Below are 67,268 nucleotides of genomic sequence, written 5' to 3'. Positions count from 1 at the left end.
ATGCCGAGGGACCAGGAACCTGCCTCAGCACCAAAGCCCTGCTCAGTTCTTAGGGACAAGGCAGAAAGCCTGCATTTTTAGCTGTGGTCTGTGCCTCATGCACTCATTACTCTGTATCATTATACCAGTGTCGTGGTTTAACCCGGCCGGCAGCTAAACACCACGCAGCCGTTCGCTCACCCTCCCCCTCCCTCTCTGGGACGGGGGAGAGAAATGGAAAGTGAAGCCCATGAGTTGAGATAAAGACAGTTTAATAAGACAGGAAAATAATAATAACAAAAGTAAAAATAACAATAATAATAATAATAATAATAAAAATACAATGGTGATAATAGGAAAATAATAATAATACTATGTACAAACAAGTGATGCACAATGCAATTGCTCACCACCCGCTGACCGATGCCCAGCCTAACCAAGCAGTCCAGTCCCCTCCCCCCGGCTAGCCACCCCTATATATTGTTTAGCATGACGTCAGATGGTATGGAATACCCCTTTGGCTAGTTTGGGTCACCTGTCCTGGGTCTGTCCCCTCCTAGCTCTTACTGCACCCCCAGCCTGCCTGTTGGCAGGACAGAGCGAAAGGCTGAGATGTCCTTGCCTTGGTTTTGTTGAAGCACTGCTCTGCAACAATTAAAACATCGGGGTGTTATCAGCACTCTTCTCATCCTAAGCCAAAACACAGCATTCCACCAGCTACTAGGAAGAAAATTAATTCTGTTCTATCTGAAACTTCTGTTCTAACTGAAACCAGGACAACCAGCACCAGCACTGCTGTCCCTGCTCCCACAGTAATATATGGCCTCGTCCTCGGCTTGGACCCCAGTGATGGTTAACGTGCCCGTGTAGCCAGACTGGAACCAGAGAATTGGGAAGGGATGTCCGAGGGTCTCTTGTTGTTCCAGTAGATGACGGTGACAGGGGCAGTGCCAGGAGTCTTCTGCTGGTACCAGCCATAGTAGCTATCACCCCCGGAGCAGGTGATCTGCACGGTTCCTCCTAGGTTTGCTGACTTCAAGGCCAGCTGAGTCAGCACTGCCTGGACCAGGGAACCTGGACTGGGGGAGGAGAGAGGGGAGAAAACGGGGCTCAGTGAGTGCCCCACACGCACGGCCCTCACCACACAGCAAGTGAACGGGTCCCAGGCATACAGAGGCTGCAGGCCCAGGCAGGAATCCACAGCCCCTGAGAAATGGGAGCCTGAGGACCAGGGGTTGCTGGAGCAATGCAGGGCCTCTGGGGGCCATCCCCTGCCCTGGTGATGGAAACAGACCCTGCACTATGGGGTGGGGTGGGCAGGGCTGAATTGGGAACCTCTGCCACCATCTGAGAGTACAGTGGGGAGACAAATGTTCCTGTGATGGCAGGAGGTTTTTGTATTACTTCCCCATTGCCCTGTGTCACCTTGACACCAACATAGCTGCCTTCGTAGCTCCCACAGTAATAGATGTCCTCGTCCTCGGCTTGGACCCCAGTGACGGTTAATGTGGATGTGGAGCCAGATAAGAAACCAGAGAATCGTGAAGGGATGCCCAAGGGTCTCTGGTTGTTGTTATAGATCACGGTGACAGGGCCAGTGCCAGGGGTCTTCTGCTGATACCAGCCATAGTAGCCGTAGCTACTCCCAGAGCAGGTGATCTCCACAGATCCTGCCACGTTCACCGATTTCGAGTCTGGGTGAGTCAGTGCTGCCTGGACCAGGGAACCTGGAGAGGGAGAGGAGAGGTGGGAGAAAACGGAGCTCAGGGAGTACCCCATACACACAGCCCTCACTGAGAAGCAGCAGAACGGGGCCTCTGAGCCTGAGGCTCTTACGACACTGAGGCACTGACAGCCCTGAACACTGAGCCCATGGCCAGAGACCCACAGCCTCGCAAGGACACCTCCCAGAACTAGGGATGCTGAATACCACAAACCGTGGAGAAGTGATCGGGCCGTGACCATGTTGGATGAGTAGACCCTGGGCTGGTCCCAGAGACGTCCCCAGGGCACTGGGGCATAAAAGGGAGGAATCTCACAGCTATGGCCATGCAGAGGAGCCAGGAACCTGCCTCAGCCCCACAGCCCTGCTCAGCTCTAAGGCACAAAAGTAGAAAGTCTCCATTTCTAGCTGTGGTCTGTCCCTCACTTACACATTGCTCTGTGTCACTATACCAGCACCAGCACTGCTGTCTCAGCCACCACAGTAATAGACGGCCTCATCCTCGGCTTGGACCCCAGTGATGGTTAACGTGTTTGTGGAGCCAGATAAGGAACCAGAGAATCGTGAAGGGATGCCCGAGGGTCTCTTGTTGTTGTCATAGATCACGGTGACAGGGCCAGTGCCAGGGGTCTTCTGCTGGTGCCAGCCATAATAATAGTTGCCATCACTGTCAGCGCTACTCCCGGAGCAGGTGATCTGCACGGTGTCTCCTGGGTTCACGAACTTCGAGGCCGGCTAAGTCAGCGCTGCCTGGACCAGGGAACCTGAAGAAGGAAAGGAGAGAGGGGAGAAAATGGGGCTCAGTGAGTGCCCCACATCCACAGACCTCCCGATGCACAGGGAAAGGGAACACCACCACTGGAAGAGAAGAGACCTGAGCTGCAGCCATGATGGAGAAGGGCAGAAAACCTTAATCTTTAGCTCATGTCTCTCCCTCACTCTGAAATCTTTCTGCCTCACTAAATCAGCACTAGCACTGCTGTCATCGTAGCTCCCACAGTAATAGACAGCCTTATGCTCAGCTTGGACCCCCGTGATGGTTAGCATGTTTGTGGAGCCACACAAGGAACCAGAGAATTATGAAGGGATGCCCGAGATTCTCTTGTCATTCTGCTAGATCACGGTGACAGGGGCACTGCCAGGAATCTTCTGCTGGTACCAGCCATAATAGTAGCCACTGCTACCCCCGGAGCAGGTGATCTGCACGGTTCCTCCCAGGTTCATCGCCTTTGAGGCTGGCTTAGTCAGCACTACCTGGACCAGGGAATCTGGAGAGGGAGAGACGGGAGAAAACAGGGTTCAGTGAGTGCCCCACATGCACAGCCCTCACTGCACAGCAGTGGGACGGGGCTCCTAAGCCTGGAGGCTCTAATGACATTTCTAGCTGTGCTTTGTCCCTCATGTCCCCATTGCTCTGTGTCACTATACCAGCACTAGCACTGCTGTCGTGGCTCCCATAGTAATAGACAGCCTCGTCCTCAGCTTGGACCCCAGTGATGGTTAAAGGCCCCGTGGAGCCAGATACAGAACCAGAGAATCCCGAAGGGTCTCTTGGTATTTTCATAGATCACGGTGACAGGGGCAGTGCCAGGGGTCTTCTGCTGGAACCAGGCATAGTAGTTGTTGCTGCTCCCGGAGCAGGTGATCTGCATGGTGCCTCCCAGGTTCACCGACTTCGAGGCCAGCTGAGTAATCGCTGCCTGGACCAGGGAACCTGGAGAGGGAAAGGAGAGAGGGGAGAAAACGGGGCTCAGCTCCCAACTCACAGCTGTGGTCAGGCAAAGGGACCAGGAACCTGCCTCAGCCACATAGCCCTGATCATCTCTGGGTCACAAGAGCAGGAAGCCTCCATTTATGGCTGTGCTCTGTCCCTCATGTCCCCATTGCTCTGTGTGACTATTCCAGCACTAGCACTGCTATCCACGCTCCCACAGTAATAGACGGCCTCGTCCTCGGCTTGGACCCCAGTGATGGTTAATGTGTTTGTGGAGCCAGATGTGGAAGCAGAGAATCGTGAAGGGATGCCCGAGGGTCTCTTAGTGTCCTCATAGATCACGGTGACAGGGGCAGTGCCAGGAGTCTTCTGCTGGTACCAGCCATACCAATAGTTGCCACTACTGTGAGTGCTAGCCCTGGAGCAGCTGATCTGCACAGTGTCTCCCAGGTTCACTCTCTTCAAGGCCAGCTGAGTAATTGCTGCCTGGACCAGGGAACCTGGAGATGGAGATGGGAGAAAACAGGGCTCAGTGAGCGCCCCACATGCACAGCCCTCACCACACAGCAGCGGGACAAGGCTCCTGAGCCTGGAGGCTCTGCTGACACTGAGCGAATGACAGCCCTGAACACAGCCCACGGCCAGAGCCATACAGCCTTGCAAGGACACCTACCACACCAGGGATGCTGAATATCAGTGCTCAGACCTGCTCAGCCCTGAAGGACAAGGGCAAAAAGCCTCCATTTTAACCTGTGGGCTGTTCTTCATTTCCACATTGCTCTGTGTCACTATACCAGCATCAGTGCTGCTGTCCCAGTTACCACAGTAATAGACGGCCTTGTCCTCGGCTTGGACCCCAGGGATGGTTAATGTGTTCGTGGAGCCAGATTTGGAAGCAGAGAATCGAGAAGGGATGCCCGAGGGTCTCTTAGTGTCCTCATAGATCACGGTGACAGGGGCACTGCCAGGGGTCTTCTGCTGATACCAGCCATAGTAGCCGCTACCCCCGGAGCAGGTGATCTGCACGGTGTCTCCCGGGTTCACTGACTTTGAGGCCAGCTGAGTCAGCGCTGCCTGGACCAGGGAACCTGGAGAGAGAGAGGAGAGAGGGGAGAAAACGGGGCTCAGCGAGTGCCCCACATGCACAGACCTCACTGCACAGCAGCTGTGGCACGAGGCCACTCTGCCTACAGGCACCCATCGGACAGCAGGACCTATGGCTCCACAAGGCTGCCCATGAACTGATGGTGGTGGGCACTCATGAGTCCCACTCCAGAGGCCACCTGGATTCATGCCCCCAGTCAGGAACAGCCCACTCCCAGCTCTGATTTGCACATGGCAGCCCCTGGTGTCCAGGAGCCACCACTCACATGGGAAATGCCCCCTCCTGCAAAGCTCCCTGGCCCCGCAATGCCCACCCCAAGGTGCCCAGGACTTGAGCAGCTGATGGGCAGGGGAAAGGGCAGCAGCGCCGGGGGCTCCATTCCTGCCAGCAGCACAGAGGGGATGTGCTGGAACAGGGCACTTGCCACGTGATGGGTTCCATCCCACTGGGCACATTGGCAGCTCCTTCACCATGTACAAGCATTAGCAGCAGGCAGCGGAGGGGCCCTGGGCCACACCAGTAAAGTGACTCAGTTCCTAACTGGTGGGACTCACAGTGACCGTGGCAAGCACTGCCGTCCCTGCTCCCACAGAAATAGACGGCTTCATCCTCAGTTTGGACCCCAGTGATGGTTAACATGTTTGTGGAGCCAGCAAGGAAACAGAGAATCGTGAAGGGATGCCCGAGTGTCTTTGATTGTTGTCATAGATCACAGTGACAGGGCCAGTGCTAGGAGTCTTCTGCTGGAACCCGCCATAAGCGTAGCCACTGCTACCCCCAGAGCAGGTGATCTGCACGGTTCCTCCCAGGTTCACCGACTACAAGGCCAGCTGAGTCAGCGCTGCCTGGACCAGGGAACCTGGAGAGGGAGAGGAGAGAGGGGAGAAAACGGGGCTCAGCGAGTGCCCCATATGCACAGCCCTCACCCCACAGTAGCAGGACAAAACCAAACCTGGAGGCTCTTACAACACTGAGGGACTGACAGCCCTGAACACTGAGCCCATGGCCAGAGACCCACAGTCTTGCAAGGACACCTGCCAGAACCACGGGTGCTGAATACCACAAACTGTGGAGAAGGGATCAGGCCCTGACCATATGGGATGACTTGAGCCCAGCCCAGCCACAGACATTTTCCTATGGCTCTGGGGCATGAAATGGTGGAAACTCACAGCTATGGCCATGCAGAGGGACCAGGAACCTGTCTCAGCCACATAGAATCATAGAATATCCTGAGTTGGAAGGGACCCTTAAGGATCATCAAGTCCAACTCTTGACACCGCACATAGCTTTGCTAAGCTCTGAACGACAAGGGCAGGAGGCCTCCATTTCAAGCTGTGGTCTGTCCCTCACTTATACATTGCTCTGTGTCACTATACCAGCACTAACACTGCTGTCTTGGCTCCCACAGGAATAGACGGCCTCGTCCTAAGCTTGGACCCCAGTGATGGTTAACGTGTTTATGGACCCAGAAAAGGAACCAGACAATCGTGAAGGGATGCCCGAGGGTCTCTTGGTATCATCATAGATCACGGTGACAGGGCCAGTGCCAGGAGTCTTCTGCTGATACCAGCCATAATAGTAACTGCCACAGAAGCTGCCACCCCCGGAGCAGGTGATCTGCACATTGTCTCCCGGGTTCACAGACTTCGAGGCCAGCTGAGTAATCGCTGCCTGGACCAGGGAACCTGGAGAGGGAGAGTAGAGAAAATGGAGCTGAGGGAGTAGCCCATACACACAGCCCCCACTGAGAAGCAGCAGAACGGGGCCTCTGAGCCTGAGGCTCTTACGACACTGAGGCACTGACAGCCCTGAACACTGAGCCCATGGCCAGAGACCCACAGCCTCGCAAGGACACCTCCCAGAACTAGGGATGCTGAATACCACAAACCGTGGAGAAGTGATCGGGCCGTGACCATGTTGGATGAGTAGACCCTGGGCTGGTCCCAGAGACGTCCCCAGGGCACTGGGGCATAAAAGGGAGGAATCTCACAGCTATGGCCATGCAGAGGAGCCAGGAACCTGCCTCAGCCCCACAGCCCTGCTCAGCTCTAAGGCACAAAAGTAGAAAGTCTCCATTTCTAGCTGTGGTCTGTCCCTCACTTACACATTGCTCTGTGTCACTATACCAGCACCAGCACTGCTGTCTCAGCCACCACAGTAATAGACGGCCTCATCCTCGGCTTGGACCCCAGTGATGGTTAACGTGTTTGTGGAGCCAGATAAGGAACCAGAGAATCGTGAAGGGATGCCCGAGGGTCTCTTGTTGTTGTCATAGATCACGGTGACAGGGCCAGTGCCAGGGGTCTTCTGCTGGTGCCAGCCATAATAATATTTGCCATCACTGCCAGCGCTACTCCCGGAGCAGGTGATCTGCACAGTGTCTCCTGGGTTCACGAACTTCGAGGCCAGCTGAGTAATCGCTGCCTGGACCAGGGAACCTGGAGAGAAAGAGGAAAGAGGGGAGAGAACGGGGCTCAGCGAGTGGTCCATATGTACACACCTCACTGTGCAGCTGCGGGACAGGGCCAAGGGCCTTGGAGCACATCCTCATAGCTCTCTGACACCCCGACACCACCATAGCTGCTGTCGTAGCTCCCACAGTAATAGACAGCCTCATCCTCAGCTTGGTCCCCAGTGTTGGTTAATGTGTTCGTGGTGCCAGATGTGGAAGCAGAGAATCGAGAAGGGATGCCCGAGGGTCTGTAGGTGTTGCTATAGATCACAGTGACAGGGGCACTGCCAAGGGTCTTCTGCTGGTACCAGCCATACCAATAGTTGCCACTACCATCAGCGCTAGCGCCGGAGCAGGTGATCTGCACAGTGTCTCCCAGGTTCACTGTCTTTGAGGCCAGCTGAGTCAGCTCTGCCTGTACCAGGGAACCTGGAGAGGGGAGAAAACGGGGCTCAGCAAGTGCCACACAGAGGACAGTACCAGTCGTAGTAGTCGTAGTCACATGGACTTGTCACAGTCCCATGGACTTGGAAAGGGAACACCAGCACTGGAAGAGGCCCTTCATATTTAGCTTTGGTCTGTTTCTCACTTCCACATCTCCCTGTGTCACTTAACCAGGAGCACTTGGCTGGTGTGCCTTGTTCCTGTCCCTAAAACAGGCACGGATTTATATTGTACCCAGTCAAACTGCCTGCTCCCGTTGGTGCCTCTCTTGCTACTGCTTCCAGCTCTCCTTGCAGTGGCCCTGGGACTCTGTCTGTTGTTTGTGTGTGGGGCTGTGGGTCCCTGGGTGGGAAGAAGATGTTTTGGCACTGAGACCACCCCCGTCCTGCTACTACATGGTGAGGGCTGTGCATGTGGGGCACTCGCTGAGCCCCGTGTTCTCCCATCTCTCTTCTCCCTCTCCAGGTTCCCTGGTCCAGGCAGCGCTGACTCAGCCGGCCTCGAAGACTGCAAATCCAGGAGACACCGTGCAGATCACCTGCTCTGGGAGCAGCTACAACTACTATGGCTGGTACCAGCAGAAGACCCTTGGCAGTGCTCCTGTCACCGTGATCTATGACGACACCAGGAGACCTTCGGGCATCCCTTCACGATTCTCTGGTTCCACAAACACGTTAACCATCCCTGGGGTCCAAGCTAAGGACAAGGCTGTCTATTACTGCAGGAGCTCCGACAGCACTGGTGGTGTTTCAGTGATGCAGGGAGATGCAGTCCAGAAGCTGTTGCTGGCCTCCAGTTATCCTACTCCGCTTTTCCTGAGTGACCACTTCGGCAGATGAAGTCATAACCTTCAGCAGTTCTTATGGACATCTTGGGAGAGGATTGTCAAGTGATAGAAGTACCTGTCTGTGTGTCTGTTACAGGACAGGGAATGGTGCTGATGGGAAGAACAATGTGCTGATGCATGTAGAGCCTGAGTATGATACAGACGGCATGGAATAATGGGTGGGGGTTGTGCTGGGTCTGCCTGGGATCAAGTTAGCTCTCCCTGCAGCGGCCCATATAGTGCTGTACCCTGCACGTGTCACTAGAACACCACTGCTGTGACAGTGGTGCTGTGTCTGGTGCTGAGGGGTGCTGGCACAGCATCAGGACTGCCCCCAGCTCCCCAGGGGTGGACAGGAGTTGGGAAAGGTACATCACCAGGCAGCAGACCCAAATCAACCAAAGGGATATGGCACACCATACGAGGTCACACTCAGGGAAAGGAGAGGAGGGCTCTCATTACAAAGCCATCTGTCTTCCTAAACAACCACTGCACATATCATGGTCCTGCATGTGGCTCAGCATCACTTGGTGATGCGAGTGAGAGAATAACTTTTCCTCTTTCTGTGCTTCCACATGGCCTTCGATGTTTTTTTCCCCTTTCTTCCTTTGCTTTTAACTATACCCTCCATAGCTCAAGCTGTGAGCTTTTCCTTTTTTCCTTCCAGTATACTTTCTTCCTCCCCTTTCCTTCTGAGGAGGGGGAGTAAGAGCACGGTTGTGGTCGAGTTCAGCTGCCCAGTGAGGTAAAAGCATCCCAGAGGTACAGACCAGAGTGAAAAACGGAGGCTTTCTGCCCTTCTCCCCAACAGAAGAGGAAGGTTTCTGTCTCCACAGGTGGCCATGGCTGTGAGTGTCTTCCCTGTTCTACTTCGCTGTGTGGGAGGCGATCCTGGGGACAGGACTTTCACCATCCCCGTCCCCTCCATGGCATAGCAGTGCGCTACCCCCAGCCCTGCCACCCATTGATGCTGGCAGCCCAGTCCTTCTGCTACTGCTGGAGCTGCCTCTGTGCTGGGCTCTGATGCTCCACTGTGGCCGTGGCTGCAGTCCCTGCTCCTCAGATGGTGGCGATCCCCATCCCACTGCAGCACGGTGAGGGCTGTGCATGTGGGGCACTCACTGAGCCCTGTTTTCCTCCCCCCCCTCCTCTCTAGGTTCCCTGATATGGGCAACACTTACTCAGCCAGCCTCAAAGTTGGTGAATCCAGGAGACATTGTGCAGATCACCTGCTCCGGGAGTAGCGGTGGCTATGGCTGGTACCAGCAGAAGACCCCTGGCAGTGCTCCTGTCACCGTGATCTATGGCAACACCAACAGCCCCATGCTGCAGCAGCACCTCCTGCCCACTACGGGCCTCACACAGGCACCAGGAGGAGACTGCAGGGCCATCAGAGCTGTTACCGGTCCTCAGGCAGCTCCAGACACCGCAGAAAGGTTTCATGGCATTGCTCAGGAAGCAAACAGCAGCTCTCTTTCAGGCCCCAGAGAGGCCCCTCAGACTCAGCTCCTGCCCCCGTTCTCAGTTAAGGAATAATAAGAAGGACCATGTCACATGAAAATATAGGTTTATTCTATGCTTATCTTACATATGTTCAGTCCCAGCTACCACCACCATTGCTATGTCTCCAGGCCAGGAGCACAGCACCTGCTTCTTGGACACATGTTTTTGATAAACTCATCAAGTTTCTTCTGCTTCAAGCCTCCACCACGAACCAAGACTAAGCTTTACGAGCTCCCAGTCACTGATACAGCCCATTTACAGCTGAACATGCTGCTGCAACAGCACCCCCCCGTGGCCTGTCCCCATTTAAACTGGGAAGAGCAGGACGGAGGCAGCAAGAAGCTAGCAAGCAGGTTTAACGATGTATCAGTATTTCTTGAACTCAATCCTTTCCACTTTCACGTCATCCTCAATTAGTTGGTAGACATAGGTCACAACCGTGGAAGCCTGGATATCCATCAGTACAAACGAAGGGATAATGTTCCTGGAATGAAAACATACTTTGTCAGTCACCTGGATTAGCTTATAATTCTTGTTATTAAGCTATTTTGTGTGAATGTGTTCTAAAACAATTGATTGCAAAGGGCTGCAGGGATCAGGGTACTACCACAGCTCAGAGGCACTGGCAGCAGCAGCTCAAACAGAGCTGCAATTCCCAAGAACAGCCCTCAAGATTGGATGTCCCAGCTGCCGCGTGGCTCAGACCGTGCCTCAAAAGGCCTCATTTCCTACAAGAGGTCAGCACGCAGCTCCTGGAAGGCACCAGAAGGCAGGACAACTCCAAGAAGCTGCAGCAGCTCACCCCTCTGGTGCTGGCTGATTCCTGAGCCTGCAAACACGCCAGTGCTAGGTCATCAGGCCCAATTCATGAACTAAAAGTCTCGTTAACAGGGGGAATGTCAGGCTGCATTCTCTGGGAAGAGAAGAGATGACCTGCATGTCACAGCTGCTCAGCACTGCTCTGCAACGTGGGGGCTCAACACACATATTTGGGGTAACATGCGTGAGCTGTGCTACACCAGGCAGTTCAAGCTCATTTCACTCACGTTTCTAAAGCACTGTAGGCTCCCGTAGCTGATCCTGGGTTGATGTAGAACTTATTTTCATGTTCAAATGCTTCAAATTTGTGCGTGTGTCCTGAGATGAGGATGTCCACATCCAGCTGCCTCTGTAGCAGTGCCAGGCTGGCCAAATCACCCCAGGGAATAACCTGATGTCCATGAATCAACCCAATTCTGAACTGCCCGACAGTTACAACCTTCTGTTCAGGATAATTCAGACTCTGAGAAGGAGAAACACAAGGGTTAGAGATCAGCCAAAGAGCCCTCACCAACACCGTGCAGGCTCATGCGATCTAAGACACAAACCCACCCATCAGCAGCCAAGCTCCTGGTGCCTCCCTCTGTGTACACACCTGTGGATGCCTGCACCATTCGCCAGCAAAGAGCAACTGCAGAGCAAAGAACTGGGATCTCGTGCCCGACAGGAACTGCATGGGCATCAGGACCTTCAGGGCTACTCAGCAGTAAGGAAACACGCACACATCCCCCGTGCCTGTGACTCCCAAGTAAGCTGCAGTGGCTTCACAACAGTCACAAGCAGACTTGTACAGGCCTTTGTACAAATTAAGTGCCTGTTTTACCACTGCACACTAAGTCCTCCCTTGTTGCAAATGCAATGAGAAACATCTAGAAAGGTATTTCATTTTTTCAGTCTTTCCTATGCCAGCACCTCACCTCTCAGTGATTGCTAACACTGAAGGACCTCCCAGGCTCCACTGAGACAACCACAGCATGCAGGACAGTGAACAGGTGAATTAAGAGCAGTAAGAACATTACCTCAGAGTCCCCCCTAACAACGTGAATGTCCCCAGCCAAAGTTCTGAGGTAGTCATAGCTCTCCTTGGTGCAGAGGTTTCCCGTGCACAAGATATGTTGGATTTTTCCTGGAACCAGCAGGTTCTTGAACTTCACAGGCAGACCGCTGCATCGGTGCGGGATGTGAAGGTCCCCGAGTACTAACACCAGCTTCACACACAGGAAAGAGAGAGTTTTAAGCCACGTTACAAAGCCACTTAGCAGCTCCGGGACGCTTGCTAATTCCAGCAACCTTTACAGGCCCGGGATCAGCCCCTCAGTGCCCGAGGGGCCGGCAGGGCAGGCCCACGCTACTTCCCCCACGCAGCACGGCGGGCTCCAGGCTCTCGCTCCCCGGCGGAGGGAATTCACCACCCAGCAACAGCGGGGGCGCAGCGAGCACCGCGGAAAGCCGAGCCTCGGGGCCCGGAGCCACCGCCGCAGCCCCGCGGTGGGAGGCGATGCGGGGCGGCCGCTCACCATCGTGCTGCGCCGTAGAGCTCCGCCCGCCCCGTTACCCCGACGCGGACTGCGGTAACCAGGAAGTATCGTGCCTCCTTTTCCCCTCCCACAAGCCAATGGCAGCGCCCGCTCCGCCCCACGTGACGCATGCCACGCCCCCTAGCGCCCCCTCCCCGGGGGGGTGTGTGCGGCTGTGCTGCGCATGCGCGCTGGTGCGGTCCCTGCTGCGAGCGGGACCTTCAGGAGTTGTGCCCCCCCCCCAAGCATCCCCCCCGTTTTCCCATAGCTTTTTTACGTAATCTGCGAGAATTTAACGGAAAAACGCCTCGTCCCCCCCTGCGTGCCTATGCTCGTATGGAGCGCCCAGCGGCGCCCGTGACGCCCCGCGCCCCCTGTCCCCCCCCTCAGGAGGCGGGGGAGCGCTGGGGGGCGCCACAAAATGGCGGCGGGGGGCACGGGGGGCGCCACAAAATGGCGGCGGGGGGCGGCACGATGGCGGCGCAGGGCAGGGCGCACAGACACGAAGCCATCAGCGCGGTAGTGGGGGAGCGAACATTTTTATTGCCTTGATCAAACTGCAGCCCCTGCCGGCCACCAGCCCAGGCACCCCGCGGCACGGCCCCGCGCTCCCACCGCCGCTGGGATGCGGGAGAGCAGGGCTGTGAGGGGAAGGGAGGGGAGGAAGGTGAGGAAGGTGAGGGAGGGAGGGAGGCAGGCGACTGCGGCACCGTGCCAGAGGAGGTCTGTGCCCCTTCCCTCCAGCCCTGCATCGCATCACGGCGCGTGGGGCAAGCCAGTTTCACTCCCCGCTGCTACAGCCAGCTGTTGGTGGAGGACAGCGAGCAGTAATATCTGCCGTTGTCTTCCTCCTGGGCGTCCATGATGGAGAGGATGCAGGCGTTGCGGGCAAGGTCTTTGGTAGCGAAGAAGCGGTCGGGAATCCTGGCGGGTCTGTGGTTGTCATACTCCGAGTTGTAGTAGAGCAGGTACCGGAGGGCCTGCCCTGGGCGCTGCTGGTACCAGGTGATGCCGAAGTCGGTGATGTTGTACTGGGGGCTGAGGGTGCAGGACAGCCGGGCGGTCTGCCCAGGCAGCACCAACACGGTGGTCGGCTGGGTCAGCACCTGCTGAGCCTGGCAGGCTGCACGTACCGGGAATGTGGTTACTGATGGAGAGCCGTGCCCCACCGCCCCCAGCCCCAAAACATTCTCCTGCCCTCTTCGGGTGTCCCCACTGCCCAGCCCTGCTCGTTGCACCATGCAGCTTTAGATCAAACCTCCCAGCTCAGCTGAACATCGCCCGTACACACCTCAGTCCTGCCCACCTTCCCCAGCATCAGCTAGCACAGCCACCCTGCCCTTACCTGTCCCTGCTATCCCCACCAGCAGCAGGATCACGAAGCCCAGGGCCATGGCAAGGAGTAGGATGGGGAGCAAAGGAAGGGAGGCTGTTTTGGAGACAGGCTGTGGTACTGCACAAGCCCGGGCTGCTGTGCTGCTGGTGCTGGTGAGGTGTATGTAAATGACACAGGGGGCTGGGGGACTTCAGCTGCCCGTGTCACTCCATTTGCTGCAACTGGTCTTCAGCAAGGGGCCTTGAATCAGTGGGGCGAGAGCCAAGCATCAACACCTTTGCCTCCAGGCACAGCTTGCACGTCAGACTGCTCCACTGCCTTTGGTACTGGGGTACAGCATGGGGACACCACCAAAAACAAGTTGACCATCTAGAAGGCATTTACTGAGGGACACAGTGCAGGGGGCTGTGGCTGCAGCACAGGTGGTGTCTGGTGAGGAAGGACTGCAGACCGGTAAAGCAAAGAGCTGCCAGAATCAGTGGGTGTGAAGGCCCTTCTGTCTGTAACGCCACCACATGGCACGCACAGCTCTGCAGCCCAGCTCCCAAAGCATCTCTAAGCCCAAGATTTTTGTGAGCATTTGGGCATGCTCTGTGTTTGAGGGAAAATGGAGCCACGAGGTCCGGGACAGGGTCCTGCCTCGTTAGACCATCCCAATGCTGCATCTCTGGTCCCAGAGACTGAGAACTATAGCCCGCCAGCAAGACGGATGTTCGCTCTGCTTCGACACGCTGCAGTAGTCTCAACAAGGGCTCACGTGCCCAACGGCTCAGCTATTTTTTGTCTTCTCTATCAGCTGGTCTATCAAAAGCAAATACTTCCTCCTACGCAACCTGGACCAATTTACTGTGACGCAGCCTCCCCGGGGAGCAGTGAGAGCAAAATGAGAGCAAAAGGTGGTGGCTGAGGCTCCTCAAAGCCACCATAATGACATCGCCTGGGAGTGGGCTGCATGCTCGCAGCACAGGAGGCAGCAAGGTTTCAGTTGTGCCTGGTGGGACTGCATGGCCCCTTGTGTCTGGGCTATGGCACGCAGCTGCCGTGGTCGTACAACCCCACAAGGAGGCTGAAACGCACTGGCCCTGCTGCTCAGGGCTGGGCAGGGATTTGCTGTCTGTGCTTCCCCTGAGGCTGTGCAGTGTTGGAGCACTTTATTGATAGGACAGCGACAGGAACAGAGACATCAGCACCTCTCTCCTGCCCTGGGTTAGAGGAGTCCCCATGCAGGCCTTGCTTCACCCTGCAGAGCTGCCAGGCTTTTCCTCCATGGGAGGAGGATGTGGCTGTGCCTGGTGGGTAGCATCAGCCCCAGAGGATGGTACAAGGGTTGGGCTGAGCCAGGCTGGACACAGAGCAGCTGAAAGCCAGCTCCACAAGCAGCCAGAACAGCCAGGTGGAGCAGAGACTGAATGTACACAGTCTGTCCTCGAGAGGCTTTAATTGAATACAAAAAACAACCATCAAGGGAGAGAAGGCTTTGCTAGGGACCTTTGCATGATACGCAGTGGAGGGGAACTATTCACAGTGCCATGAGTACAGGGAGCCCAGCACAGCTCCCTGCATCCCACTGGGCCTTCCCGGACTGTCATCGTTGTCCCTAGTCCCCTGCAGCAGTGTTCCTTCCCGGGAAAGTGAGGAGCTGTGAACAAAAAACAGCCTCAGTTACCACCCAGCAGCCCCATCCCTGGCCCCAGGGCTCCGTCACCAACCCCTGCACTGCTGCAGGAGCCAGCAGTGGCTGGGCTCTACCCAGCACCCCACTCACGCTGTACTCTGCTGTGCTGCCAGCGCTGGCACTGACAGCTTCCCCGCCTGCGGGCTGCCTCGTGCCATCCTCTGCGGGCCTGCGGCAGGGATCCGAAGCATCCTGCACAGTGCGCTGCCTCCTCAGCTTCATGTGGTGCTTGTCTGAAGCAGAGCAGAGGGGACACAGATCTGCTGGAGCAGCCCCCGCTGAAATAGCACGGCTCTAACACAGTCTCCCTGCTCACAGACCAGGACTGGTCACTAGCAGAAGGATTTTACTGGCGGATTTACCTCAATATAATGTGCTGCTGTGCACCTCCTTGCAGCCCAAAGGCTGTACCCCGTATCACACCAACTGCTGAAAGACACAGCAGTCTTCTACCTAGTACTCTACCAGGCCATGGAGGAGCTTTCGCCCTCCTGTCACGCTCCTCCTCGTGACAGCAGGGGAGAGCAGCAGCCTGATGCAGTGCCACCCACGCCAGTCCCAGCTGCTCCCAGTGCCCCACGCTTGGCCGAGCCCACAAGGGATGCAGCGAGGTGTCAGCAGAAGACACAGCACAGGGCAGGTGAGGGCCTGGCCATGTTGCTGGAGAGTCAGAGTCCTCACAGCAACGCAGGATACAGCTCAGACCACTGCTGTGATAAGGCCTGAGGTGATGTCTGGGTGTCTTGGTTTCAGTTAGGACAGAGTTAATTTTCTTCCTAATAGCTGGTAGAATGCTATGTTTTGGCTTAGGATGAGAAGAGTGCTGATGACACCCCGATGTTTTAATTGTTGCAGAGCAGTGCTTATACCAAGCTAAGGATGTCTCAGCTTCTTCTTGCACTGTCCTGCCAGAGGGCAGGCTGGGGGTGCAGCAGGAGCTGGGAAGGGACAGACCGAGGACAGCTGACCCAAACTGGTCAAAGGGGTATTCCATACCATCTGGGGTCATGCTGAACAATAGATAGGGGTGGCTAGCCAGGGTGGGGGGCCAGACTGCTCGGGGTTTGGCTGGGCATCGGTCAGTGGGTGGTGAGCAATTGCATTGTGCATCACTAGTTTGTACACATTATTAGTAGTAGTACTATTATAATCATTAATGTTATTATCATTTTCCTGTCTTAATAAACTGTCTTTATCTCAACTCACGGGCTTCACTTTCACATTTCTCTCCCCCATCCCAGACAGGGAGGGGGGAGGGTGAGCGAACAGCTGTGTGGTGTTTAGCTGCCAGCCGGGTTAAACCATGACACTGGCTGAAGCCGTGTTCCTTCCCAGTATTACTTACACACAAAGTACGAGCACAGAGCCATGACGGCAAACACAACACTCCCCAAAACAACCAGCAGGACAGCCGAGGAGCCTAGAAAGGAGAACACAGCCTTGTACTCCTAGTTCATATTGTCATGTACACTGGGACGCACAAACATGCCAGCGGGTTGGTGGTTTCAGTGAAAACGTGGAAGGCTCCGACCTCTGCAGCTGGGGGCCGTGGGTAAGACATTGAGGAAAAGCTGTGAAAAAAGGCTAAGAGCAGTGAGGAGGCCCATCATGGGCATGATCAAACACAGGGTGCCTGCCCCTGGTGTGAGGATGAGGGAACGGGAACACAAGAACCAGCACAAATTGTAAGAGCTTCTCCTCAAATATGAATCACATCTTTTTGGCACCAAATCAGCAGGGACACGGCATGTCCTACACTTCAGAACAGGGGCCTGCTTCATCCTCGCATCTGGTATTTCCCAGTTGAGTCATGGTGAGTCCAAATTACTGCATAATTGCAACTAACTGTGTTCTGCATTAATTGGCCGGGCTGCAAACACAGCAAACAATTCTGCTGGGATTTGTTACTGAGTTACCCTGGATAAAGGTACTTGTACACATTAAATAAATGCATTAAAAATCCATGTCATCATTAGGTAGAGATGAAAATTGGTTCCTGAACCTTGAACCATCAAGACAACCAGTACCTTTTCCAGATAACCCCCTGCAGCAAGGGGCACGTAACCCGTGTCTCTTCACAGATGACATTCTGTGGTTTTTGTTATCACTTTAAATTTATCCGTGCATCTCACTTTCATGTTCTGTGACCCTGCAAAGCATTACCATTGCAGCACAACAGCAGCTCACACTCTGGGCAGCCCGCCCTCTCAGCCCGTTGCAGGTAGGAGCGTGCTGCAGACACAGCTCCAGCTGCTGCCTGCCTGCACTCCCCACACTCTGCAGGACAGCGCAAGGCAAACGAGAGGCACCCCGCACGTTGGGATGTGTCCCAGCTGAGGAGTGTCACACGCACCCTGTCATCAAGCCCCGAGCAGATCTAGCCCGTGGGTTAGACTGACTGTGAAATACAAAGCTTTAGCAGAGCAGAAGGATTTCACTTGCCCACAAGGTCCCAGAAAACAAGCTCACCTTGCACAGCGAGGTGGGTTCTCGTCCCTCTCTGCCAGCCTGAAAGCTCTCCCACGCCCTCACACTGGTACCAGCCGCTGTCCTTCTCTTCCAGCCCAGTAATGTTGAGATGGCTCCAGTGATTTTCGATGTCAAATATGCTCTGGAAACGACTTCCAGTGCTGCCGCTGTTGTTCTGGAAACTGGACGTGAGGTGCCACGCCACGAGTCGGGGTGGGCTCTGGTCTTGCTCGTGCAGCCAAAAGAGGTAGGTGAAGCTGCCGGGCAGCTTGGCAGGGAAGTCACAGTCCAAGGTGACTTCACCTCCTTGAGGCACAGAGAAGCTGAGGCCCCCAGAGGCTGCCCACGGCTGCTGACCTACAAAGAAGAGAGGTTCACATGGGTGGTCATGTCAGAGCTGCTTTGATGCCTGCATACCGCCAGCTCGGGAAAAGCACCGTTCCCACAAAAGTTGTTGGCGCTGCACAAACCAGTGGGAACGTAAAACAGAGCTCTGTAAGGCCAGGTGCTGCAATGCAAACCATTCTCCCTTTCCCACCACAGGGGCAGGTCCCTTGCCTGAGCTCTGTCCAACACTTCCCAAAGGCCTGGGGAAGCCACTCGATGACAAGAGAGGGCTACGCTTGCTCAGGGATGCGCAGGTGGAATGCTGGAGGGAAAGAAAGGGGAAAGCAGGAGAGACGAACTCACCTCTAACGAGCAGGTGAGTCACCATTTCGGTCGGGTTGCTGCTCCCTATCTTCACATAGCAGAGGTAAGCGCCAGTGTCATTCATAAGCACCTCTGAGATGTTGAGAAAGCTCACGCTCCTTGCAAAATCCACAGTGCCGCTGAAGTGACCTTCGCTGCGATGCACACAGGAGGCATTGGGCCGCGCAAACCTAAACTGCAGGATCCTTCTCGAGATGTTCCTATGGCTCCAGATGAACTCATGGAAGGAATCACCGCTGTCGTTGTGCTTGCGGAAGGGACACTCCATCACCACAGGCTCCCCTTCGGTCACGAGAACCACTTGACTCTGAGGATGTCCAAGAGTCCCCGCACCTGAAAGCGAGAGTTGGAGGAGAGCCCCGACTCCTGCTCCCAGGCAAGCAGCAGGCTCACTGGCTCCATCCTGCACCACTGCGCTGCCTTCAGGTATTGAGCACAGAGCAAACGCCCCAGGCGAGGGCCCAACAGCTACCCCACCACTTCCATCTCTTTGGGGGGCACAAGGATGCCGCAACCAACTTCTCCCTCCCTAAACCTGTCCCTAGCTCCAGACAGAGCCGCAGGAAGCCTGGGGTCATCTGCATGCTCAGTAAACCCTAAAGCCATGGGAGACCCAGTTACTGCAGCTGGCGCATCCCCACTCAGAGACAGCCCAGAGCTCTGCCAGGAACAGCTTCCTACCCAGTGCCAGGCGGGCTGCCTAGACAACAGCAACCCTGCAGAAGGAAAGATCTCATCAACTGAAATACGCGATGGGGAAGTGGCAGCGAAGGTTTCACCCCAGCAACTGTCAAAACCTAGCAGGCTTATTATTTTTGGCTATCAGCACATTATATCTTGATCAACAAACGGATGCACACAGGTTCATCGGATGCACCATGCCTCTGAGCTAGTATTTCTGGCTCCAATTCAGCACCCAGACACTTTTGCAGAAGACATCGGGAGCTGTTTGATCGCTTCCCTCAATTTCAAGGGTCTCTAAGGAGGCCCAGCGTGACTGGGGACAACAAGCAGCGTGAGGGAGTAAGGCTTCCCAAGCACACCCACCCAAAAAACTTCAAACCAGGGCGGGGCTGAGGCGGTTCAGTCCCAGTGCCTCCCAGCAGGGCAAGGGGACAGAGCAGGCACTTACCCCGGGGCAGGAGCAGCAGCAGCAGGAGGGCGAGGGCGAGCGCCATGCCCAGCCCGGGCGCACTCCAGCAGCCAAGACAGGAGGAGGCCTGTGAGCAGCACCCGGCCTGCAACCTCGCAGGGAGGAGCTGCCCGCATGCTACGCGCAGAACGGTGTAAACAGCTCCGCCAACAGCCCTCAGCATGGGCTGTCCCTCAGCGTGGCTTTGTCCCACCAGGTCACGTCCGTTTGGGACCAAGCCCAGGACACGGGGAGGCTGCAGGCGCCCGTCATGCTGGGGTCTGCTTCAAGGCAATGGCACAGGGTCGCCCCGAGCCTCTCGGCTGCCCAAGGCAGCCCCCCAGGTCTGGCCCCTGCTGTGCTCGGAGGCAGGAGAGAAGCCCACCCGCTGGAGGACACAGCCCCTATGGGGCAGGGGGCAAAGTTCTCTCCGTGCCTTCCCACCAAGCTGCCCTGGCGTGAGGATGAGCCCCTGGGGCAGGGCAGAGTGTGAACACCCAGGCTGGGGTGAAGGGGCAACTTCCTCCACATAAGAATCACTTTTAATCACAGGAACATGCTCTCCATGCCCGTTCCGCTTGCTCCAGGGACTCTCCCGACCCCCACTGGGCTCTATCACCACCGTGAGAGCAGAAATACCAAGCAGAGGTACACAAACTCTCCCAGTGCCTTGGAACACAGCCCCCCTGCTGTGGTCATCTCTTGGCTCAGATGTGAGAGCTAGAGAGAGCTGTGAAACCACACCACAGCACCTGTGAGGGAAACATGGGTTCTCCACAGCCCAGAGCTGTATGCTGCAGCACAGCTAGCCCTCAAAGGTGTCAGATCTGGAAACCAGGGTCAGAGGACAACAAGCTGCATTTAGGCAGGCCCTGCAGTGAGAGCTGCAGCACAACTGGCCCCAGTTCTGAGAGGCTGCTGGGAACCAGACTTCTGCTCTGCTCTGTGGTTTCACAGCTTCTCAGGAGAGGAATCAGAAGAGCAGTGCTGTGAGCACATCTCTGCCCACACATGCCCTGCTGCATCAAGCACAGCCATAGGGCCTTTTCTCCATGCGAGGAGGTTTGGAGAGAGGAGATTTGTCCACAGAGCTGTGAGTACAGGCTATGCAGCACAGCTCTCTGCAGATCAGCCCTTGTGCCTCAGCATCTGTACTAGCTCCCACCATTCAGGTCCTCAGGACAGGATTTCACCTGTGGGTCTTGGCACCTCTCCAAGAAAAGGGAATGCTGCTACAGGGGATGATGTTACAATGCCCTGTAAGCAGTGCTGAACACCTGCACAGCAACATATGGGTGCTAAGCAGCTGCTACACAAGCAACGCAGAGTGCTTTGGTGGCACAGAGGGGCAGGACAGCAACTGCCTGGGCAAAGCACAAGAGCAAATGTGAACACAGCCCCCTGCTCCCCCCGTACAGCCTATTCCCTCCTGCTGGTTGTGCTTATTGAACAAAAACTCACCCAAATAAGCAGGTTTCATCCCACGCTTGATATGTCAGTGACCAAGATATCGCTATCTCTGTCAGGCCAGGGCAAAACCCAGAGCAGGACTCCTGCTGCACCGCCCTGCGCTCATTGCTGTGCCCTACAGCTTCCTCCCTGCTCTGCCAGGCAGCAATAGCTGCTGCAGTCAGCTCATCCCATCCCACTGCTCCCACTGCCTGGTGGGCCAGGGCAGGATGAGAACAGGCAGGGTAATCGGGGAGGTGCTGCTGGTGACATCCGACCACCTCAGAGAGTAGCCCACAGCCACCCTCACATCGATGCCAGGCACAGCCATGCAGGCACAATCTTGTTATAAATGAAGTCTCAACTCAATCTGAATTTAGTAATATTTATACTTATAAAAAGGTATAAAAGGCAAGTAAACAGCACTGGGTGTGCAGGGAGTCTACGCTCCACCAACATGCACACACGAACATCAAACATTTCTAAAAACAGAACATCACTTTTACATACTAAACCCAAGTATGCCTATACATTTGTACAATCAGAAGAGGTAACAAACAATCCTTTAAGTTCCATGACTTAACAGTCTCCATTGTCCATTCCTTTTGAACAATATGTCTTGCTTTAAGCTGTCAAGCAACTCGGTCTTCAGGCCTTCTGTATCCCGTTCTTCCCGGATCGAAGAAAAGCATGTCCATCCATCTCCTTTTCAAGGCCAGTAAGCCTGGGTCAAAAGGCACATCCAGGTCAGCAGGGGGCGTAACAGCAAAGGCCTGCGATGGCTGTAGCAGCAGAGGGGCCCATGGCATAGCAGTCGGATCAATAAAGGAGCCCGCAGCTCCCTCACTGTCTGGCAAACCACACGTTTGTGATTGTGGCTCCACACGGCTCTTTAAGGCCTCAGAGACTGCTTGCCAGGTGCCGAGCGATCCCACTGCAACCTTGTCATTTCTAGTTGCAGAGTCCCACACCTTGACCTCAGTTTGGTCCCATATTTCAGGATCATTAACTGTCCGATTGTTAATAACAAGAATAAGCTGTAAGGTTTCCAGGACAGTCTTTGTTCCTAAGGATGTATGATTCGCCATGATGTGCAGTTGCTGACCAGCAAGGGGCAGTTGTGTGCTGGCTCCGCTTCTCTCAGCTCAAGCTTCTTCCCAGCCCCGGTGTGCCCATTTCCAGTGACTTTCTGTACGAGCTTCTCTGAGCAGTTTGCTGAGTTTGGCCAAACCTATCTTCATAAGGCAAAGTGTCTGTTCCCATCCTGGTCTCCCTTCTGCTAGCCTGTTCCTTTTCATTCCTTCTTTCTGCTTCTTTATTGATGACATTAACTTCATCACATCGCATTGCCTTTTTTTTTTTTTTTTTTTATCTTGAGGGCAGGCTCCCCTCTTATACCCTTCTCTCCACAGCAGTTCTTTTCAAAACAACTTCTCATTGGTCAAACAACTTTGAATATAACAACAGCAAACACCCAGAAACTTCCATGCCTTAATGGCTGGAGAACAAGAAACCAGAGACTGCATGGAGTCTCCTGAATCACCCTTCTTTGTTCCCTCTAAACTTTTATATTCCTGATGGCCTCATCGTTAAGAGTCTAATGTTATCTCAACCACAGGGCTTTCCAACCCCTATGGCCACATTCCCAAATCTCCCCCTTCTTTAATAATATCAACCATTTTCTCACCACTCCATAGGTAACATTCTGGCACACAGCGGGGCTGCAGGGCAAACAAGGGGCAGGAATCAGCAGCACAGTGAAGAGACAGATTCAGAGCAGCCTCCTAAAAGGCCGTTAACCAAGCCCTGCTCTACCCCTCCTCTCCCAGCGCCCAGCCACAGGCGGCTCAGGAATCTGCAGGGGCCGTTCCCCGTTGCTGGGAAATCTGCTCCTGAAACCACCACAGTGTTGGCTGGAAACGCTGCCCCTCCTCTCGGCGCACAACACCGCAGCACTTTGTCACCCCGCTGCCTGCAGCCCCTGCCAGGAAGCACGATGTTCGTCACAGTGAGATACGGAGGTACGTGGGGAGAGCACCGGCTTCAAAGCAGCTCTCGGTGCCTGGCGGTGGCCCCACGCGGAGGGAGGGATGTGGCACCTTGACGCACAGCAGCACCCCGTGGCCAGGGAACAGGGCAGCAGAGCTCTACCAGAGCACATCAGCACGCTCTGCTCCAGCTATTTACTTTAAAAAGTTACGTGATGGAGATATTTAATCCCTACATGCTGACTCACAGAGGAAAACCATGTCAGCAGAGCTCGGTTACCCACAGGAAGGGAGGCCAGGCGAGGGGTGGGTTACTGGGCTGCAGCCAGCACCACCTGCTGGGTAGAACTCCCTCCAGGTTGTCCTTGCTGCGTGTTCCCAGCCTTGCAGCTCTGAGGAAATCGCTGGAGGGGGCTTTGCTTGCCTAGACAGAAGCAGGAAGTCACCAGGCAATGACGGCTGCCAGCAGTTCCTCTGCTCCCCGCTTTGTGGGAAGGGTTCCCCTTGCTCTAACTCCAGAGCTTGGCTTCGGAGTGCAATATCCACAGCAGGGAATGAGGGAACAGGCAGACTCTGTCCTGGCCTTGCCCCCACTTGGCTAGGAGCCTTCACCTGACCCCAAACACTCGGTGCTGCAGCTGCCAGACACACTTGGTCCTACACCTTTGCTCCCTCTGCTATTTCAATTGGCTCCCCAGCTCTGGCTGCTGACGTTTGTCAGCCCTGGGGATTTCTCCATCGTGACACACTCGGTGAGAGTTCATGGCCAAAACGTCCCCCAATGACTCAGCTGAGATGCCCGGCTCCTTTCCCTCGTGACCTGGACAAGTTCATGGAAGGGGAATGTCAGGGCCAGGGCTTGTGGATTTTTCCTGCTCCTGTTTAAGGAACCTAAGTTAAAGGACAGATGCTTCACCAAGCAGAACAACTTTCCCCAAATCAGAATGCTCATCCCAGCCACTAGTGTGGTGCATTCCCAGCACAGCAGACACAGCCCCTAACACTACAGGCTCAAAGCCCTGCTCAGAGGCCACGCAGGGCCCCCCGCTTTGCTGCCTGTGACAGCACCCCCTTGGATGTCAGCGGGGCCCCCGGATCTAGGGAGACCTCGCTTACCCACCTCTCACTCCCTGCCTGCAGCCAACTGCCAGGAGCTGGTGAACCTGCAGAGCCGCGTGCTGGTCCTCACCGCCCACCTGAGGAGGAAGCGTCAGTGCGGGACAGGAGGTACCGAGCGCTCGCGAGCAGCCACCGCCCCGGGACAGACCCCTAGAGAAGCAGCATTGGGTACCAAAAGGGTTGTGTGGGAGTTGCAGCCCATCCCAAAAACGCAGGGGAGGCAAACCTCCTCCCCTGCAGACCCCAACACGTTCTCTTCATAGCGTAACTTGCCAAGTTAACACCTCTAAGACTGTACCAGCTTGTGCAGGTTGAAGGGGCATGTGGCATCTTCACATCTCTTCCCCTCCAGACTGCATCGACCTCGTGGATGAAGCAGGGGCCCTGATGAACCTGAGCAAAGTGGAGAATCCTGCAGCTGAGTATGCCAGTAAATACCTACGGGAAAGGCAGCGCTACATCCTCGTCAGGGTCATCAGTAAGTTCCTCAGCAAGGCACCACAGCTCAGCCTCCGGGCCAGGACGGGTCTGCTGCAGGGGTGGGCAGCACTGCAGGAACTGCTCCGCACACCAGTGGCACCTTGTCACAGCCTACAAACAAGACTGTGCCATTGGACAGGGTCTGCCCAGCAGTTGTCTGGACAGCACACAGTAGCTGTCAGGAGAAAGACAAGCCAGCTCACAAAAACACTAGAGCTGTATCCTGAGACTGAGGTAGCAGCTCTGGAGGAGGAGCTTCTCACAACAGAGCCACCTGCCCCAATTCCAAGTCTTGATCCCAGTTTTCAGCCAAGATAGGGACTGACCCACTTTTCCCATTCTGCTGCTAGGAGAACAAAGCACTGAAGCTACCTGCTACAAATCCTTACTGGAGAACCTGGGGAAACACCACCCTGACCTCGCAGGTAAGAGTCAGGCACCCAAGGTGTCTCCAGAGCAGCTGAGGGTGCAGGCCTGACTCCCTTTGTACACCATCCAGGGGACAGAGCTCCTCCACATCACCATGCCCCCTCAGAGCACAGCTTTGGGGCTGGTACTGCTGCAGCAGCATTGTCACCTGTGGGTATCCCCAGGTGAAATCAGAGACAAGCAGCAGGCTGAGCTGCTCTGCAGAGCCCCTCCTGGCTGTCACAACAGCAGCACCACTGCCCGCCCTCCCCACACCAAGCTGTACAGGGCACAGCCCCACAGCTGGGAGGGGTGTGGGGCAAGGAGTCAGCTCCTGGGGACAGGCAGGGAGGGACAACACGAACTGGGGGGACTCAGATGCCCACCTCCCAGCTCAGCATCTCCTCACTTAACACACCAGCAGGCAGCTGACACAGCAGGAAAGCACCCAACTCTTGGGGATTGCTCCACAGATCGGCTGCAGAAGCTCTCGGCCAACACCCCGATGAGAGAGCAGTGGAGGAAAGGCCCCTTGCAGAGGAGGGCTCAGCCCAAGAAGAGCTCAGAGCCGAAGAGCACCCCCAGATGAGGAAAGGGCCTGATGGGAACAAGCACAAGTGCAGTGACCACCGCCAGGACTCACCATGGTGCTGCCTGAGCCCCCAGCCCCACCAGGACCCCCACTCTCTTCAGATGTTCTACAACTAAAGCTGCACTGGCAGCAGACAGCACCCTGGCCAGGCACAAGCAGCTGCCTCCTGCTTCAAGGTGTCATTCACATTCCCACACCACCACCTGCAGTGAGCAGCAAGGAACCACACCTCCTGCCTCAGCCCACTAGGTAAGCCTGCCCTGAACACCACCACACCAGCAGGGGCCTCCTAGGGGCTCACATCCCCTGCAGTCAGCAGGAAAAGTCACTCAAGGGATAGCCAGGGTGTCAGCTGCAGAACCATTGCTGGAACTTGCCAGGATGGGTCAGAAGACAGCACACACTCACTGCAGGTATGCTTGATAACCTTCCCTAATAGCCTATCCATGCAGACCAAATGTTTAATTTGGTGTGTGCTGAAGGCAGCAAGGTGAGACTTCCTTACAGTGGTTCCTCCCTGCTCACACCGGAGCAGCTCAGCACACAACAGCGCTTGGCCATGAGTCTCTGGCACCTTTCTAACATGGCCACCGCTCAGAAGAGCACAAGGCACCCCAGCTAGGGACAGGCACAGCTCAGAACACCAAAATTCCATCAAGCATTTAGGTTTTGACATTTGAAAGGAACAGGACCTTCAAGAGCAGCCCCTAAGATCTGCTGCCAAGCAGGGTCTCCTGAGAAGAGCCCACAGGCAGCCATAACGAGGCTGATCTGCCATAATGGCAGAAATAGAAAGCAGCCCTGAGCTTCACCTTCAGCTGGTGACCTTGGGAACATTGCATAACTCCCTAAGGAAGATCAGCTGGCTGTATCCGAGTCATGCAGACAGACAGGTCACGCTTTCCTAGCTCCTGGGTCAGAACAGCTCTTCAGGAAGAGATTATCAATGCAAGAAGAATGTTACTGAAAATACTGTCGGATATCTCAGATTACCTCTCTCCAGCCCCTGCTCTGGCTGGAGTGCTGACACTCCGGTCTCAGCTCAGTTGTGGATCTGCTTTTGCCAAGCCACGCAGGCACAGTTCTTGCTGCTGGGCTGCACCTCCTGCTTGCAGAAATACACAAAGACATGCCTGGCCCTGAAAGGGGATCATATGGGTAATATTTGGGTAGCTTAATTCACGCTCAAGCATTAAATAAAGAAAAAGCACAGGTGATAGTTCCAAATAAGCTTCTTTATTTCTCTGTAGTAAATACAGCACTATCTGAACTCCAGAATCATAAATCCAACCATTCCTTTACTTCCCTACTACTCCAGAAGTAAGTTACCCCTAGAAGACTCCGATCTGGTCAGCCTGTTCCCTCCAGCACATCACCTGTCCATCCTTCCTTCCACTCCTTGCAGGCATCAGGGCTCTACACCAGGCTCTTCTTCTCCATACAAGTGGGCAGATTCCTCACAGGAGAGAGGAAACACCTGCATGGGATAAAATAAGGTCAGCATTAGGTGCACATTCCAGCAGCTGCAGTTAAATAAAAACTCTCCTACTTAAGGTGATCACCTTAAGACTAAGACATAAGGACTGAAATCCGCTATTAACAGGTGCAGCAGGAACTAGGAAAGCAAGTGGTGAAAGCAGCAGGCTTCTCAGGGCAGCAAAAAGGAAGCTCTGTGGAATTATCTACAATCCTGTCACCTTTACAGACACAGCCAGGGCCACTTCTCCTGCCCTTTCCGGTTCCCTTCGGCATTCCAGGTGACACAAGAGGCACTCACACGGGCAGAACCACTTCCTACGTGCAGCCTTACAGGGCACGGCTCGCTCAGCAGCCTGTTTGCACAGCCTTTAACCCCTCTGGTGTTCTCCCAGCCGCAGCTCCCTCCCCCCTCGCCCCCACTCACCGTTACTGTACTTGCACTGCTTCAGCGCCTCGTTGAAGCCCTCGCACAAGGTCAGGTCCCTCTGGGTGGTGGCGCACTCCAGGAACTGCTTCACCTCGTAGTGGCAGGGCCCGAAGGGCGGCTGCTGCTGGTACGGGGGCTGCTGCCGGGGCTCCTGCGGGCGGGGACGGGGTCAAGGGCGCGGCCGGGGCCCCTCGGCACAGCCCCGCAAGGACATTCAGGCTCCTACCTGCGCCGGGGCCGCCTTGCTGGGCTCGGAGGAGCCGCCGAAGGCTCCGGTGAGGGCGCTGCCCACGACGTGCCCCACGGCGGAGCCCACGGCCACGCCGGCCGCCGTGCTGGCCATCTGCGCCATCAGCCCGGGCTGCGCCGGCTGCGCCGCCGGCACCGGGGCGGCCGGGGCCGGGCTGCGGGAGAGGAGAGGAGCGGGTCAGGGAGGGCGGGGGGCGGCGGCGGAGCCCCGCCGGGACCCCCCGGGCCCCCCCCGCCCGTACCTGGCCGGTGCCGGTGCCGCCGCGGGCCGGGCCGCGCTCCTCCCGCCGCGCGCCATCGCCTCACAACGCCCCGCGCCTGCCCCGCGCGCCGCTTTAAAAGGCGGCCCCGCCGCCACGTGACGCCGCGCGCATGCGCGCCCGCCGCTCCCGAAGCCGCGCCCGCCCTCGCCCTGCTGAGGGCAGGAGGGGCTGCCCTGCCACACGGGGGGGGGCGGCCCCGTGCCCGCGCGCGCTCGGGGCCGCCAGGGGGCGCGCGGGGCCGCGCCTCAGCTGAGGGCACGGCGGGCTCAGGGGGAGCAGCCGCCTGTTACACTCGGCGTTTGCCTTTCCCCCACTAACAAACGGGAGATACGTTTTGCCAGACTGGCAAAATGCCCGTGACGAGCCCCGGGGTGGCAGCAGCTGCCCCTGTGCCCCCTCCGAGCCCCAGTCCCCGGGGGAAGGGCGTTCACAGCTCCTGCAGCCAGCCCGGCCCTGCAAGGCACAGCCGCCCCAGCAGAGGGGGACAGGAGCTGAGGAAAAAAAAAAAGGGGAGGAGGGGAGAAAAGGACAAACTCAGCACCCTGCTGGGAGGAAGCCCTCAGGAAGGGACCCAGCTCCACACAGCAGTGTGGAGGTACCGCACCGCGTCCTGTTCCCTGCGCCAGCGTCCACGGCCCCAAAAAGAAGCTGGGCACGTGCTGGAGGGGATTTGGGGGGTGTAGGGAACGCGAGACATCCAGCCATGGGAAATGAAGGCTGCCTGGTCCCACCACGCACACAACAACTTGCTGAGGGTGCCTGGGCTTCAAGCTGAGGGCGTCCCTTTAAGCTGCCCCTCTGGGACCCCTCGCTTTGGTTAATTAGATAAAGTTGTCATGCCAGGGGAGGAAGGCTAGGTGCTGAGCCTCCCATGCCAGGGGAGGAAGGCTAGGTGCTGAGCAGCCTGGCCACCGACACTTTACTAATGAGGTAATTCCGTGTGTCTGCTCGACGAGGCTCTGCAGGCACAGCCCCACTCGCAGCCCTGTGCCCCCAGCCCCTGTGCCCAGGTCCCGCTCCAGCAGCACCCAGTCCCTCAGCACAGCCCTGCTGGCAGCGCCTCTCCTCTGGGGGTTGTTTCACACAGCCCGTCTGCAGCTGAGCATCCCCACAACAGGGCCCAAACTTGCTAATTCCCTCTATTTTTCAGGCTAAATGCGATCTTTGGGTCATCAGGTAACTTGTTTCTGACTCCCTCTTCTGCTCCAGAAGATCCCTCCTCACATAACAGGTATTAGGGCTTGCTTACACTTAAAAGGTAATTTAGGATTAAGGGACCCATAAATCTGAAAGTCAGCAGTTAACTTAATTCCTGACTAGTTCTGGAACGATTCAGCCAAAAATGGTCCTTTCCCAGTAACTCAGCACACTGGCAGGCCCCCTCCTGTTAGCAGCAGGATCGGGGAGGTCAAGGTTTGTAAAAAGTGGGTCTCGTTTTTCCCACTGCTTTCCCTCTTGGTCTGAAAGCAGATAACAATCTCCCCCTTCGGAGCCAGCCTCACTTAAATCCTCACACTGTCACCGCTGAGATGTTGCTACAGCGATCTAGGAATTCCCCGAGCATTTGGACTTCACGGGGTTATTTCACAGGTAAGGAATGCAACGCTCTGCCTCCACGGGTCTCTCACACGTCTCCTTCCCCTCCATCGGGGCGACAGACGGCCGCCCTTTCCCAGTCTCGCAGGGCGGCTGCTGAGGGCACGGTGCCACCCCCAGGTTCCCACAAAGCCTTCTCCAGGCGGCTGCAGGGAGGGACGCGGCGGCGCGGCGCATCCCTTCCACCAGCAGGTAGCCACCGGGAGATGCCTGCAGAGCCTCCTGCCTCCCCAGCTACAGGTTGGCGCTTGGAGTGCCCTAATTACTGCGTGCATGGGCAGATCTGGGCAGTGCTATGGGTGTACCTGAATTCGAGTTATTTAGGTTAACAGCAAATTGCACGAGGTGGTTGCTCAGGGATCTGGGCAAACTATTCAAAGAAAAAAGAAAGCGTCTGATGAATTAGCCAATGTTTTTGTTTGTGGGCCATCCCAAAAAAAAGAAACAAAACCTCCAGTTCTTACCAATGTGTTTGTTACTCAAAATTACTCCGTGAATCATTTATGACTGAATAGATTGCAGTCAGTGGGTTTCTCATGTCCTGTTTGTATTTGTATCTTTGAGCCCTGGCTGGCCCTAATTTGGTTTGTGCTGAGTGGTTGATTTCAGACTCCCAAGTCTGTACAGAGCTTTCAAGTCAGACCTAAATATGCAAGCCCCACTTTTTTTTATCCTGTGAAGTTTTTTGCAAACAAGTTGCAACTGACAATACAAAATCGAGCAAGCTGCTGCCACTACAAGGAATTCACAGATTTTTCATGAGCACATGGGCTCATTTTCTGCAGTGCTGCCTCTCTGCTGGCTCCTCTGAGGGACAATTAAACAGTAACATCAGAGGGAGGTGATACCCGATGGCACATCTGCTGCAGCATGATGCACGGCTGCACCTCACACTGAACGCCACAGGCTCTGAGCACCCACTTCCCACACAGATCTCTTGCCACCTGCATCTTTCCTCTGTCCCTTTTTAGCCAAAACACAAGGCTTTGAAATGAAGTGCTTGCACTGCAGGGTTGACTCCACTGTGAGAGTCAGAGACGAGAACAGGGAGGAATTAAGAATTGTGGTGTCGAACTGGAGGAGCCACAGATGGCTCGACAGGACTGCACGGGAAGTGAAGGCAGCGCTGCAGAGCGCAGTTTCAGCTTTCAAGTCTTGTGCTCCCAAGATCTACATGCCATTTCTTGGATGTGGTTTGCCCTGAGGGCAATCTCAACAGCTGTGAAGTTTCAGCAGATGAACAATGTAGTTTTTAATAAATTTCACAAAGCAAACAAAATGATTTTAACTCATTCCTGTAAGCCCACTGTCGGTGCAAAGGCTCTTCCTGACTTGAATCCATTCATGTCACGAGTGCTCCCCGTTTGAAACCCGGGGCCTGGCTGCTGGAGCACACCTGAGCTACCAGCTAGATTGCTCTGCTCAGGGTTTTCAGAGAGCCCTTCCCCATCAGAAGAGGTTTTTCTCAGCCATGCCCATGGATCCTGAGAGGTGTAAGTACATTTCTGCATTTACCCATCCCCCTACCCCCCCCCCAGTAACCTGCTTGTGCAGAAAGGCACCCAGCGGGGAAGCTGGATTCATTTTTCCAGGGGGCTGTGGCCTCCCAGCTGCTGCACAGACTGCTGAGTCGTGAACTCCAAACCTTGCACGAAGGATTCCCCTGGTCTCCTGGTGCGGAAAGAGGAGCCGTGTGCTGATCCCAGTCAAGGGCTGATGCCGTTAGTTGCGACTTAAAAAGGGCCTGCGTGTCCCTGAGTTCCTCCATTAGTCCTAGCCAAGAAATCACCTCTTCCAAATCACCTCCAGCATCTACTCGGACCACGAGGACAGGAATCACTGGGAGCAATGTGAATTCACCTGCTGAGACAAGATGGCAAACGTGAGCCCTGTTTTGTTTCCTTCACCACACCAGAGTACCCATAAGCAATACAACAAAAAAGTCAGGGCACGTTTGTTTCGTGTGTAGCTGAAGGATCTGAGCGGTAAGGCTGCAGTTTGCTGCCTTTTCTCCAGACGGGATCTGCCAGGCTGTTACACGGAGTGCACAGCTGCGAGCTCACACGCTCTCGCAGAAGATCCCCGTGCTGAGCAGCCCTGGGGCGATCTCACACCTTCGCAGGCTCCCTGTCTTACCTGCGCTGTCCTAGCTGATGGGCTTGGGGCTTGGCATTTCCTCCTCATCCACATGTCTACCCAGAGGCCATTCCCCTCCATTCTGCTCCCTGTCTGGTCTCATTTCCCTCCCCTCCGCTGCAGACACAGCAAACATCTCCGGGGAGCTGCTCTCAGCTGCTTTCCCAAGCCGAGCGCTGCGTGGGGACTTGGGGCTCAGAGGAGTCTGCAGTAAAACAACAGGTGAGCGAATTCAGGAGCGAGGACGGAGGCTGTGTGTCAGGCAGAGACATCTGTGACCTTTTAGGAGGCTGTTAGCACCGACTCACGAACAGCTACTGCTTTGAACTAGAACATTACACTAGCAGCTGCCTGCCCCCGTTTCCCCTTCCCAAGCAAGGACACAATGCCTGTATGGCGGCCTGAAAGATCCCGAGCAATGGTGCAGCCTCTGCACACACAGCCCACGGCCACCTGTGGCTCAGGGCCCTTTGTCTCAGCTCTCCAAAATGTCTCAGCACCACATCGCGCTCCCCTGCCCCACTGATGCTGTCCAGCCCAGCAGCTCCCAACATCTGCTCTTGGTTGGAAGTTTCTTCCTTTCCTTTTCCTTCCTCTTTGGAAGAAGCTGATGGTGTCTTTTCTTTGCACAGAGGCTAACACCTGGCCAGTCCAGCTGTGTCCCGAGCGCTCGGTCCTGCAGGGATGAGGGGAAAGCTCTCTCCTGGGTAGTGATGGCTTGCTGAGCTGGCGGGCACATCCCAGGGACAGGTGCTTTCTGCTTAGCACGGGCTGGGATGGTGCCTGAGCAGTGCAGGGGGCAGGAGCGGTGCCTGTTAGATCAGTGGGGTTTGCTGAGGAGGGGGGGAGCAGGAGGGAGACGGGGAGTTTGTTCTGAGCAGAAATGAGTGTGCAGAGCGCCTCAGCCCACACCCTGAATTCCACAGCTCAGTGCCGGGGACAAGGGGAGGGAGGACAGGACGGGACATTTCCAGCAGACCCACGGCGTGTTCGTAACAGCCTCATCCCCGCAGCCCTGCCTGCCTCCCTCCCCCATCGCCTTCACATCTCGCACTGCATTTTATTAACGCAGTCCCCCTGAGGCTAGAGGGAATCATAACCCAGGAGACATTCCAATCTCGGCTCCGCTTCGGAGGGGATCAGAGGGAGGCAAAGGTGGGGGTGTTTCACCAGGGCTCATCTGTGGAAATCTGGCAGGCCGAGCGCGCTGCAAGACGGCACTAGCAACCTCCTTATCAGGAGCCGCGGGCTGGAGCCAGCTCTGCTCCGCGCTCACACTGCGTCCCGGTGCCTCCCTAGGGCCGGTTCTTTGTGCCGTGCCCACACCGTGGGCTCAGAGCCCTTCACCTGGGCCGGGGGCTGCTCAGCACGGCTCTGCTGCCGGGGTTTGTCCTTTTGCTCCAGGATGAGCACCGCTGGGTGCAGCATGCAGCCAGGCCCCTGCTGCCACGGGGGTTTGGCCGGGCCGGCACCCTGCTCCTGTGCACTCAGCCGCCAGCTTCTCACCGCATTCGCCCTCTGTGCAAGCCGGGGCTGACACCTCTTGCCCGAAATGGGAGCTGGCTCCCAGGCGTCTGGCTCCTGAGGTGAATTGTGTTGTGCGCTGAGCCTGCGCCAGGAAAATGCCGGCAGATGAAACTCCGTCTCAGGCCAAGAGACGTGAAGATGGATGTGTTTTCCTTGCCCGGCTTATCTCGCAGGCAGCGCTTCCCAGCGGAGCCCCGTGCTGTTTGTGTGCGCTCCGCTCCTGGCACGGGCTAGGAGCTGGTGAGACAACAAACACCGTGGGCTACCTCTCCCCGAGCCTGGAGCCCGCCGGTGCCCGCGCCGACCACGGCAGAGCAGGGAGCTGCTTGCTGGGGCTGAATCCCAGGGCTGGACGCAGCTGCAACAGGGCTGCGGGAGGAGAGGGGGAGGAAGAGCTGCACGGCCCTGTGCTGCTCCGGCACCGCGTGAGCTGCCGGGTGTGCTACACAGGGGGAGCTAACGGGGAAACGAGGGGGCTGCAGCTGCTTTTGCTGCTCCCCCATGGACCCACTCCTGGTCCAAGCCCCTGACAGACACACAGCAGGTCCCAACCTCAACAGACTCCACGGCAAACCCAGAATGAAGGTCAAACAAGGTTTTTTTAAAAAGACAAAACCAAATAAATACAGAATAAGTAGTAGTGGCCTAAGCAAAACTTTCTGGACCGAGCAAAACTTTCTGGAAATTCATACCGAGGCTGCTGTATCAGCCCAGTGAAGCTGAAATGCAGAAAAAAAAAAAATCAAACATTTTATTTTGGAATTTTGAAGGTTCATGGTTTGGATTCAGGACAGCCTGCACAAGTCATTACATTCAAAAATAAATAAAATCTAAAAAGGGTTTTGAAGCAAAGGATTTTGTCAACCAACAGGCATTTGTACTTATTTCTTTAGATACCACTTTTCCATTGGTGAGTCCAGGCCCAAAGGCCAAATTTCCAGGGACCCCAAGTCCTCTTCTTGCCCCTTCCCCATGCCCATGCTTTGGGCTGCCAGCTGAGGAAGAGAACCGGGTAATTCAAGGCCTGTTCGGGTGGGAAATCTTCCCCAGCCCTGGTGTTTACAAGGGCAGCTCACAGTGCGTGGCCCCCAGCCCTGTTTGCACCTACCACCACCTGCACAAACACCCATTCTGGCTGCCCCAGGGAACGAGGTGCCAGGGCCAAAGCAAAGGGGAAGCCCCGAAAGCAGGAGGGGGAGAACAGAGACCTGCCTGATGGGGATGCGTTCCTATTTGTCACCCACTGGACTGATGCTGGAGACATCAATTCATGAGGCCGTCACCTGCAGAGAGAACAGGAAAGACGTTAGAAAAATCAAAAGGGTTTCTCTGCCCTAGGGCGCTGGCTCCCGGGCCCTCCTCCAGCTGCTCTGGGAAATGCCCCGGGGGTGCAAAGCTCTGTGCTGGCTTTGCAGGGAGCCTGAAGCCAGGCCTTGAGCCACACAGAGCACAGCTGTGAAAGTCACACCAGGGAGGTGGCAGGAAACAAAAGGACTTTGGACAGACAGCCTTAATCCATTTAAATTCAGTTTCTCCCTCACCTCCCCCTTCCCCTTCGCTCAGAGACCTCTTCCCCCCTGCTCTCAGTCCGAAGTGCCTCAGCAGTGTCTCACAGCAGTTTTGCAGTGAATTGGCCCCACTGACCGGCAGAGTTATGCCACCTCTTTGCTACTCACAGTGGAGGAGAGTTGGACCTGCCCTTGCTTTCCTTCCTCTTGCACACAGGTTGGTGCCTTGGTGCATTTTGAGGCTCGTGTTGTGATCAGCATTGAAGGAATTAAATGCCCTGGGACTACACCCAGCCAAAAGCTAAGACCCTGCGAACCGTCCCCCAAACCCAGGCAAATGGGGATTCCCCAGAGAGCTGGGAAAAGTGAGCAGAGGGAGCTAGCTGTGAGCAAAAGGAGAGGGGATCCTCCAGCCATCCATGCACAGCATTCATGAGACCACAGAGCTCACTGTGCGTGTGACAGCACAACAGGACTGAGGAGAGGTTTCCCTGTGTGCTGTCATCCCCGGTCCCATTGACTTCTTTCCCCATCCCTGGTCCCACTGGCACCTTCCAGAGGTGCAGGGAGACCCCCGCACTTTTCTCAAAATCTATCCTCCCGATCACAAAGGCTTCCACAGACCTCCTGCAGCCACCATGAGCTCGCTGAACCCCAGATTTGGTTCCAGCCTGGCAGGGGCTGCAGGAAAGCAAGCAGGCAGCGCCTACACAGAGATGTCAGGCTGTCGGTGCTCTGGGGCTGGGGTGGAAGCCTGTGCTCATCTGCCAGCAGCCCCGGTACAGCAAGCGGCAAACTGAGGCAGGGACGAGGCATGAACAGAGGGAGCTCCCAGCAGAGGAGGTTAGCAAAAGGGCCCGGGCTGGCCCTGTGCAGAAGGTGAGCTCCCAATCCACCCAACGGGCCATCTTCCTGCTGCTAACCACGTCCCTGTTCTGCTGGGAAATGTCGGGAAACCCAAACACACCATGCACTTTCTTTTGTGTTCAGTGTCTTGGCAGGAGCCGGCCGTTCTCACGCGCGGCCCCGTCTCTGGAAGGGCTGTGTTTCCCAGAACACCCCCTTCGAAAGTCTCCCTTTTTTAACAAGAGCCAAACTGCCTGTCGCTGCCTCGCAGGCTGCTCCCACGCCTCTCCCTGCTTCCCCAGGGCACCGACAGACTCCCCTGGCATGGGCTGAAGGCACCGAGCTCCCAGAGACACCAGCCATTCAAATGAAAGGCACTCAAGAAAAGAGACACAAAGCTTCCCTTGCTAAGCCCCAGCTGTCTGGCTCAGAGCAAGGCAAGAAAGTGGGAACTGCTCGGCGTTCCCGTGCACAGCTGGACCAGCAGGAGCGCTCCCTGCGCAGCGTGCAGCCCGAGCCCTGCGAGCACAGCACTGCCTCCCTGCTTCTTCCCTCCTGGCTGCTCCTGACACACTGCTCCGACGCCGGGATGACTCCTGCCAGTCCCAGTGCTTGTGGTGGTGGCACTTCATTTGATCTGTGCCCTGCTGCTGGTGGGGCCAGGTCAGGGTACAGCTCCCCCCTGCCTGCCATGTGATGCCGTGCGACTGCTGGCCAGGATTTCACTTTTCTGCCTCCTCTCCCGTTGCTCATCACTGCGGCGCCATCCAAGCCCAGCCACCACCAGGCTCGTTCTTCCTGCATCTGCTTATCGTGCTCAGTATTTACACCCTAAATATGGTTCCCATAAAGCAGAACACGAACAATTGATCGCAGACAAATAAAGCCGTCACACGGTCCGGGATGTCAGGCAGCCTTACCAACTCCCCGCGCACCAGCCCAGGCAGCTGGAGATCAAAGCCTCCTTATTTACATACATTTCTTGAACCAATTTGCAGTTCAACTCTGTCTGCTGAGGGGATGCTGACACAGTCCAGGGCTTCTCCCACAGAAACAGGAACCAAGAAACCAGAGCCGTGCGCTGCCTGCCTGCGTCTCCAGGCTGTGTGAACAGGGGCTTTGGCATCTCCGGGACGGGGTGCCCCCTTCCTTAGCACCCTACACGGGGAGAAGCCTTTGGGCAGGTGGGCAGCAGAGGGCTGGGCACACACGGCTGGCTCCAGACAAGCCCTTGACAGGCAAAGCAGCGATGCGGACACGTTTCTTGCATTATATCCAGAGGTCACATCTTCCCCGTGGGCACTGCGAGGCCCAAGCAGGCACTAAGGGATGTAGAAGGATTGGGCTTTGTCCCTAGGAGGTCCCAAGGGCCGGGGGAGCTGGAAAACACCTCCACCACCCTCCCACCCAGCCCTGCTTGCAGCAGCACAATCAGGGAATGTCCCGGGCTGGGGAGGGACCCACAAGGACCGAGCCCGAGTCCCAGGTCCGCCCCAAAACTCAGACCAGAAACCCCGGGGGCTGGGAGCCTGCCCCTGGGTGCAGAACCCGTGGGGAGCTGCCCTTGGGGTCGGACCCTTTGTGAACCCCCAGGGCTGGAAGAAGAGAAGGAGGAGGAGGAGGAGGAGGAGGAGGAGGAGGAGGAGGAGGAGGAGGAGGAGGAGGAGGGCGGCCTTATCCCTGCCCGGCTCCGCCCGGGGGCCGGCGGCCGCGTCCCCTCAGCCCCGCAGCGCCGCGGCCCGGCGAGGGGAGAACAAAAGGGCGGGCGGGCGGTGAAGGGAGGGGGGGGGGGGGGGGAGATAAAAGGCGCTGCGGGACACCCCCATCGCCGCCACACAGCGCACCCCCTGCCCGCCCCTCAGCCCCGGCCCATGTCCGAGCCCGGCCGCCGCCCGGCATGGCCCGGCCGCCGCTGCCCGCCGCCGCCCTGCTCGCTGCCGCCCTCCTGCACTGCGCCCCCGCAGCGCCCGCCCGCCGCCCGCACAAGGCGGTGAGTTTGGGGGGGTCCCTAGGGGCTTAGGGGGTCCCTCGGGGGTTGGGGGGTCCCTCGGGGGTTGGGGGTCCCGCAGGGGTTGTAGGAAGAGGAGAGCTCGCTGGGGACGGGAGAGAAGGGGGGGGTGAGGAGACTGGGCGCTGGGACTTGGGGGGGCTCTGGGGCTCTGTGGAGTTTGTTTTTTTTGGGGGGTTTCTGGGGTTTTGGGGGGCTCTGGGGTTTCTTCTTGCTCCTGCCAGGCACCCGAGCCACGAGCTGTGTCTGTGAGGGACTGGGATGGGGGCAGACGGAGGGCTCCTTGTGCTGGCAGCCGGGTTATCGCCGTGCCGGAGCGCGGTGACAGCGGGCGGCAGCAGCCGGGGGTTAGCTGAGGCTGGGGGTTTGTTATCAGCTCTGGCATCCGAGCGCTTTCGGACTTGGCTGCTAAATAGCCTGTGGGCTGGGACCTGGCACAGCTCAGCCTCAGCCCCCAGCGTGCTGGTGGCATTGCCAACAGTGTCACCGGCTGTGCCCCCGAGGAAGGGGAGCCGGGTGCCCCCGCAGCGATGGCAGTGCTCTGCACGCTTGTTTCACCCAGACCGAGCACAGCAAGCAGCGAGCTGGGTGCTGTGTGGGGAGGGCAGGGCTCTGCCGGCGTGCAGCCACCGCCGGCTGGTTCGTGCGGGACGTGTGCCGGGCTGGCGGGGTGCCTCACGCTCGGCTGTGCGCACGCCGAGACGCTGCGGCTCCTGGAGGCACCTGCGCAGCCTCTGGTCCTGCTCCTGCTGCCAGCCAGGACCCGTGGGGATCCCAGGGGATGGGGAAAACAGCCGTGGGTTTCACACCTTAGGTCTGCTCTGTCTGTGACTCTCATTCTTGTGTCCTTCCGATGTGTGTGCAGCTGCCGACTGCCTGCAGAGGTTGGTTGGGCCCCCCAGTTGGTAGCTGGCTGCCCCGAGCTGGTTTCCTCCTCGCCCTGGGACAGTGCTCTCCATCCCCAGTGCTCATACTTTTGTCTTGGCTGCAGTAACTCCACATGATGCTCCTACAAATGTGTTTTGTTAGGGAACATCTCGTGCTGGTGTGTTTGACCAGCCACGTGGAGCTCTGGGTTGGAAATCGGTGTTTCATTCGCTCCTTGTGGAGATAGGGCTATGTTGCTTTGGGGTTTGAAATGGCCAGATGTCTTCCCATCCTTTCATATAGATGTCCTCTCCATACCAGATAGATTCCTCTTTGGGTACATGTTCTTTAGCTGGTGTCAAGGCTTCTGAAAGTCATTCTGGTGCCTCTGATGTACAGCCAGCGGTTGCTCTCACATACAAGTAAGGTGACAGCAACACACCTTGTCCCTCTCCCAGCACCCAAGCCAGGGCACAGAGCGTGGAACAGCTGAAGGGGCACTGTGGGGTTGGCAGTAGCCTGAACACGAGTTTCTGGCCTCACCCCTTCTCTGCCCTCTCACAGAGAGCTCTGCCATGCCATCGCACATTCTCCTGGCTATGTGCAGTCCCTCTGCACAAGGAGATGTTTCCCCGTGGCTAACTGCAGCTCTCTTCCTCCCCGTGCACCTTGTGCTCGCGGGTGATGAATGAGAAAGGAGCCAAAGGGCTGAGCAGGGAAGAGACTCGCTCCCAGGAGACAGAAGGTGGTGACTTCCTCGAGCTGTGCTAGTAGAAGGGGTGGGCATGGACCACGCTGCCAGTGCCTTGCACCACGACTGGGGCTGTTAGGTGCTCCAGCACCATGTCACAACAGCGGTAGTTTGGGGACAGAGGGCAAACAAGGGTTAAGATTCATTGTAAGACCCAGCTGCACAGGGCAAACTGCAGAAGAAGCTGTGCTCTTTGTAGCAAACGTCACAGCCCTCCTTCACTTTTACATTAACACCTAGAGAAAGAGAAAGCTGAGAGCAAAACACAGGCGGTGCCTGGTGTCCACTGCAAAACTCGAGAACAAAAGAGCTGCAGTCCTGGGGCAGTGCACGCGCGCGCTCGCCGAATTCCTGCCTTGCTTCCGTCTCCCCTGGGAAATCCAAGCCAGTCCCCTCGCTGGGAAGCTCTCTCTCGGTGGAGAAGCGGTGGCACCTCCCCAGCTGCCAGCATCCTCGCTTGGAGCCGTTCCCTGTGGCTGTCCCCCTGCAGCCCGCGGGTCCCCGGGGTGCCCTGTGCTGCCCTCCCTGCAGGCGCCGGGGGGAGCGAGGCGGCGAGGCAGCTCCTGCAGGAAGGGTTTGATTTGCACTGTTTGGTTTGGCTATTTAAATACCGCAGTGAGCGTTGGGGTAATTTTAGGCATGTTTATCCTCTGCTCTGGGAGAGACTCAAGACACATGTAAGCAGTTATTCTCCAGCGGGCTTGTTGTGTTTGTGCGTTCACATGCAACACACGCACACCCTGCGGTGTGGCAGATTCGGGCGGGCTGGAAAGGGAGAAAAGGGCAGGAGGAGAGGAGCACTTGGGAGAGGAGCAGACCCCCGTGCACTTTACTCGCTCCCCTGTGCACATCCTGCCTGGTTGCATAGCTTGGGGGGTTTGCAGAGGCAGGGTGCAGGTGTAGGTCTGTTTAGAAAGGGTCTTCTGTGGCAAAACTGTCCTGCAGTGACTTCTCACACCAGAGATGCTCGTTCATGGTAATCCAAGTATGGCAGACGGGTAACTGGAGGGTTCCTGGGTGTTCTTATGCTGTGCTGCCATTCAGCCTGTGCCACAAGTGGAAGCACTTCTGGATCTGCTTCTAGCTGCTCTCCTCACAGTGGGATTTAAGCAGCGGAGCTGTCGTCATCTCACAAGTGGCTCTGAAAATTAGCAGAGGGGAAAAACCCACCAGATATCTTCAGCAGATTTGGCAGGGAGACAGTGTTTGTGGGTTTGGAGGCTTCCCAGCCTGCACACTCGAGCAGGACGCGCTCCCTGAGGGCAGAACATCTCCCATAGCTCGGGAGAGGGCTGCACCGTGCCCGGCGGCTGTACCAGTGGGAGATGTCCTGGCTGCCATCCTTGAGCTGAGCACAAGTAGCTCGTTGCTCACCTTAACCTGGATGTAAAAGCACAATGAACAAAGAATCTCAACTCTGTTCCTCCTCTGGCTGCAGTGTGTCGCATCCCAGAGCGGTTTCTTGGTTCCAAGGGTATTTCTAGGTCATCAGCCTAAGGGCTCCCGGGACCTTTTGCTGTCCTGGCATCCTGGGGCTTGTTTCCTTGTAAGTACTCCTGTTTCTGGCAAACTGTTGCTTGGGTGACACCAGCAGTGTGGTCGCGGTGTTATTGATGGACTAGACTCACAAACTGTCACGTAATTAAAGTGTCTGATAATAAAAATAGTCCCGCAGTGTTTATTCATTTGCTTTCTCTTATTACATTGGAGCCCGGGCCTTTTCATTGTGACTGTGGCCATAAACATTTGCAGTCCATAATGTTTCATGTTCCACGTTGCTTAGGAAAAATAAACATTTTCCCTTTTTCGTTGCCAACAACAACTATCACCAAATCATCCGGAAACAAACTGTCAGGCCCCGGGAGGTGATGCCTGGTGGTGCCACGGGGAACGGGAGCGAGCGCAGGGGAGCCTCCAGCTGCGTGCATGAGGCCAGGCACTGCAGCACCTCCCTTTTGGCCAAGGTTTGGCCTCACCCTTTGTGTTCCCTCTGCTCAGCAGCAGCACGGGGCTGCAGCCCAGCACGGAGGAGCCAGTCCTGCTACAGATGTATTTGTGCAAGTAAAGAATTCCCAGTTAGAGGCATGGGGAGGCCACCTTGTTCTGGGGCAGGATCAATGAGCCTGGTGGCTTTGCCTACGCGTTATTTCCAGTGAGTTGCCATTGTCTCCATTAACACTGCTTCTTGACCAGGAGCTGACCAGACCACAAAAGAAACTTTCTTTGCCGTGAGCTTTCAGCTGTGGCGTTCACACCTTTGCAGGCATCCAGCACCACACTTCTGGGACATAGCCTGTCCCTGTTCTCCGCTCCGGAGTGGAGTAGGTCCAGCTTTACCATTTATTAGCAGCTGTAGCCACGCTTTCAAATCCAACCCCTGCAAATCCATGCTGGGCTGGGAGGCAGGCTGGCCAAAATACTCTGGGCATGAGGAAACCAGTGCTGAGGTCAGGCAAGAACATTGCTGCAGGCTGCTCAGGGGGTGCAGGGCCACCCGACAGAGGTCAGCAGCAGGGTGCTGGAACTGTCCTGCACGGGAGTCACAGGAGAAAACCTCTCTGCTTTCCTTCCCCACACACTGAGCTACGGGACGGAGTGCTCCAAGGTGCAGACTCGGAGGTGGGAGGAGAATAATCCTGCTAGCCAAAGGGGCAGAAGGGACCAGGGCCTTGCCAAACAGCCTGAGTAACAGGAGAGTGCAGGGAGAAATGGAAAGGCAGCAGCAGAAGGGGCAGGGAGGTGGGAGAAAACCCATCAGCTCATCTCCCAGCAGAATGGGAAACAGCCCCCAGCGACAGGGGAAGTATCCGAGACTGCTGGGATTCGTGCTGCAACTTGCCCAGTCCCCCCGATGTGACGGGAGGGGGGCTCCTTTCATGTCCCTGCTGCAGGAGCAGGCAGGAGCCCAGTCGGGGAGGTGATGAGCTGCACGACAGAAGGCAAGTTTACATCCAGGGCAGGCAGCAGGGGATGGACCCAAGCCTGTCAGTATCAGGCAGCAGTCTCGCTCTGGAGTTTTTTGTATACCCATTTAAGCTGTGCTGCTCCAGCTGCTTCTCCTGGGAGGCTCTGGGGGGCGAGTGCTGCCCAACACACTGAGGTTAAAGATGCTCCTGGCTCCTCGGGATGGCTGGGACACTTCCTGGGAAGCTTGGCTGGTGTTCATCTGGCCCCGGCAGAGCCCGAGTGATGTCTGTTGTGTCACAGCACTCGAGGGCTGATACAGCTGGAAGGAACCGAGTGGGCAGTCTGCACCTCCACAGTGGTTTCTGCTCTCCCGTGGGATCTGTCCTTTCCCTCCTGTTCCCCCTCAGCCTTTTGGTCACAAGGCTGCTAGGAAGAGGCGCTTTCTTTGCGCAGCCCTCTTTGCCCACAGCTTTGTTCTGCTGTCCTCACTGCCTTCTTCCCTTGGTTTCGGGCCTGGCAGCCCCCCAGTGCTTTTGTTGTACTCAGGCAGCCATCCCTGGCTGTGGGCTGTCCCGTGAAGGGGGTGCAAGTGGCTGCACACACCCTGAGCTGCAGGCTCAGAGGCAGGCCCGTGCTTGGGAGGGTTTTGGGGGGCCGGGGGCAGGCTCCCTCCCCTGCAGCCCTCAGCTCCCCCCGGCTGGAGGAGGGGGATTGCTGGAGGGTGAGGCAGGCTCTCCTCCTGTCTGGTTTCCCGTCTTCCCTGCAGGCGTTGTCCCAGTGCTCTGATCCAGCTCTGCGCTCTGAATGCCTTCCCTGGCTTGCAGGGCCCTCCCTTTACTTCTGGTCTCCGGTAATCCTTTCCCCTCCCGGGTTGGGATGGGGGAAGTGGGGGTGCCCTGATGGTTACCCAGCACCTTCCTCAGCCCCCCCTCAACAGGTTCGTCCTCCCTTCAGCAGCAGCACAGCCCTAAGCAAACCCCCAGGCGTCCAGCTGGGGCATGCCACGGCCTGGGAGAACAAAGCAGGAGCTCCCCGAAATTCCCACCCGTCCCACAGAGGGGTGGCTGCCGCGCTCGGTGGGAAGGATGCAGCCCCAAGCGAGAGGATGTCTTATCGAAGCCCTGGGAAGTGACTGCAGCGAGGTGTGTCCCGACAAGGAGGCCGAAATCTCCAGCCTGACACGTCTCCTGAGCATTGTTTGGCGAGCGCTTTCTGCCCGTAACATTTCCCCTTGCCGGCTGCGCCCGCAGTGGCATTTTCCAGCCCTTTCCTGCCATCGCATTAGTGTCGGTGCAGTGACGGCAGAGAGCGACTCGCTGCCCTGCCTCTGTTTGTCTGGGGGCGAGGGGGCAGCAGGGCAGGTCTGACCTCCTGCCTCCGGACAGGGCACCTGCAGCGTCCCCTCCCCGGCCTGGTGTCCCCTCCCTGGGTTGGTCACGCAGCTGCAGGCAGCTCTGGGTGGCTGGGAGCTGGAGCTGGAGCCAGTGGCCTTAAGTTGACCAGAGAGACACAACCAACCTCCTCTCTGCCCCTGCACAGGGCTCCCTCGGGGCAAGCAGGAACCAGGCAATTCCTCCTCTGTGCCCCTGCTCGGGAGAGGGCGATAAATCTGGATAAAGCCCATCTGGATCAGCTTCAGCCAGCTTGCCTACCTGCACGCCTGTCCCAGCTCCACAGTGAGGACTTTCCCCAGGGTCCCTCTCCCCTGCTGCTCCCCACGTGCCTTGGAGCAGCTGCCCTGTGCCTCCTGCTCCCTGGGAACGCAGCCATTCCTCACCCGTGGTAGCAGAGCGAGCCTGAGTAGCGCGAGGAGCCGAGAGCCCCGTGCCACAGCTGGTGGGCTGGGCAGGCTTTGCCATCCAGGAAGTAAAATGGCTTTTTTTGCACTTGTTAGTGGAGCAGCTCCCTGTGTGTCAAAGTGCAGAGGGACACCAGGACGGGGGCAGTGCAGGGAGGCAGGTGCTGAGCCGCAGGCTGGCTGCAGGAGAGGACAAAGCAGAGGACAAAGCCAGAGTGGTTATGGACGTACCATGGGCAGGACACCTGAGCTGCACCTCCTGCCACCTCCCCGGCTCCTGCGCCCGTCTGAGCATCGCTCCGAGGCACGGGGCCGGGGCCCAGTGGCGGAATTAATGCCGAGGGCTTCACACTTCATTTCTGCCCGCATGAATGGGCTCATTGTAGGGGAGCAGAGCGCCGGCAGCACGCCGATTACACGGCACCAGGGCAGTGCTGGCGTCCCGCCAGCCCGCCCCCCGTGTCCCCGGCTGGGCTGCGAGAAGGCAGCGAGCTGTGGGGGAACGAGGGGAGCCCGAAACCCTGCCCGAGCCCTGTGGCACGGAGCCTGCCTGAGCAGAGCTGTGTCACTGCTGCACCTTGAGCCACGCGGGTGCTGTTTGCTCTTTAAATTTGACTACACAAAAAAAGAATCAGCATTTGGACCTGGGGCCGGTGCGGTGTGGATACGCAGGGACCAAGCACCCCCCGACCCGTCAGGCCTCACAGCAGGTTGGAGATTAACCTGGGGTTGTGTATCGAGGTGGCTCTGTGCCCCATAATCCTACTGTTAGGTAAGAAACCAATGGAAGTCAGCTCATTGGCACTAATTAATGCTGCCAAGGGGATAAATACTTTTCTAATTAAGTGTGGGAGAGCGAAGGTGACCTTATCCCCCAAGCAGTGCCACAGGCACAGTGAGGCAAGGGGAGGTGGGAGAGTCGGTGACCTCAGGCGGTGACAGGAGCAGGAGGGACAGTCACTGCTGCTCTGTGCGGGCTCGGAGTCACCCCGGATCTGTGTGTCCTGCTCCCCCTCCAGCTTGTGCTGTCCCCAAGCCATGCTCACCACACCAGGACACCACAGCGGGGAGAGCAGGGAGCACAACTGTTGGACTAAAGGCTTCCTCCCATTCACATCACCCCTGCCAGGCCCAGGGGGGAATACAGGCTAAAGGGATGTGGGGCAGAGGGGGAGAACTGACTCCCTAGCGAGTTGGTTCGTTGTTGGAGGGTCTGGTTCTCATCCACAGTTTGCAAAAGCATTTCCTGCAGGCCAGCAGCCAAGGAAAAGCTGGACAAAAATAGGCCGGTGCTTAGGGGGTGCCGTGGCATCAGGCTGCTCCCAGGTGTGACCAGGGAATGAACGGGGGATATTTGTGGGGAGCAGGATGGGGGATATTTGTAGGGAGCAGGACATGCCCTAGCAGGAGGGGAACAGCCAAGGGAGAGGTGGAACTCACCAGTGCAGGACTGCTGTGGGCAGCATCCACCACTCTCTTCCCAGACCCGAGTCATAGCTTTGCTTTTCTCCTCTAGGATGCGGCTCGGAAACATCACCCCTGGAAGGAGCAGAGTCCCTGGCTGCTGCTGAACGCCCTGGGGACCGGCGTGCCCACCAAGGGCTTCCCCATGGGGGCGGGTGAGCAGGCAGCTCGCTGGAACCCGCCCCGCTGCGGCGTGCCCGACCTGCCCGCGCTGCCCGACGGCCAGAACGGGCGCAACCGGCAGAAGCGATTCGTCCTCTCGGGGGGGCGCTGGGACAAGACCGACCTCACCTACAAGTAAGGAAGATGCGAAACGGGGCTGAGGACGGCCTGCTGCTCCCTCCCCAAGCCCCTCCAGCTCGTGTTTGCTGCCTGCAGCTCACACAGGGCTGCCCTCACCCAGGTAGAGGCAGCCAGGCAGGGCAGCCATGCACCAAGAGCCACCAGCGGGCTCGTACCCAGCGCCTCCCCGTCCCCTCACACACGTTCCTCTAAACACAGCTGCTCACCCACCCCTGTCCAAACATTTGTGCAGCCCCAGCATCATCCCCCGCACGTGCGGTCGCTTCCCAACATCAAACCCCACCTCACGCCGAGCGCAGCCTCCGCCACCAGCCTGCTCCTGCTGTGCTTTTGTCCCCCCCTCCCCGCCCCCAGCCACCTTTCCGAGGGATCAGCTCACAGTTTATTTTAGAAAGCCCCTTTCATGCTGCTGTTATTGATGTTCCCGTAAACAGGACTTCAGGGAAAAGTTTTGCCCAAATCAGCCCACACCTTCTCAATTGCAGATCTGCTGAGCAGGCTTCAGGGAGGGTTGTGCTTCCTGCCCAGCTGCCCACAGGGGCACAAGTGAAGGAGTGAGCACACCCGTATGGACGTTGACAGCGTGCACATCGTGCTGTGTTTAATTGAGTGCGGGAGACTCTGTTCCTCATGCTGTGAGGAGGCTACAGATAACAGAAAGGCTTCTTCCTTTTTTTTCTTTGGTTGAGAGTGTTAAAGAAAGGAACACAGCTGAGATGAACGCACACCAGCATGGTTAATGGAAGGGAGAGAAGGCTCCCCCTGCGACAGGCCTGACAGGGTTATGTTGTAGGGGGGCAGAAGAGGCAGCAGCTGCTCTGAGCAAGCCCAGGGTTCCAGGGGCAAAAAGTGCAGAGGCTGGAGAGCTGCCATCCCGTCCCACCACTGCCAGGCACCTCTGTGGGGGTGGACACACAGGACAGACCTGGAAAATACTGCAGCCCTTCACTCTGAAAAAACACAGCTCTGCAAAGCTCTGCAGGGAGCTCACCTCTGGGCTCACAGCCCGAGGGTTTTGGCCCTGGTGGGGTTTGTTGCTTGGAAGAGGGTGTCAGAGCAGTGCCTCTGTGGATTGGAGGTGCTCTGGTGCGGCAGAGAGGAGGGAGTGGCAGCCCTAATGCCGCTGACCCTACAGCTAGTGTCTTCGTGACAGCAGCGTCCACGGGACAGCGGCTGATGCTCTCTTCACCTGGTGTCTGTTGCCTTTCAGAATTATCAGGTTCCCGTGGCAACTTGTAAAAGCCAAGGTGAGAAGGACCATCGAGGAAGCTCTGAAAGTCTGGAGCGACGTGACACCGCTGACCTTCACCGAGGTGCAGGAGGGCCGGGCTGACATCGTCATCGATTTCACAAGGTGAGCACAGTGGGCAGCACCCTGTGCGAGACCCCAGGCTGCAGCCGGGGCGCAGAGCTGCCAGCACCCAGCACAGGCACTGGAACACTCACATTTCTGCCTCCAGACGCGGGGATGTTTTCGTTTGCTGTCAGATGTGGGCTGCTTGGTGTGAGCGCAGCTGTTCCGTGCTGGCTGTGCGCAGCACCGTCACCGATCCTTCATTAATTTTCCGGGTACATTTACGTTCCTCTGCCCACAGGCTGTTTTCCCAAGTGTTTGTTTTGACGTTACATCTTCAGGTCCTCCATCCTGTCCCTTGACTGAAAACGTAACTGTCTGCCCGAAGACAAATATAGCTCCTTGGTTAAACGAACCTTGGCTCTTGGCCTGAAATTCGCTTTTGGCAAACGACGCACGGGGGCAAAGACTTCCCTCTGCTGCCTGTTTGCACAAAACTAGTAACAGCGGTGGAGGCTGTCCAAGCAGTGATGTGATTCGTGTTCTGTGTATCTGCCTGTGCCTCCCTCTGCTCTCTGAAGTGGCCACATCTCTCGTGGGTTTCCTTCGTGTGTCACCAGTGGGCTTGGCTTGAGCGAGGACCCGAGGGTTTGGCTGGGTTCTCTGCAGGCGGCCCCTCCGCATCCCCCCGCCGCTCAGCTGCCTCGGCTTGATCTCGGTTCTGGCAGCCACCTCCTTAATTCTTCGGGCTCCATCCTCAGCTTGGTGCTGAAAGCCGAGCAGGGGGAGGAGAGAAACATCCTGAGAAACCCATTCAAAATTCCCCAGGGCTTGGTGCGACCGGGCTCTGCCTCCTCGGTGCCCCGACGCAGAACCCGGTCTGCAATCCAGAGGGCTCCCAGCAGATCGCAGGATGCCTGCGGTGGCGGTGAGGGCTGGTGAGAGCTGGTGAGAGCTGCTGTCCCTTCGCAGCCGCTCCCCACCTCCGGCCGTGCACCCGAGCTCCACGGCCGTTTGCCTGAGCTGTGCTGTGCTTTCCCCCCAGGTACTGGCACGGAGACAACTTGCCCTTTGATGGGCCCGGCGGGATCCTGGCACACGCGTTCTTCCCCAAGACGCACCGGGAGGGGGACGTCCACTTCGACTACGACGAGACCTGGACGATTGGGAACAACCTGGGTACGGCACGGGTACCCCTGGGTACAGGTTTTAGGGGAGCCCTGGGGGCTCCGGGATGCCTGTCAGCACACCTAGAAGTGATTTAATTGTGCTGCGAGCAGGGCCCCTGTGAAACTGAGAGGCAGCCACCCTTTTTGCGGTGGATATTGTCACCTCCCACCACGTACAAGCCTGCTGGCAGGTAGTGTTCGGGTCTTTTCTCATCACCTTCCAGCCACATCAAAGCCCGAGCCCAGCAGGACGCCGTGGTCCCGGTGAGGACAGAGGCTCCAGCAGCGGGTGACACACCAGCTGACACAAAAACAGCGCCGTCCTCCAGAGGACAGCATAGCAGCCAGTCCTGCCTGCCCACAGAGTAATTTCTCTTTGAACAAGTCCATAAAGGGAAGCCACCCAGGCTCCAGCTCTGTCCCCGTGGCCTGGGAATGTTCTGACCATGAACAACACCACAGCAAGTCAAGACTTTTTTTTTTTTTTTTTTTTTGCTAATAATAGATCCACACTGGTAGCTCCCCGCTTGGGCACTCAGGGCCTGGCGTCAGGACCCGTGCGATACCGCAGGGCTGCCTGGGGCCTGCTGGAGCAGTGCCCAGAGCATCCATTTCCGCAAGACCCACCAAAATTAGTGCAGGGACAAAGAAACAATCACAAAGCCTGAGTTCAACCCCTGCCTCCCTGGGGTTTCCCAAACATTTTGTCAGTGTTCAGGGCTCAGATGGGTGCCCCAAGTCAGCAGGTTGGCTCTGGGGGGGGATCAGGACCCTCCATGCTCCCCAAAACAAGGACGACAGAGCACCAGGTCTTGCTGCAGAAGCCCTTCTGCTACCTAGGGATGGGTGGGCCCTGCCCCTTTGCAGCCTCTGTCGGGGCTGCCTGTGTTGTTGAAGAATTTCCTCCATTCTCCCACAGACAGTGTTGGAGGCAAACCAGGAACTGTCAGAAGAGATGCCAGTTCCCATCAGAATCCAGCCCTGTTCCGTGGCCTTTTTCCCTCTGTGCCTTCCATAAATAAATGTTGTAGAAGCTCGTTGCAGCTAATTGCCATTTGATATACCGAAAAGGGCTTTACGATATAAACATGGTTTAATCCTTGCCTGAGCTCTCGGAGATGGGGAAATCCTTAGCCTCCTGATACAGACGGGAGAGCAGAGCTACGAGGAGGGGAAGGTGTGCCCTGGGGGCAGCCCGGAGCCGTGTGGGAGGCAGAAGCCCACGCTGAGGACCTTCTGCGAGGGACGGTGATGCTCCCAGCACAGCTCCTGCAGGCGTGCTGTCGTTCACCTCCCCCGGAGCATCTGACAGTGGTGCAGCAGATCTGCCAACACTGGAAAGCATCAAGCAAGGAGCCTGCCAAGCTAAACAGAAATGTCTGAAAGTTTGTAATTAATCACTGACGCAGAGATCCCGCTTTCTCAGCTGCCCTAGATGTGTCGATTTAATTGTGTCAGTGCTGCAAAAATCCACGGCTTCAACACGAAGCTGACCTGCAGAGGAGGGCAGGGGCTCACCTTCCCCTCTGCCCTTCCCAGGCGTCCTCCCAGCTGCACCCCCGGTGCCCTGCTCCCCTGGGCCATCAGGGAAATCCCTCTTGGAGCCTGGAAACCAGCTGACTCACGGCCCTGCCTTTCCCATCACTTGGGCTGCAGCTTGGAGGATTTCTGGCTGTGAATGAATGCGCTGGGACTTGTCAACAAACGGCCTCTGCTCACAAGCCCAATGCCTCTCTTACAACTTTCTGTACAATTTATCTGCTTCAAAAAGGATCCATTGGAAATAACACCTGCCAGCCAACTGGCATGTATTTGCAGACTGAAATCTGCTTTCCCCCCCCTCTCCTTTTGTAGCTGCTGTTAAGTCGTATTCCTAAAGTACAACCTCCCTTACCTCCAGCAAAGAAGGGCCAGGCCTTGGCACTGTAGGGATTTTGATGTGCTGGTTTTTAAATGTCACCTTCTTGCCACAGCCAAGCAATAAGTGAGCTCCCTCTGCTGCCTGTGTGGCTGTAATCCCGCAGGGTTCCCCATTGACACCGCCAGCTGCCACAGCGGACACGGACATGATCTAAACACAAGCTGTTGTGTTACAGCCTTAGACAAGCACCACTGCAAGCCTGGGTGGACAAAAATCAGCCTTCCCACCCCACCACCTGCTTGTATGGGCCAGATTCCTTCTCTCTGCTAAATTCTCCTGTCCAAAAGCACATGGAAAACATTTTCTTTCCTGGTAGCTAAGGAGTGCAGAAGCCCCCGGAGACAGTTACAAATTACCAACATGCCCAGGCTAATACCTGAGTGTCTGAGTTCCCTCGCAGTGCCCCAGAATTAGTGGATCCCTTTAATTATGCCCTTTGATTCCTTAAAAATACAAACAAGATGTAGAGCTACATGTGAAAATGCCCGAACAACCTGTGAGCCCAGTAGCCAAGGCAGATTTATCTCACCACATGTTAGACCCCTGCAGCATGCCTCTGCATCGCCAGGAGCTGATGAGCAGCAGGAATGAGCCTCAGGGGCAGGCACCCCCTCTGCGGGCACAGCTTGCCCACCTCCCTCAGCTAGGCAAAAGCATCTCCCTCTCCCCTTTGCAGGCACTGACCTCCTCCAGGTGGCTGCCCACGAGTTCGGCCACGTGCTGGGCTTGCAGCACACGGCTGTCTCCAAGTCTCTGATGTCTCCGTTCTACATCTTCCGCTACCCGCTGAGCCTGAGCGAGGATGACAAGCAAGGCATCCAGTACCTCTACGGGAAACCCAAGCTGGATCCCGAGCCAACCCCGACGCAGCCAGCAGAGCTGCCCCAGCCAGACCTTGAAACGAACGAGATCACCAATGTGGAGGTGAGTGAACTCTGCCTCCTTTAACACCGCGGCTTGCTCCCAGCTGCTGGGACTGCCTTCTCCAGGAGGGATGTCCCATCAGAGGAGCCCAGGGTGGGCGAGGGGGGCTCCCGCGGGTGCCAGCCGCTGACCAGGCCGTGCTTTGGCAGTCTGTGCAGCCCGACGCCTGCGACACGGCTTTCGACGCCGCGGCCACCATCCGGGGCGAGCTGTTCTTCTTCACGTCCCGCTACGTGTGGCGGCTCCGAGCTGGAAAGCTGCAGGCCGGCTACCCAGCTCTGGCCTCTCGTCACTGGCAGGGGATCCCGAGCTCTGTGGATGCCACCTTCGAGGACCCCCTGGGCAATATCTGGTTTTTCCAAGGTAAGAGCTGGACTGGGATCAGACGGCTCAGAAGTGTGCCTTCTTTACTGAGGGGTATTCAGGACCCAACAAGTCCCTGGGAGCACAAACCTTCCAGACATCCTCAGTAAATCAGTGATCCTGGCTGTTCCTTTCTCTGTTTGGTTCAAACTTTTTAGCAGATATTGAGGGGGAAAGGGAGAAGGAAGGGTTGCTTTTAGTTTAGACACAGCCAAAGGATCCCATTCTCCTCCTCTGAAACACAAATGTTTGTTTTGAGCTTCTGCCCTGGCAATGCTGCTGGCAGAAGAGGAGGAAAGAAACACTTGCTTCATCTTCCTCAGGGATGGAAACAGGAGGAGAAAAAGAAAAGTCTTCCCTGCAACAGAGCCCTCGGCAAGATAAGTGGAGGCCACTGTGCTTCCAGCAGCCCCAGTTGAGGGAAGGGGGGAATGGGAGCAAGCACCACTATTAGACACTCTAAAACCTCCCCGCAGCTGTCCTGGGTGCAGAGCTCCTGCAGTCCCCCAAGACTGAGTGAGCCCACATCCAGGCAGCCTCCAGCCACTGCAGGGATTAAAAACCAGTCACCCACGGTGGGGCCAGACCTCCTCGTGGCCACCTTTGGAGTTCAAGACCTGCAACGACCCCTGTTTCAGCTCCACTGTTTCCTCTAGTGCTCTTTCCAAGCATGAAGGTAACAGCAGGGATGCAGAATGTAGCTACCCAGCTGCCCTGGGTGCGCGTGCCGTGTCTGCACACCGTGAGATGAGCACCAAAAAGCACCAAGCAGCTCTGCAGGCAGTGTTCCTGCATAACCAGGTTGCTCAGCACCTCACTTGCAGATGAGGGTTTACAGTGTGAAAATTGGCAGGCTCCCACCGTGAGCTAAAATGAGATAAGGGGAAAGTATTACACACCATAGGGTAATTAGAGACTCCCGTTTTAATCTAAACTGGAAATATGCTCCCAGTCTGCTTCAGCTTGGCAACTTCTTCCTGGTTTCTGTAGCTTCCTTCTTTACACCACATGCCCCCCTTGTGCCCGTGCATGCCCAGGTACGATCCCCAAGAGCTGAGCTGGCAGGGTAGGGGCTGGTCCCTGCGCTCTGTCCTACACAGAAATGTGGCACACAAGGAACGTGTCCCCCCCAGTCAGGCCATGACCCATTTTGCTTCTCTGCCCCCACTTGGCAGCCTCAGGCTTCACCACAGAGGCGTTGCAGGAATCTGCCTTTGCCCTGTCAAACTCCACAGCTTTGTACGTTTCTTTATCCAGCAACGGGTTCTGCTCTTCCTTCAGCATGCCCAGAGCAAACTCAAAGGCCAGGGCTGATTCATCTGCCCAAAGGACTGCAGCCAGTCCCATCGGAGTGGAGCAGACGGAGAGAAACATCCTTCTGCACGCACACAGGGCTCTCCAGCACCACGACAATGAGCCTCTGAGAAGCCAGGCAGGGCAGCCGGGCAGCTCATAAGGAAAGCCAAATCTTTCATTATAACATCCACAAATATAGACGAGGCAGCTGCTAAAAGAGCCCTCCTCATCCCAGCATTGACAGCTCTGGGTCGGACTGAGGGGGAAATTCAACCCCTTGCCCTCGTGGCACTGCGGGCACTATCAGTAACAGCGCGCCTCTCACCGACAGCTCTCCCTGGGAGCTCTGCCAGGGCACCAGCTCCACTTCTGCAATTCACTGCCAAATTAGCTGACATCAAAGAGCTTCTGAACCTGTCTCTCCCCTTTTCTGCCTCCTCACCAGATTCTCAGTACTGGATTTACGACGGCGAGAGGCGGGTCTCCGGTCCCACCCCGATCACGGAGCTGGGCCTCCCTGCTTCCCCCGTGCAGGCAGCTCTGGTCTGGGGGGCTGAGAAGAACAAGATCTACATCTTCAGTGGAGGCAACTACTGGCGCTTCAACCCTCACACCCGCCAGGTGGACAACATCTACCCTCGGACCATGGCTGACTGGCGCGGGGTCCCTCAGGAGATTGATGCTGCTTTTCAGGATGAGTTTGGTCAGTGCCAGCAGGGACAGGGCCTGCTCCGGGGTGGGCGCTCGGCCTGATGCCGACTCCCAGCTTGAACATTGAGACAGTCAGTAGTTGTGGACACCTCCCAGCCTAGCATGTGCCATGTAGTGCACAGAGAGCGAGGCAGCTCCCTCCAGTAGGCAGGGAACTGAAGCTTTTCATGAAAGTGAGAAGCTTTGTAATTATTAATTGGAACAATCAACAGTTAAGCACCTGATAGAAAAAAGTCAAACTTCTGACAAAGAAACAGAGTCCCACTTTGCTGTTACTGCTCCCAACACAGGCAGTGATGGGAGGACAGCAGAAACTCTGTCCACAGAGTTTCAGCCGAGGCAGCTGTGCTGAATGAGCAGGCTGCTTTCAGTGTCACCGTCCCCCAGACGTGCCCCACGCTGCACGCAGCGTCGCGGTGCCGCAGAAATACCTGGGACAGGCGGGCGCTGGGGACGACGGGTGCAGCGACTCCCTCTCTGCTCCCTCCGGGCGTGGAGTGGCTCCGCAGTGCTTCCAGAGCCTGCATCCCAGAGCAGTTTCCTCCAAGCAGGATGTTCCACAGCAGTTCTTCACAACCTCCCTGCCACAGGCCCTGATGGGGTCCTACGCACCTTCTGCTCTGGTAAGGCCAGGCCGCTGCATAGGTACAGTATATTTAAACCACTAGATATATAAAATAAACTCTATCCTGTTTACTCTCCTGTCAGCACTGAAACAGTGTGAAAGAGCAGTGTAAGCCCAAATCTGGATTCAGGTGAAATTAATCTAGCAGCGTTTCCTGCATCCTCCAGGCTTTCTTTTGGTATTAAAAATCCTCTGGGGAGTCAAAAAGACAAAATGCTAGGAAAGAGCTGAGCTGTGCCAACCCTGTCTCTCCTGACCCTTCCTCTCTCACCCCAGGTTTTGCCTATTTCCTGAGAGGCCGAGACTACTGGAAGTTCGATCCCGTCCAGGTGAAGGTGCTGGAGGGCTACCCACGCCACATCAGCCAGGACTTCTTCAGCTGCACACCCTCCTCCAACTCCTTCAGATGAGGGGGGTGCTTGCAGCCCCCCATTTCCCTTCCATCACCCCGACCTCCTGCAGCCACGCAGAGGGCTCCCTCTGCCATTCCTGGCTTCCTCACAGGCCCAGTGTCTGACACAGCGGGTGTCCGTCACAGCAAGCGGCAAAGTTTGCCCCTCTCCTCTTCCAGCAGCCCCAGCTTCAGTTGCTATCAATACAAAAGCGTCCGCCGTGTTCTTCACAGACGAGAGCCCTAAACCCTTAACGGGGCCAGGCTCTTCCAGCAATAGCATCCCACAAGCCATCAAGCCAGCCTGGAAAGGGATCACACTCTCCTATTAACCCGGACCCCATCACGCAGAGCTGCCTTGATGGCATTTCCTATGTTTACGTAGGGCAGCCCTTGGGCTGTTCCAGCCTTGGAAGACACCTTATGCTGAGGCAGCGTCCCCAGCGTGAGCCGGGGAGCCGTGAGGACACCGAGTGCCCGTGGAGGAGCTCGGGCAGCTCTGGGGGCTGTGGGGAGCCCACACGAGCTCCCCATGAACCTGGGTGCGGACCACGCGTGGCGCCGGGTCCCAGCGCTGGACGCTGCCCTGGCGCTCACGCAGGCAGAGCAAAGGCGGCAGCAGCGGGCCGCGGGTGTAAATGTTTGTACGACGTGTATAAACCCTGCGATATATACTGTGTATATATTTATGTACCAATAAACCGCCTCTTTTCTACCTCCCGCCTTCGCCTTCGCCTCAGCGCGGCCGTTAACGGCCTTGGGCGGGCGGCGGGGAGCCCAGGGGCGGGCAGGGCCGGCTGGGGGCGGGCAGGGAGCGGGGCACCGGGGCGGGCAGGGACCGGGCAGGGCCGGGCAGGGCGTGAGGGGGCCGGGCAGGGCCGGGCCCGCCCCGCTCCGCTCCGGGCGCTGCCGCCGCTGGGGGCCGCCGAGCGGGAGCATGCGCGGAGCCGAGCCCCGCTAGGCCGCGGCGCTGCCCCCGCTCGCTGCGCTCCGCCGCCGGCCCCTCTCAGCCCCTCAGCCCCCGCCGCCGCCGCGATGATGATGATGGCGCTGAGCAAAACGTTCGGGCAGAAGCCCGTCAAGTTCCAGCTGGAGGAGGACGGCGAGTTCTACATGATCGGCTCCGAGGTGCGGACAATGGGGCCGGGAGGCGGCGGTGGGGGGGGGAGCGGGGCCCATATGGGGGGAGCGGGGCCGCCCCGGGGGCTCTGGGGGCTGAGCCCCGCTCCCGGCTCGGGGCGAGGCCGCTCGGGCACCGCGGGGTGGGGGCGGGGGGCAGCGGGCGTGTCCCGGCCTCACCCCGTGGAGAAACGGGGCTGGGGGGGGCGAGGCGCTGCCCGGAGCCTGCAGCGGGGCTCGGGGCCGCTTGTGGGAAGGGTGAGGGCTGGGGGGGCCCCAACTGCGGGGTGTGAGGGAGGGAGCGCCCCGACACGCACCTGGAAGAGGAAGAAGGGGTGCCTCCTCTGCCTGCCCCCGATCCGTCTCCCGACGAGCAACGTTTACAATTAAAAATTGTCTGAAGGTGGACGGTAAGGTCAAAAAGACTCTTGTTAAGGAATAAAAGCCCTTTGTGGCAGGCTGTGAGCGTGGCAGCCGTCTGAAAGATTGGTTTCAGAGTCTAGAAATGCTGCTGTTGTTCAGCAAGGCTTGCTGGAGCCGTCAGCACAAGTGAGGACATTGTGCCAGGACGAGCAGAACTGCTGTACGGGTGTTGAGTAAGTTTGGAACAGCATTTCTGGCAGTGATCATATTTTGCACAGTCAGAGGATTTAAAATAAAATGCAAGGCAGATCTCAGGGTGTTTGCTCTACCCAAGCGATGTCTGGGTGGCACAGAGGTTCGATGTGAAAGTGCCACTGTCAGAGAGCTGGGTATCTGCTTTCATTAAGTTCCTACAGAGCATTGTGCATTGAAACAGCAATTGAAATAAAGTTTAAATTGTTCAAAAATATGTGCAAATAAATGCATTTTTTTCCAATTAAGTTGATTTTTCTCAATAGATAGGACTTTCTTATCAGGCTAGTGAAATAAAGATCTGATAAAAGCTGTTTTCTATATTACCACAAAAATTGTGCATTATGATGCCAAACCCAATAGTCAATTGCAAGAAAACATTAAAAAAAAAAATCTTCTCCTGAGGTTTGTCATCATTACAAAGAGATGAATGCATTTCAGCTTCTGCTCAAAATGTCTCTGAATAGAATACGTTTCCAGGCCGTGTTTCTGCTTTTCTTCCTGTAGGTGGGGAATTACCTGCGTATGTTTCGGGGTTCCCTGTACAAGAGATACCCCTCACTCTGGAGACGACTAGCCACTGTGGAAGAAAGGAAGAAGATAGTGGCATCTTCACATGGTGAGAAGATGAGTAAATGTTTCCAGTACTGAAGTCTGAAAGATTGCCTTGAAAAACATTCTTGGAGGTTCAGAACTTGTGCAACTTTATGGCTGTGCACATTGCTTCAGATTCTCACTGCAGAGGGCTTCATCGCCTCGGTGATGGAGCCGTCTGCAGCAATGGCACATCAGCGCCTGGTTCTACCTCGCAGAGAATGTGAACTGATCAGAAACGATCTGAAATCAAAATGAGCCTTGTGGCTTTCCTGGGGTTGGCTGCATTCTTCAAAACACAAAAGCCACATCTCAAATACCATATCAGGAGGGACTTCTGTTGGCAGAGAGGGCCAATTTTGTCCCTTTTGTCAAACGGGCAGAATATTGCAAAGATATCCCATTGAAAACGTGCATCTTTACTTAACTTCTGTTCTTGCAAGGACTGAAAGTTTATGGCTCCTAGAATTTGTGGTGGTGTGTTGGTACTGGTGTAACTGCTACAGTAAGAATACAGCTGTCTTGGTGGTATTGTTGATGGGAGACTAATAAAAAGCAGTTATATCTCTTAGCAATAGAACTTGTGTGCTCTTCAGGCTAAGACACAATAAAAATAAATAGTTCATTCTAGACTTATGTCTCCTTCCTCCAAGTGACCTGTTGCTCTTTTTTTTTTCCCAACAGAAAATCAGCGGTCTCACAGTCCCAGGAGATGTAAGTCTTATCTGTGTGTTGTTATTAGCTGTGCTAGAATAGGAATCTCTGCTGTGACCTTTGGTGCCGTTACAATATACATGAATGTCTCATCCTTTTCCTCTGATCTCTCCCTGTGGTCGCCCTAATTGTGCATCCTCATCACATGCTGAACTTTTCTTTCTCAGAACATTATGGGACTCAGATGCAGACGATTTGTGCAATTCAGCAAGATCTGTCCTGAGGTTCTCCCCCTTTTCCAAGTCTTGTTGGTTTGTGCTCCCTGGCTTAGCTTTCATTAATGTCCAACGTGTCTGTCCAGCGACTTGCTTTTCTATTGACCGTTATCTCTCCATTTCCAACCATAAATTCCACTGAGGATTTGTAGTTTTCTGGGCTTTTCCCCTCAGAAGGCTGTGAAAGATTTTACATCCCTGTGGCAGATTGTAGATGTGCAGAGCTAAACCATGGGATTGCAGAGGGCAACTCAGGGTAGGATACAAATGTTTTTCTCCCCTTAAATAAAAGCACATTAGGTAAACTTTAAAATTAATGTTTATGAGGATTTAAGGACCTTTTTTTTTCCAGGTGTTTTGGATTTTTTGCTAGCATTCTTTTCTATCTTAAGTAAATTTCCTAGAAGAAATTAGTAGATTCTGTAAATAAGTTGGACCCTGGAAGAAGTAGGTTCATCTGTGGTTGGTAAAAGCCACATCTTAGTTCTTGAGTCAAATGTCTCCCTACTCTAGAAGCCCAGTACAGTTCCCAGAGTCTCCTGGTAAAGCCAGTTTACAAAGTAGGTTTAGGATGTGCTATTGTGATATACAGTGATAATAATTGAGCCCATGCAATTCTAACTCTCCTTGTGCCCAGACTCTTAGAATGGAAGGAGTTTTTAACAGTATAAACAGGGTACCTATACAAGGTAGAGAGATCCTGATGCGCTTTGCAAATCTTTGCCCTATCACTATGCAGCCATTCCAAGGTGTCATCCTGCTTTTATCTTTTAAATTGCATTTCTTCTCTAGGCTTTGTGGCAGGGTTTGCTGGGTATTCACTAAAACATTCCACCCCTGTCCCCATGAAAGTCACATTTGTTCTTGCTGTTTACATGGATGTCAAAGCAAGATGATATTTGTTCAGTGCCAGGCACTATGGTTGTGCTTCTGGTCACACCAGTGCAAGAAATCTATCCAAACAGCAGAGCATCTTGGGGTGTGAGGGAGAGCAGAAGCTGTTGGCAACTCAGACGTAGCAGTGGAAAGCTTTTTGATCCCCGTTTATCCCATGTGTACAAAATGCCTTGTCAAAACTTTTGTGTAAAATCAAGTTTCTGCAAGAAGATAAATGAAGCCCAAAGCACTTTGGGGTTGTACACTCACACCATTTGGTAACCTTATTGTTGTCCCATCTGGCAGGAAGGGCTTTTCACTGTTCAGCTTATTAATGCCATATTGCTGTGTAATACTTTTCCATGTTAATTATTGGTATCTTTCTCGGTAATAGATCACGGCTATACGACATTAGCCACTAGTGTGACGCTGTTAAAGGCCTCTGAAGTGGAAGAGATCTTGGATGGAAATGATGAGAAGTACAAGGCAGTGTCTATCAGCACAGAACCTCCCACCTACCTCAGGTAACCAGTGGTGGTGAGGGCCAAGATCAGAGCAGAGCTGCTTGGAAGGTGTTGGTGTGGATAGGAAGTGCTGTCCTGTCCCGTTAGAAATCACATCAACCCAGGGCCTCGCGCAGCAGGATGCTTGCCCGTCTGTGCTAGCATGCATGTACAGAGTTGGGCAAATGAAGATCTTCAGAATGTAAGGATTAGGTCACTGCCCACATACAACAGAAGAAAAACATTATTGTTTGATGATGCAGCTTGTTTTGCGATTGCTCCATTCCAACTGTAACAGATGTTTTGCAGAACACTCCGTGCACGTACCGTCTGCTGGAGACGTCACATTTCTCAGCAGCCCCTCTGTAAATACACACAGAAAATCCAAATATGAACATAGTATTTATAATGGCACACCTGGGTTCATATATGAGGAATAGTTATGATCTGGAGAATGGGCTTCCTGGAGGCTAGTGTGGAACATGATTTCTCAGTCGAACTATCATTAGGCAGGAGCTCATAATTTAAAATTATACTGTACCTTAAATAATAGCAGTGGTGGTCAGAGTCTGGAGGTTAACATCCAGTCTTCTTCTTCAGAGAACAGAAGGCAAAGAGGAACAACCAGTGGGTGCCGACTTTGCCCAACAGCTCTCATCACCTGGATGCGGTGCCGTGCTCAACAACGATTAACAGAAATCGCATGGGCAGGGATAAGAAGAGGACTTTCCCTCTGTGGTGAGCTTCCTTCTTCTGAAAAGCACAGTCACCAACATGACGTACTGCCAAGGGCTGTGCTTCTTCTCTAATAGACAAGGCCTGTAGCTCCCTAAATTGGAGGTTCTTAGTTCAACTGTGTCTTATAAGGCTCTTCTTTACAGCAGCCATCTGTGGCTCAGAGAGGAGGCTCTCCTTCTGTCAGGAAAATGGTCAGTTCGTTTCCTGATAAGTTCCTTGTACTTTCTACTGATTCTCTAAGCATTTGTCATTTGAGGAGCCTGCAAACCCTCTCTGCAAAGGACTGAGACTGCCTCTCACTGACATATTCCTGTAACTTTAATTTATTCGTTGAAAAAGGCTGCCTTCGTTTTCCAAATAAAAGTTGAGGAAAACAGGATAAAACATTGTCTTAGAAAGGCGTCCTTGTTTTATTTGCAGAAATGTATTAAGATAGATGCATAAAAGGTGATAAAACTCCCTATTGGCTGCCATAGCTTTGTACCCCTGTCCTGAGGAGTCTGTCTAAAGACTGGGGAGTTGGAGGATGGGGATTATTTCCAACAAACAGCTCTTCCTTTCTATGGAGGATGCCAGATGTATCGTTTTCTAGCACATATACTGTATTGTTGCTCTTTTTATTAGCTTTGATGACCATGACCCAGCAGTCATCCATGAGAATGCATCCCAGCCGGAGGTTCTGGTTCCAATCAGGCTCGATATGGAAATTGATGGGCAGAAACTCAGAGATGCGTTTACATGGAACATGAATGGTATGTAGGAAGGAGGGTTTCCTGAGGCTGGAGAGATACAGTTGGCATTCATCACCAAATATGAAGAGAGAACAAGCATGAGCCCCATATACACAAAGCTTTAAAGCCCTGCCGCTTGCTGGGTTGTGGTCAGCTCTCATGTCTTGTAGCAGATGCCCTGCCACTTCCATGGGTCCCAGTCATTCCTGGATGCATGTAATCTGAAGAGCTTAATTGGCTTGTTCACCTGATCCAGTTAATCAGCTCAGCAGCCTAATGGAAATGTTCTGTGAGCTGCAATAACTTAAATACTAAACAATTAATATGTATGGCTCCTTTACGTATGCGGATTGTTAGACTGTAGCTGTGTTATCTCCATGAGGCAAGTAAAGAAAGCTGATACAGGTCAAGTCCCTGTGTTGGTGTGCACGTGTGCAATCCTGGGACAAAAGCCCCTTTCATCAGCAAAAGGTGATGCGTTTAGAATTCCCCTCTTCACACTATAAGCTTCATTTTATGTATTCTGTAAATGGCAGGCATTGGTGGCTGAGGAAGTTAAGTGTCTGTTTGTTCTTGTTCTGTATCAGAAAAGCTAATGACCCCAGAAATGTTCTCTGAGATTCTTTGTGATGACCTGGATTTGAATCCTCTGACGTTTGTCCCTGCTATTGCCTCTGCCATCCGGCAACAGATCGAGTCGTACCCAACGGACAGTATTCTAGAAGATCAGTCAGACCAACGAGTTATTATTAAGGTAATACAGGAAGGCAGTAGAATGAGAGTTGAACCATTTGCATTTCTCTGGTTACGTTATGGGGGATGAGGAGTACAAAGGCTTCCCTCAGAGCCAAGGAGCTCTTAAGTCCAGTCCTGAGTCCAGATTAGATTTTGTCCTTTGTGTTGGGAACAAGACCATGGTAGCAGATTACTAAACATTCGTGTGCCAACCCCCGAGTTCATTTAAAGCATTGTGGTTTCCTTTGTAAGAACTGAACCTTGGTGACCAAAGCTGAGTTGTTACTGAACTTAAGAATCCAATTAAGGAGTTCTGTAGATGGAATGAACTAGGAGTTACTTCTCCACTTCTCCAGCCTCCACTTTCTAAGTTAAATTACCTTTGACAAATTACTGCAAGAGATGGAAACGAATGACTTGTTCTTCCCTTGTCTCCAGCTGAACATCCATGTAGGGAACATCTCCCTTGTAGACCAGTTCGAATGGGACATGTCAGAGAAGGAGAATTCACCAGAGAAGTTTGCCTTGAAGCTGTGCTCAGAGCTTGGCCTGGGTGGGGAGTTTGTCACTACCATTGCCTACAGCATCCGAGGACAGCTGAGTTGGCATCAGAAGACATACGCCTTCAGGTACAGAACTGTCATCTTCCTAGCAGGGGTGTGGATGTGTGTTCTTACTCTTGGCCGTTAGCATCAACAAATCTCAAACAGTCGACATGCTGTAGAAAGTTTAATATGAAATTGGTCCTTATGGCTTACACTCACTCTATCCTCCTCTATTATTTTTTTTCATGGTAACGGTGTTTGGCTTCTCACATTCAGGTGCCCACTGGCTTGTAAAACCACTTTTTTAAACAAGTTTATCAGATGAGGAATATGTAGGGTACAACTAAAGCCCTTTTCTTTTTTAGACATCATTTTGTATATCTCATCAGCTGGAGATCTCTGTAGAGCCAGTATCATTCAAAGACCACTGCTTGGTTAGCAGCATAGACAGTTTTCTTTTTTCCTCACTGCTTTGGGTGGCTGTATGCCTTCAAGTGACTGTGTCGCACATCACAGGATGGTTGGGTGTCACTGGTGAGGTGCAAGAGGCACATTAGAGCAACTGCTTGTACGAAATAGTTGGATGTCTGGATAACAGGAATGTTAGTGGTGGATCTAACCAAAGTACTCTGAACATTAGTGACACGTGTAGTCACATCTCAGACACAGCCCTCTGCTTGTCACTGGCTGTCTAACTGGTGAACAAACAAAGCAGTTTGATCTGGTGCCTTCTGTGTTTTGTTCTTAGGTAGAGCCTGGTGCAGCACAACCAGCCTCTGCTTTTGCTCGAGTATCTCTTTGTGGGGAGTGTCAGTGAAACATCAGCTTCTGCCACAGAGAGAGAGGCTGCTGTGATTAACAGTGACAGAATACCTTGTACCTCCTTCTTCTAATGTATACGAATGACCAGTGCTTTTCTGTTTCATGAGCTCCGCCTGACTTGGGCCATATGCTCTTTCAAGCCTTGGTGTTTTGAGCTAAGGCGGACTGACACTGTAGCTCTCTACCCTGGCTGCAGTTAAAGTTGGCTTGATCAGAGGCTGTTCTCATAGCTGGAATGCAGCAGTGTCAGGTTTGATTAGTCAGCTTTGTAACTTGTCTCCTAATAATAATTTCCAGTTGTGCCGTGCCGTGTTCTGTGGCAAGTTACTGTACTGATGTTATCCTCCATATGCTGCTGAGTTTGCAGTCTGTAAATATCCCTTAATGCGTGCTGGCGGGTTTTTTTGACCTTGGGCCATGGTGTTACTTGAGGAAGTTTGAGAGTTCAGCAAATGATGTATTTGCAGAGGTGGGGGGAAGGTGCTGTTGACGTGAGGTTTGAAGAGGTCAGCTTAAGGAAACTTGCTTCTAAAATGATCCCTAATGTGGTTCATATTAGAGAATGGAGAGGGGCTCGTGACCACATGGAAACTGAACTCTTAGCATAGAGCTGGGGAGGTGACTTCTATGGTGCCATCCACGACAACCGACTGATATTTGTAGATCCAGTGTGGGGTTATGTGCTCCAGAGAATTGCTGGGGTAATAGAGGGCAATAGATGGCAATGTCATGCCTTTAGTACTGCCTCTGTGCCACTTCCCTGTGGCACAGAATTAATCTGTGTACATACTTAATTGTTGGGGGGGCTCATTTCTCCCTTTGTATCAATCTTTCCAACTCAGGGCAAGTAAGGTTTTATTCAGCACTGCCCAGGCTCTCGCAGGTGTATCAGGAAGATGCCAACTTTATATTATGCTCTCTAAAAACATTTATCCATCTCTAGTTGCTAAGGAGTGCTTCAATTTAGGGGTAGTTGAAATAGATAGACTTCAGGCCTTCTTTAGTCTGTTGCAGTATTGTAAGGGAGAGAATCAAAAACAGGAAAGGGAACCCCAAAAGAACAACATACGTAGCCATGAACTGTTCAGGGGGAAAACACTTAATTTAAGCCTTGTTTTGTGTCATAGTACAAACATGCCCTCTTATTCCCTCTGTTCTTCCTGCAAAGGAGTACTTTTGAAACCTTGCTGTTGATTAATGATATTTGGGTTTTGTGGTTGGTTAGTTCCTGAATTCCCAAACCACAGGAGTGGGGGTTGTTCCGAAGTCATTCCACCGATGTAAGGAAAGAGTCTGCTTCAGATGTATCAAAAGAACCTTAATATCTCCAGGGACAGGGGGTTTGAGAAGTCATGAGCCTCTTAATCATCTGAGGGAGAGGTAAAACTCTTGCTTAGTTGATGAACTCCAGGGCTGTCCTTTCAGCTGGCCTGCTCTGTGCAAAACAAAGAGCTTGAGAGCCCAGTGGAAGTAGCAGGACAGGAGGCAGGCAGGTAATGATGCATGTGGGATTTTCAGGGGGATGGTGTGCTGCAGTGCTTCCTGCCTCATTGCCGACTTGTTTCTAGGGGCTGCACACAGTGCTTCATAGCCAGGGCTTTGCCTTCCAGACCGGAGTGATGCTCCCTCACACACCAAGGCCACTTGCCTGAGCAGCTGCCCTTTCCAAAGGAAACCTGGGTATTGTCGTGCTTGTGACACTGCTGCTGGACGCTTGGACCCCAGCAGGAGGAGTGCCTTGCTCCACTCTCCACTGGGAATCCTGCAGCTGACAGGGCTTTGTAGTCAATCTGCCAACACCTCTTGTTTTAAAAAAAAAAAAAACACAATGGGGAGGTAGCTCTGTTTCTTTGGAGGTTAGGAGCTGAGGGAGGATTTTTCATTTTCTCTCTGATCCTTTGCTACAGAAACATGGCTGGCTTGCAAGTAAGCAATGCTCACAAGGCTAGCTTTCCAGTCCCTATTTAATTCTAGTGGGTGCTCAGTGCTGAGCACAGTAAGGGAGGTAGAGACCATGTTACCAAGTCAAGGTCTAGCAGTTAGTCTGGAATTTGTAGCATGTTGTGGCTAAGATGAATTTCCTGGGTTTGAGCGTTGCTTGGTGGACATCCACAATCCTGGAGGTAGATTTGACTAAAGTTTCCTCCCAGAATCAGACCAAAAGCTTTGGATTAATTTTTTGTTTAAGAGCTTTGATATAGATTATCTGTTCCTGCGGCGATCAGCATTTGAGTTCCTTCCTGTGGATGGGAGAGCCATGCATGAGTCTGAAATCCTTCGTGGAGGCATGTCCCTGGGGAAGGATCCGGATCTTGCACACACCTGCGGGAGGGCTCCTCGTACACGCACACTTGTGAGGCTCAGGCTGAGCTGCTTTCTAGAATTCAAAGCAAACATTTACATTCTGAGGCTCCTCTGTATTTATGCTGGGCTTCCAGCTCCACTGTCAATATTTGGGAAGCTACTCCTGGTCAGTTCCTGTTGACTTTTACTGAAAAGTGGCTAATGAAGCAGTAAACATTTTTGTGCATGTGATAATACAGCTGTTCGGGGCAGACAGACCTCTGCGGAGCAATCTTGTGATCTGGGATGGAGCCTTGTGCTTCGCTGGTCGTGCTGGGTGTAACCACAGTCCCTGGTTGCAACAGCAGGTCCTAAAAGACAACCCTTTCCATGGCAACTGGGAGAACAGTCCTCACTCTGCTGTCAGGCTCCCAGAAAGGCAGGCGTGCCAGGGAAGAGCTGCTAGAGGTGTAGTAGGCAAACTGCAGCTAGGAAGTGAGAGTTAAGAATAGCAGAACTAGATGGAAGAGCCCCCTTGACAGTACCTGCTCGGCTTCTGCTCTGGGAAAAAGTACTCCCTGCAACAATAAACAGATAGGAACGTTGCCTGTGCTGTGTTTGAACGCTGTGAGCTAGGTACATAATGGCCTTAATGGGAGAGAAGTGCTTCAGCCACAGTTGTTTTGATATACCCCCTCTCTTGTGGTTACAGAGAGGCAATAATTGGTCTCCCAGAAACTTCAGACTCTACCAGCTGGTAACTGTCTGCCCCTGGGGTACTTCTGAGAACCAGACTGGGCTAAGTGGGGCTAAAAGCAAGTGCTGAAGCCTGAAAAACTTAATGTTCTGCTGTGCTTGTGTTGTGGGTCTGGGCTGATAACCTGGAGGAGTGCACTGTGACCACTGATGGGTGTTGCTTTGTTGTCCTGCCGCTGCAGCGAGAACCCTTTGCCGACCGTGGAAATCGCCATTCGCAACACGGGGGACGCTGACCAGTGGTGCCCTCTTCTGGAAACCCTCACGGATGCTGAGATGGAGAAGAAGATCAGAGACCAGGACAGAAATACAAGGTGCTGCCGCTCGTTCAGACAGTTCTCATTCTGGCCTGTCTCTAAGACAGAAGTTAAAAGCTTTGATGTTTGTCTCTCTCTTCTGAGAGCCAACTGGCAGGATTTCAAACTCGCACACCACAACAGAAACTCGTAGCCTTTTTGCTTCAGGATATTAAGCTGTTATCACCTCACTCCACAAATATTTAGCATCTACTTTAACCATCTCCTGCTTGAAGCAAAGTTTCCTTTTTTTTTTTTTTTCCCTTGAGCTCTCTGCTTGTGAGGGGGATTCGAAGGCATTCATCAAAAACAGCGGGGTTTCGTGCACTGTCATGCTAACTAGCGTCCTGCCACAAGGCTTCCTTTTATGTAGGATAAAGTGCTGTTTGATGTAGGAACAGGCAAGGTCCCAGCTCCAGCCTGACTGATGTTGACCTGTTTGCCAGCATGGGAACACTTCCGTGGTTCCAGGAGGAGCTCTGTTTGCTGTAGAGACCCACTGAGCAGTGTTCAACAAGAAGTCAAGAGCACTTGCTCCTCCTTGGTTAAATTGTTTCTGGCAGGTATAAACAAACCACTAGAATCTCTCCAAAAGATACGTTATGGGAACAGTAAATGTGCTGGCTCAGCTCTTTCTCAGGAAAGTTGGTTTTATCCCACTTAATGAGAAAAATTGCCCTAAAAGCTGTTGCTGAATAGTAGCATAGCAGGGGCACTCTCAAGTGACCAAGAAATTCCATCTGGGAAATAAACCTAAGGAGATCACAAAGCTGTGGTAACCTCCCCAAAAACACCAGTTTTAGTAAGACTCCACATGATTAACACAACACTCACTGTACTCCTTTCTCTCTTCTAGGCGCATGAGACGTTTGGCCAATACTGCTCCAGCCTGGTAAACCTCCTGTTGTGACACTGGTGCTCTTCCTACAGACTTTATCCGTATTCCTCTCCCCAGATGGATCTAGGATTGGCAGGGGTCTTTCTGTCCCTGACGGGGACACACATTCCACTTGCCAAGAGTTCCCAGTACTGCTGACTTCTGCCCCCATCCCCTCCACCTAAATGCCACGTACCAAGAACGCTGCATTAGCACACGATCTAGCTGAGACCTGTGGCAGCTGTTGGAGCCCTTATATACCTGTGTGTGGACAGTGTAAAGATTCTTTTGTATAGGTGCAACATGCACTATTAGGACAACTTTTTAAATAAAAGGAATGCATACTGCTAGGTTGAGTTCAGTAAGTTCTAAATGAGTGGTGATCTCACACTGGTTTTGTCCTATTATGGCAACCGAGCTGTCCCAGGGCCTAATAATAATGCTGAACACCCCTAAAGCATGGAGGAAACAGTTTTTTTTTTTTCCTTTGACAGGTAAAACAGGTTGAAAATGTTTTGCTGCAGGGATGAAGTGATAACGAGGCTTGGAAGATACAACTGACTAAAGGCTAGGTCTAAGCTGTTG

At 54.9% G+C, this 67,268-nt stretch overlaps 6 protein-coding genes and 1 gene segment (V, D, J or C); 4 read left to right on the top strand and 3 right to left on the bottom strand.

The window, feature by feature from the left end:
- Positions 1-7,812: 7,812 nt before the first annotated feature.
- On the top strand, positions 7,813-8,256 carry LOC116496187. The segment is given in 1 exon segment: positions 7,813-8,256. A coding segment is annotated over 1 exon segment (444 nt).
- A 1,537-nt stretch (positions 8,257-9,793) lies between these two features.
- LOC116496101 (vacuolar protein sorting-associated protein 29-like) lies at positions 9,794-12,120 on the bottom strand. Its single transcript, XM_032198994.1, has 4 exons — positions 12,083-12,120; positions 11,585-11,773; positions 10,793-11,028; positions 9,794-10,230 (listed from the first exon to the last, which is right to left on the bottom strand). Exons 1-4 carry the CDS (start codon positions 12,083-12,085, stop codon positions 10,113-10,115), a joined length of 546 nt encoding a protein of 181 aa, XP_032054885.1. The 5' UTR covers positions 12,086-12,120; the 3' UTR covers positions 9,794-10,112.
- A 756-nt stretch (positions 12,121-12,876) lies between these two features.
- VPREB3 (V-set pre-B cell surrogate light chain 3) lies at positions 12,877-13,476 on the bottom strand. The gene is made up of 2 exons (XM_032198687.1): positions 13,428-13,476; positions 12,877-13,205 (listed from the first exon to the last, which is right to left on the bottom strand). Exons 1-2 carry the CDS (start codon positions 13,474-13,476, stop codon positions 12,877-12,879), a joined length of 378 nt encoding a protein of 125 aa, XP_032054578.1.
- Positions 13,477-22,850: 9,374 nt separating this feature from the next.
- C17H22orf15 (chromosome 17 C22orf15 homolog) lies at positions 22,851-25,438 on the top strand. The gene is made up of 5 exons (XM_032199099.1): positions 22,851-22,875; positions 23,983-24,069; positions 24,314-24,439; positions 24,792-24,866; positions 25,323-25,438. Exons 1-5 carry the CDS (start codon positions 22,851-22,853, stop codon positions 25,436-25,438), a joined length of 429 nt encoding a protein of 142 aa, XP_032054990.1.
- A 1,217-nt stretch (positions 25,439-26,655) lies between these two features.
- CHCHD10 (coiled-coil-helix-coiled-coil-helix domain containing 10) lies at positions 26,656-27,894 on the bottom strand. The gene is made up of 4 exons (XM_032198996.1): positions 27,839-27,894; positions 27,574-27,751; positions 27,345-27,498; positions 26,656-26,918 (listed from the first exon to the last, which is right to left on the bottom strand). Exons 1-4 carry the CDS (start codon positions 27,892-27,894, stop codon positions 26,899-26,901), a joined length of 408 nt encoding a protein of 135 aa, XP_032054887.1. The 3' UTR covers positions 26,656-26,898.
- Positions 27,895-37,369: 9,475 nt separating this feature from the next.
- Positions 37,370-54,979, top strand: MMP11 (matrix metallopeptidase 11). Its single transcript, XM_032199097.1, has 8 exons — positions 37,370-37,462; positions 45,320-45,564; positions 46,781-46,924; positions 47,910-48,043; positions 50,631-50,878; positions 51,028-51,241; positions 52,983-53,240; positions 54,150-54,979. Exons 1-8 carry the CDS (start codon positions 37,370-37,372, stop codon positions 54,281-54,283), a joined length of 1,470 nt encoding a protein of 489 aa, XP_032054988.1. The 3' UTR covers positions 54,284-54,979.
- A 259-nt stretch (positions 54,980-55,238) lies between these two features.
- SMARCB1 (SWI/SNF related, matrix associated, actin dependent regulator of chromatin, subfamily b, member 1) lies at positions 55,239-67,044 on the top strand. Its single transcript, XM_032198959.1, has 10 exons — positions 55,239-55,392; positions 56,506-56,617; positions 57,277-57,306; positions 58,792-58,921; positions 59,501-59,638; positions 60,263-60,390; positions 60,957-61,123; positions 61,543-61,733; positions 65,693-65,824; positions 66,663-67,044. Exons 1-10 carry the CDS (start codon positions 55,300-55,302, stop codon positions 66,700-66,702), a joined length of 1,161 nt encoding a protein of 386 aa, XP_032054850.1. The 5' UTR covers positions 55,239-55,299; the 3' UTR covers positions 66,703-67,044.
- The last annotated feature ends 224 nt before the right edge of the window (positions 67,045-67,268 follow it).

This window comes from Aythya fuligula, chromosome 17 (genome assembly GCF_009819795.1).
Source record: "Aythya fuligula isolate bAytFul2 chromosome 17, bAytFul2.pri, whole genome shotgun sequence".
Classification (NCBI taxonomy): domain Eukaryota; kingdom Metazoa; phylum Chordata; class Aves; order Anseriformes; family Anatidae; genus Aythya; species Aythya fuligula.
The sequence above is the reverse complement of the archived record's forward strand: the minus strand, read 5'-3'. Positions and strand labels throughout refer to the sequence as shown.

What these genes read in the sequence shown, in the direction of transcription:
- MMP11 (XM_032199097.1), top strand. Translation starts at nt 37,370, where the DNA reads ATGGCCCGGCCGCCGCTGCCCGCCGCCGCCCTGCTCGCTGCCGCCCTC. An exon ending in AAGACCGACCTCACCTACAA is followed by an intron (nt 45,565 to 46,780) that starts GTAAGGAAGATG and finishes GTTGCCTTTCAG; the next exon opens with AATTATCAGGTTCCCGTGGC. An exon ending in ATCGTCATCGATTTCACAAG is followed by an intron (nt 46,925 to 47,909) that starts GTGAGCACAGTG and finishes CTTTCCCCCCAG; the next exon opens with GTACTGGCACGGAGACAACT.
- SMARCB1 (XM_032198959.1), top strand. Translation starts at nt 55,300, where the DNA reads ATGATGATGATGGCGCTGAGCAAAACGTTCGGGCAGAAGCCCGTCAAG. An exon ending in AAGAGGACTTTCCCTCTGTG is followed by an intron (nt 59,639 to 60,262) that starts GTGAGCTTCCTT and finishes TCTTTTTATTAG; the next exon opens with CTTTGATGACCATGACCCAG. An exon ending in ACCAACGAGTTATTATTAAG is followed by an intron (nt 61,124 to 61,542) that starts GTAATACAGGAA and finishes CCTTGTCTCCAG; the next exon opens with CTGAACATCCATGTAGGGAA.
- LOC116496101 (XM_032198994.1), bottom strand. An exon ending in TTGTTAGGGGGGACTCTGAG is followed by an intron (nt 11,029 to 11,584) that starts GTAATGTTCTTA and finishes TCTCCTTCTCAG; the next exon opens with AGTCTGAATTATCCTGAACA. An exon ending in GCCTACAGTGCTTTAGAAAC is followed by an intron (nt 10,231 to 10,792) that starts GTGAGTGAAATG and finishes TTTTCATTCCAG; the next exon opens with GAACATTATCCCTTCGTTTG.
- VPREB3 (XM_032198687.1), bottom strand. Translation starts at nt 13,476, where the DNA reads ATGGCCCTGGGCTTCGTGATCCTGCTGCTGGTGGGGATAGCAGGGACA. An exon ending in GGTGGGGATAGCAGGGACAG is followed by an intron (nt 13,206 to 13,427) that starts GTAAGGGCAGGG and finishes CGGTACGTGCAG; the next exon opens with CCTGCCAGGCTCAGCAGGTG.
- C17H22orf15 (XM_032199099.1), top strand. Translation starts at nt 22,851, where the DNA reads ATGTTCGTCACAGTGAGATACGGAG. An exon ending in CATCCTCGTCAGGGTCATCA is followed by an intron (nt 24,440 to 24,791) that starts GTAAGTTCCTCA and finishes TTCTGCTGCTAG; the next exon opens with GAGAACAAAGCACTGAAGCT. An exon ending in ACACCACCCTGACCTCGCAG is followed by an intron (nt 24,867 to 25,322) that starts GTAAGAGTCAGG and finishes ATTGCTCCACAG; the next exon opens with ATCGGCTGCAGAAGCTCTCG.
- CHCHD10 (XM_032198996.1), bottom strand. Translation starts at nt 27,894, where the DNA reads ATGGCGCGCGGCGGGAGGAGCGCGGCCCGGCCCGCGGCGGCACCGGCA. An exon ending in GCAAGGCGGCCCCGGCGCAG is followed by an intron (nt 27,499 to 27,573) that starts GTAGGAGCCTGA and finishes CCCCGCCCGCAG; the next exon opens with GAGCCCCGGCAGCAGCCCCC. An exon ending in GCAGTGCAAGTACAGTAACG is followed by an intron (nt 26,919 to 27,344) that starts GTGAGTGGGGGC and finishes TATCCCATGCAG; the next exon opens with GTGTTTCCTCTCTCCTGTGA.